At 39.5% G+C, this 72,089-nt stretch overlaps 1 protein-coding gene across 1 annotated transcript; it reads left to right on the top strand.

Moving 5' to 3' along the window:
- The first annotated feature begins 27,333 nt into the window (after positions 1-27,333).
- On the top strand, positions 27,334-66,916 carry TUB (tubby bipartite transcription factor). The gene is made up of 10 exons (XM_010563816.1): positions 27,334-27,448; positions 50,956-51,123; positions 54,687-54,758; positions 55,692-55,813; positions 56,774-56,965; positions 57,525-57,637; positions 58,746-58,860; positions 64,028-64,126; positions 64,529-64,700; positions 65,793-66,916. Exons 1-10 carry the CDS (start codon positions 27,334-27,336, stop codon positions 65,924-65,926), a joined length of 1,302 nt encoding a protein of 433 aa, XP_010562118.1. The 3' UTR covers positions 65,927-66,916.
- Positions 66,917-72,089: the final 5,173 nt, after the last annotated feature.

Raw genomic sequence — 72,089 nt, 5'->3', positions numbered from 1 at the left:
ATTGACTTAAAAGGGAATTGGATTGGTTCCACAGCCTTCTCTGAGCTCATGTTTTAGCTGAGCAAATAATGGGAAGCGGTCTATAATACATTAATATGAATGTGTGAGCGCACTTTGTTTGTGAGTGACATACTTATCTTGCTCTCTGACAACACAAGTGCCTGAGCCATTCTTTCATGAAGTTGAGTTTTAGCTTGAGTTCTCAGATGTTTACCAAAATTAAGTCTTGAATTGCAGATTTCAGTGGAAACCTCATGGTTCCTGTTGAGATGCATGTTAACACAAGTCTGTGAATATCATAATTTGTAATTAATATAACTCATTTGGCACAGGTAATGAAACCACAGCATGAAGTTTTTAATGGTAATTTTAATTGTAATCACAGTTCTAGCTACCTGCAGGTGAGAAATTACAAGATGAAGAAATTCCTTGATTAACTTCAAATGATGACTAAGTTGGAAATTGTATCTGCAAGTGAAATACAGATATGTCAGTATTTGATCCATGTTTAGGGAAGGGATCAAAACAGGTCTGTCTTTCAAATTTGGTATCAGTTTGAAAGCAAGATGAATAAAATTAAAGGCTAGGTATTTCCATTAATGGTACCTGTGCCACAGCAAGAAGCATAAGAGAAAATTGGTCTCTCTTTTTTCCAGTGGAGGTTGTTGCTAACCAATACTACTACAGCAGCATTTTCAGTTGTCTGCAGTAATAAAAAACAAAAAACATTGCATCATGTTGCAATTCTCACTTCTGAAAATTTGAGGAAATTATTGGATGTATTGTAGAAATTAAAGAATAGATAACTTGTCTGGACAATGACTTAGACTAACTGCTTAAGTCAGGTTGAATGGCAACTGAAAGAGTAAGATACTTACTGTACCTTGGAATGCATCCCACTATATTTGGCAGATATAAATCCCAAGGCTCAAGTCAGGAGTGTGAATTTCCATTAATCAATCTTCTGCGGACCTAGGGATTGCATGAACTCTTACATGCCTATCTAAAACTTTTAAGTTAGTTATACAGGTAAATAATGCATCTGTAGAGCAACATTAAATAACATTAAAGATGTCTCTACACACCAGAGCTCGATAACTGATTCTTCCAGGTTACTGAATTTTAAATCACTTCACTGGCTGTTGCTGCAGATTTAAGAAGTGAAGTACAAGGTTTTAGAGAAAGTTTTTGTGCTTGCCCTAGAATAACACTAGCTTTGTTTTATTGCCTGTCCTTAAGGCAGAGCTCAAGTGACTCTGCATATTGTGGGTTGTTAAATCTATGCAATGATGGAGACACAGAGAACCCTGTAGCTTTGCTTAGTGTCAAATTGGTTAAATTCTTTCCTTCTGTATTTGATCTCTGTGGTATGTCCATGCTGCATACTGCAGTGCAGTAGAGAGACACCTGGGTGAGCTGCATACGAGCTGACACAGAAAGCTGTACAACAACATCAAAAATGCAGAAGTGATTTACTCCTTTGAGGAGCAATGCAGTTCAGTCTGTGAGGAGCTGGGGACTACCGTAGTTAAATTGTTTCCAGTATATGTGTTAGCTTGTTTACAGCTAGCTGGGTATCTATCATAGCACAGTTCACAATGTGGATGGAACTTTTAATTTAAAATTCATTATCTGGTCTAACTAAGAATGTTAATTTTTGGCTGTTAAGAGCACTAGCCACCTGTGCGCCACCTGATCTAGGGTCTGGCTTTTCAGAAAACTAGGATAATTATTCTTGGATATGCCAGATATATTAATTATGGAATACTGTATTAATACTCAGAGAAACTGGGCCATCATATCAGTGCAAAAAGATCATGACATTGCTTGAAGTTTGAGGCATCCTGGAAGATGCCTTCTAAACGTTAGCTATTTCAAATAATGATGTAGTGTAGTATTCTGGCAGTATTGATGCAGCTTGAAAAATTGTTAATTACTTCCTTGGGTCTTGAATATCACTCATAGATTTTTAAAGATTAAGAAAAACCAGCACTGGAGAAATTTAAATGAAATGAAAGGTTCTCCTTTCCTTCCTTCCCTCTTTCCTCCCTCCCTTCCTTCCTTCCCTCTTTCCTCCCTCCCTTCCTTCCTTCCCTCTTTCCTTCCTCCCTTCCTTCCTTCCCTCTTTCCTTCCTGTTTTGATTCTCAGGCACCTTCAGTTACTTTTTTTTAATTTAATGCTATATGCTTGAGGCTTTGCAAGATAGAGGTTGTTCTAGGAAGGAAAAAAAGTTTCCAAATCCTGTGCACCCCGTGTCAGAATGATTTCCAGATTATTCTGTTGGAAGAAATGTGAAATTATGTTTGCATAGCCTGGAAATTGGAATATGCAAGTTCAAGCATTCAAGTCTATACCCCGTGTGTTTCATTCCTTAGGAAGGTATTTCTAACACCTCAGATGAGTGCCTGGACTTTCAGGTTATTTGTTGGTGTGGGCTGGGCCTGTATCCCCCACCGCCCAAAATTTTCTCCTGAATCTCTGGAGGTCATTGAGTTTACAAGATTTGGATTTGACAAATTGGCATTCTCTTACAAAGACTTCTGGCAAAAGAATCCAGTGAACTCTAGACTCAGAAGGAAAGATTTAGGGCTTAGAAAATTAATTTTACTTACAATAAATTATAATTTCTGAAAGCCATCATTTCATTGAAGTGGTACCAAATAACGTAAGACATAACAAAAATTGAAGGAGATAGTAAGGCAACTAGGAGCTCATTGGAAGTGACTATCCAGTTGCTGGACTTTCAGTTTATTGATTGTTGCATTCCATTAAAATATGAAGATTTTGAAACAAGATTTAAGAACACATGCAGAATAGCTGTATTTTAGCATTAGGCTGGTATAGGCCTTTGAAAGGATGGAATATAATACTACGCAGGGAGCCTTGAAGAGTCTATGGCTGGATTTTCAGGAGTGCTCAGGGTCACTCTGATTCCCTGTTCATGTTATTTCCTAATCGTGAGCGTTTTTGAAAATCTGAAATTTCTGTTGAAAATACTTAATGTGGTGGAGAGGGAAGGGAGGAGAATGACTATTGTGCTGTCTAGTCAAAATGACAAACAGTGTATAACACACTGCAGTTTTTGTGTGTTCCTTGGCAAGAACAACTCATTCTCATCTGAAAAAGCTTATTCTGAAGAAAAACTAAGATATATTAGAGGCATAGAAGTTTTCACTGCATTGCATGATGAATTGTAAATATGCCCAATTGACATTGCAAGGAGTCCTCAAAGTAACTCTCTGTGCATTGGGATGAAAATTCAGCCCAAAGGGTTTTAGTTTACAGCCAGCTCTGCAATATTGCATTTACTATGGACTTGGATTAACAATGCCAATCATAACTGCAGACTGATAAATAGTAAATAGAAAGATGGTGTTCTGTATGGTTTTGCTTTTCACTTTGCACTTCACGATGTCTATCTTGTTGCTAATTTTTCATCAAAATGGCTATGACATTGTTTCTGTTTTTTATTTTCACTCCATTAGAATAGGTCTATAACTAACAATGATTAAGTCACTATTAATAATTCCCTAAGTTATTTACTTTGTGAAAGGAAAGGCATTTGTTTTCTTTTTACATCACAAAATGCCTACCTCTGTATTCTAATGATACTCAATACTTAAGGAAGTTTACTCAGCTTGTTTCTGTGGTTCTTGCCCTTTTCGTGCGAGTCCTCTGTATCTGGAAATTTGATCTGTAGTGCTCTGTCCAGTGTGCTGTCAAATGACTGATGTTGGTTTTGAGGAGCACAGTGTATGTGCTGCTGGGAGAGTGCCTGGACATAATATAGGTTGAGTTAAATTTGCCAGTAAGTCAATGGCAGTATTTCCTTATGATCTTCCAGCTCTTCTTAAATTAAATCTTTTAATAATCATAAAGCAGATAAATATTTGAGCAGGATTTCACATCTGTGCTCCCATCAGGGACTGTCATCAAAAGTCTTTCTAAAGTAGATTTCAGATTCAAGCAGAGGTCCTTCTGTCAGCACGTGGGAGCAGGGGAGAGCAGATGCGTTCCCTGGGGAGCAGCATGGTTTGCATGCAGACATAGCTTCAGCGATGTGGGCGAGCAGTCTCTGATCACTGCCGTGGTCACTGTTGTGAGGCTGGCAGTCCAGAGAAGCACGCTGCATGCTCCCAGTTTGCCGCACATAAAGGTAAGAGCGTGTGTGCACTGGTAGCAGTACAACGCTATCCCAGAATGATAAACACTTTTGAAGGGTCACATAGAGGAAGCTGTTGCTGCCTTATTCATTTCTAGCTTGCTTGTGCCAGCCGGCTTTCTTTCCATAATTCTTCAGCTGAACTCCTCCTCATCCTGTTCCAGTTTTGGCTAGGTCCTGAAAGAGAAAGGGTCCTGAAATGGAGCCCTCTGAATCTGACAGAATGAAGGTGAATGACATTCAGTGGATGGTCCTGCAGGCTGAAATGGCTCACCTTGTAATCCTGTATCCTACAATAAACAAACTCATAGGTTGTGTGTTGAAATATTAGAGCTGTGAAAAATGTGCAAACAACAGTGATCACATGCTACGTCAATTAGACATTTTGTGCAGTGGGCAATTAGCGTTCCATAAAGAAACCAGCAGATACACAGTCATATGTATTTATCTGAGAGGAGTAGAAAAACATCTGCTGGTGTATGAGCGTTGATTAGACCCAAAGGGGAATCTTATTTTCACTCTTTTTTTAATGGTCCAACAGCTAATATGATACTTTCTGCCTTACTCAAATGCATTTAGAAATAGCTTCACACAGTGCCAGAAGTGGTTTAATTGCATCTGATACAGTTAAAAGAGGTCTCCAGCTTTGTCAGAAACAGCTTCCTCTATCTGAGAGTATGCATGCTCACTTACTATTCCTACTGTTGTCTGCTTTTCCTGGCACGCACCCGGTGATTTATGGTGTGGCCGTGGCTCGAGAGCTCAGTGTGACAGGTCCGTCGGTGGTCTGGGTGCACCTTGGCGTGGTGCTGTAGTGCACTGCCCATCTCATGTCTCACCCTCACATGCCGTGCTTTGTGTGGAGCTCTGGGAGATGTTGCAAAAGCAGAAGCATATTACCCCTGTGTTACAGACTGGGACACTGCACATACAGCAGAAGTGTGGCTTTTCTGGGATAAAAAACTCAGTAGTGAGATCAGGGAGGGAGTTATATTTGCTTTATCTTCCACTTCCACCCTTCTTGCCTCTAATACAGATTATCTTTTTTATTTCTTTTGAATTTCTGTTTGTCTGTTTATAAAAAGTCCAAATTAAGATAATAAGAATTATGCATATGTAGACAAGAAAAAAATGAACTCAGTAAACTTTCTTCAGTGTGTTGGGGTTGGAAGGGATCTTCTGCATATACCTGTAAGAAGCGGTCCTAGGATCAATACAGCTTTTGAAGCCAGAATTCCTATAGCTGTCCTTCATAATGTTTCCCTATATGGCTTCTCATTACTCTAATAATATTATTGAGCTGAGCCCAACACCTTCCTCTCCACAGAGAGGCTATTTAAGGTCTTTGCCTCTTCCCAGCCACCACCGTCATCATGAAATCTGTTGGACTTAGATTTAACCCTCTTTAATTGTAGTTGAAATTAATCAACTGAAGAAAAAAAAAAATAAAGACATTATGAATGCATAAATCTTTGTTCCTTAAGAAACCAGGCAAACCCCCCCTCATTATATGGATACTGAATTGTCAGTGAAGGAATTTGAAGTTCGAGTGCTCTGGTCAAATTTTATTACAGAACCGCTGTGAAAATGAGAATTCTTCCTGAAACTTCCAGATATACACTTGTTCACTGCTTTCTGTCTTGTACTCTTACACAAAATGCAGCATTAACACACGTTTCACGTGAGACAGAGAACTTAAATTCTTCTTGGACAAAGACCTAAATGTTTTGAATTTAAGTTTACTTGCATGGTGTGATTTACTTCCTGTTCTAGAAATCAGCAACCAGTCTGATAATCACATATTTTTATTCAGATTTTACCCACATCTTAACTGAAAATGTTTCATAGGAGGGAACTAGCAGGCTTAGAAATGTGTCCACTGACAAGGCTCAATGTGGTGCTTCAGTCCCCAAGTGGAGATTGCTTTTGCTATAATTGTTGCTGACAGGCATTCTAGCAGGTGAAGTGGAATAATTAAAATGGCAGCTTCAGCCACATATTAAATATGAAAAGGATGGTGAAAAGCCCTTTCCTGTAATGGTTTGCTAGTAACGTCACAGCACCTGAACAGCTCTTTGTTCAATAAAACCCCTTTACATCTTATTCTTCCAGCCTTTGCTTTACAATTTAAACACAAACTTAAGACAGCCTCCTGGCAAACAGATTTGTATGTTTTACTGTGCTTTTTGTATCCACAAAAAGTGCTGATAAACTTTTCTGTACTGTTTGTAAACACAGTCTTTCTTTAGCAGTTAATCTGATCAGGTTCAGCTGTGATCTGTTTAGTTACACAGAACTAAAGATGGTTTATCTCTAGACTTTTTAAATGCCACACTGCAGCAAATTAGTTTATGCTTGTTTTCTTTGTTGAAAAATGGACAGCACAAAATTCTAGACCTGTAATATCTTGAATTACCTCAGGACCTGTTTCTGTCATGCTTAATGCTACAAAGAGCATGGCTCTCATCAGTGGTATCTCTCTAAACCTGTGCCGGTTTTGAAATTAGAAATGGATGTGGGTTTGTACAGACTTCTTTTTTTTTATTTTGTTATTAAAACATTTGGGATGGGAAACAATTTGCCCTTTTTCTGAATATGTGGAAAGTGACATTTACAAAAATCTAGATTCTGGTTATTCTTTCTATCTTGAAGCTGTTTTTTTCAAGTTGTAAACAAATAGGAAGCAGTACTTCTCACAATATAATTGAGTATTGAAGATTTGTTTAAGCTCTACAGGTTGAATCCGCAGGTTGAAATTCAGTATAGGACTATCATTCATCTTTCCTTTAAAGAACAAAGGGAATAAAAAAAACCTCAAACCCAGTCATACCCAATCTTCTGTACGTCTGAATTATGTTTTAAAAAGGAGAGTTTGTCTATTCTATGCAGTAAGTAGAGTCAGTAGATTTTTCTTATGTTATTTCTGGCCAATAAACTTATCTCTGTCTTTCTGTGGGTTCATAATATGCCTGAATCTTAGAGGAGAGAGAAGAAAAAGACAAGGGAAACAATTTTTGTCTTAATTGGTAAATGAACCTCAGTGTTCTCAGTATCTGTATTTAGTATGAAAACAGCCATTAGCATTGCAGATTTTGCTATCCATTTTGTTTCTAGGAACTGACAAACGTACAATTTGCAATCCTGTGTAATTATAATCTGATTCTAGAGAACTGTAATTTCTACCAATATCTAGAAATACATCATTTGAGCGCAAATTTTCAGTACACTCTGTGCAGGGCTTAATGGCACAACCTTAATGAGAATTACACTGCTTATTAATTCTTTGGATATCATGCTGGTATTGTATCCTATATCTATTTTGGGAGGTCAGATTATACTGAAAATCTGTAGTAGTACATGACTGGCAAAGAATGCTTGTGGTTTTCTATGATAGCTCTTCTTCGATTTATAAAACATGGTACCCTATTTGCTTAGCAATTTTCACATGGTGAAAGAGAAAAGTAATGCTTAACTCACGTAAGAACAGTTTAAAAAATAGTAGATTGGATAAATGCTGAAATCTTTTTTTGATCTAATGCCTTTGGATATTTTGTTACAGTTATGGATGACAGCTGCTTGTCGATTTAAGAAAAAAAAATACCTAAAGTCAACACACCTTTTTAAATCTAATTATCTTATGCATGCTTTATGTTAAAGAAGAGGTTACTCTTTTTGCATGTAAAATGTTTGTGCAAATCCTAGGAGTTTTCAAAACAATCAGAAAAAGCATCTTATTCTTTTCATCTTTTTTCTCCTTGGTTACTGTTTGATGGAACTGGTGAATATTTGACAAGCAGTTTCAAAAAAGATAAAAATTACTGATTTGTTATCAGTCTTTTCTTTTGGTGTTCACCATTTCACATGCTATAAGCTTTTATTTTGCAAATATGTAGCTATTTGAGTGGGCTCAGATGGCAATATTTATGTCCAGCAATAGCAAGTTTTATCAGTCTGTTCAGGATCAGAACCCTAAAAATTAGGTGGTGTGCATATATCAGACCCTATTTTCAGTCTTCAAATATAGTGAAAATGGTGTTCTGGAGTCTGAAGTGTCTTGCATGGGGGACCGATGGAGGCTCTCAAACAGTACCACACAGGCTGTTCATGTGAAGATGTTTTCAAGCCTAGAACAGTAATTTGGCAAAGATAGTTGCAGTTAGAAATATGAATTAGTTGGGTCATGATAATTAGCCCTTAGTTTTCCAGTAATTTGATAACTGTGTCAACTATAAGCTGTATACTGCAGAGGAGATTTTCAGCTAGAAATCCAAAGCTTTTTAGGGACACCAGTTTCCAGTACTCTGAAACCGCGAGTCTGCGTGCTGACTCCTCTGCCACAGCCTTTCCCACAATTCTCATTTCTTGCTGGCAGCACACATTCTTGCATGTCTCATACGTGTTACAGAGCAAAATTTTATGTCTTGAAAGGAAGGATTGCTGTATCAATTAACAGCCCAATGCTGAAAGAATCCAACATTTGAGTCGTACCAGTTAATGATGATAGTTTCTCATACTGTATTTAAAAGAAAAAGTAGTAGTTTTCCAGATTTTCTCTTCCAGTTTTTTTAATATATACATTTATCTATGTATATATAGTTAAATATGAGGAAATAATGTCTTGTCCAGTTATCTGTTGAGAGGTCAAGCTGGGCAGAGCAGATAATGTATTACTTTTTTCAAGTCATCACACTTCTTAGTAATTAAATTTTTTTTTGTATTTTTATGTATCACTACAGCAAGGCATTTCACATAGCTCTTTGTAGCTCCACACAATATATTATACAGTATTGAGAGAACAATCCAGAATAATTATTAGACTAAATGATAACTTCATTGGAGGCAGTTTGAGAGAACCAGATGAAGACAACTTGATAATCTTAATCCGTTAGAGGTCTCATTGCCAGGGTATTTGAGGTTTCTTATTTGCTGAAATATTAATGGCGTATGCGATATCTGGAACAGCACTGGGGAAAATCCTGAGGTGTAACCCCCTCTCTGTATTTTATATGGTCTGCCTTCTGTAGTTTCCCATAATTTTCAATTCGCGATGTACCCGTGCTCTCTGGTACTGCCCTTGTGAACTCAGTGTTTTTCAACTGTGCTGCATTTGCCATGAGATTCTGATTGAAGATTTGATTAAAGATGTCCCGGCTTAACATATTAGCTTGATAGTTGATTTGAACCTAAAACTTTACAAACCAGGTGGATTCGTGTGTGCTCACAATTCCTATCAGGATAGATAATTCTAGCTGCTGGAATCTTTCTTAGATCAAGGAAGACTGCTACAACCCTAGAAACTAAAGCGTTGTGTGAGGAAGTATCAGAAGTGGAGTCAAAAGATCCCAGGGTAGATTTCCATTAACTGTTGGAGTTTCCTGAGTGGACAGGTATTGTTTTGGATTGTAGTTTTGTGACAGAATTTTGATGATAGAAGTAGGAGACTTAAATAGCCGAAATCTTCCTGTTTTGTGGCACAAGAAGAATCCAGGCTTGTTTGTACTTCCTAATATAATTTCCTCCAGTACGCTTACTTAGGTAAAAGGTACCTCATGATTGTCACATGTAACAAAAATGGTCACAGAGTAGTCAAGAAGACGTATAGTTGGTACTCTGATGATTCATATAATGAAGATGGAAATAAAAGTATTGCAATAACAAATCTTTGATCTGGTTTAAATTTGACTAATTTATTTGAAATACTTAAAGCTGATATGCTAAACTAGGTATATAAATTCAAATTCGTGAGCACAGCTAATATTTATGAAAATCAAAGATGATTAAAATTTATGCAATGTACATATCTTAGTATGCAACAAAAAGAGGTATGTTGCATAAAAATGTTGAGACTGTTACTTGATGTGACATTTCCAAGTACTTGTAAATGTAGTGAATGCATTTTACTATTGAAATGAATATTTTTTCTCAATTTGAAACACAAATATGCATGCCAGCATATTTGGGGTTAAATAAAGTACAGTCAGAATACAGAAATATAGGTTTAATGGGACAAGTTAGATTTTTTCCTAAAATGTGTCAAAAAGTAGTATTTGTTCCTTTTTCTAATATGTCCTATGACATGAGATTCTATACAGTATTATTCCTTGTTATGCTTTTCCCTCCTCCTGTTTATTTTCTCTCTGCAATATTTTTACTAGAGAAAGTTGAAAACTGACACAGCCTGAAATCTGCATGTGGTAGTTCAGCTTCCTTGGCTGGGAATTAAACACAGATGTGGAGAAAATCACTTAATGTAACAAAAAGAAAAAAAGCTGATATGCCTTATAATAATGCATACTTTTCTCCTCCACCCATAGAGAACAATTTATAGCAGAGATAATTTTACCACCTGTGTGCTAGAGCCATTGCACTTTGCCTGACAGTAGCGTGACTTCTGTTGCCTCCTTTCCAACGCTACCTTCTTCCAACACAGCTCCTGGACTTAGTAGTATCTTTGAAAGGGAGTTACTTGCCACGGAGAAAGGGGAAAGGTATATCATAGAATGATAGAATAGTTTGGGTTGGAAGGGGCCTTTAAAGGTCAGCTAGTCCAACCCCCCTGCAGTGAGCAGGGACATCTTCAATTTGATCAGGTTGCTCAGAGCCTCATCCAACCTGACCTGGAATGTTTCCAGGGATGGGGCATCTACAGCCTCTCTCAGCAACCTGTTCCAGTGTTTCACCACCCTCATCATAAAACATTTCTTCCTTATATCTAGTCTGAATCTACCCTCTTTCAGTTTAAAACCATTACCCCCTGTCCTATCGCTACAGGCCCTACTGAAAAGTCTGTCCCCATCTTTCTTAGAAGCCCCCTTTAAGTATTGAAAGGTCACAATAAGGTCTCCCCGGAGCCTTCTCTTCTCCAGACTTGTCACAACCCAGACTGGACAGACCAGGGAGTCGTGTTTAATTCGAAATTCCCTCCGGCTAAATTAAGGTGAAATGACACCAAACAATGAGTTAAAGATTTTATTTATGACAGAAGCAAACTGAACTGGGGAGGCGTGGTAGTAGGTGGCAGGGTTTCTCACAACAGGAATTGGCATAAGACTACTTCTGTAAACCGTGTAACCATATACATCAATTCAGGGAATAAGGAGATCCCTCCCGTTGAGTCACGAGGTTCAGAGCAGACCCCCTTGCTTTCCAGACTCCTCCTCAGAGAAGGGTCTAGGGGCGGCTGGATCCACTCGTAGTCTCAGACTTGGTCAATGGTTTATATCTTGAAACGGATGAGGTGTAGGGATTGTGGAAAAGGAAAGAGAGAAGAAGGCAGAGAGAGAAAAAGGAAGAGAGAAAGATTTCACCGGTCCTGGGTCCAGCGTTGGTTCAGTCAGCCGAGGGGTCCAGTCCTGGTGGGCATGTGCAACCGGGGCTTCAGTTTGTGCCCTTTCATCATCCTTGCCCCTCCTTCGGGTGGGCACCCGAACTCCTCAGGTCAATGAGCAGTTTGTGGTCGTTTGCGGAGTAACTTCTCCTTCCCTGCGGACACGGCCATTGTTTGATCTTTGTATTAGAACAGGGAGCTGCGGACCCTCTAGCATGCCCTCCCCCTCCTGTTGCTGATGTCTGAGCTGATGGGCTTTTCACCTTGGTTCCTTGCTGTGCAGGGTTTGTCTTTAAGCAGAACTTGCCCCACCACAGTGTTTGAGACATTAACTCTTTCAGTCTCACAAGGCTGAACAACCCCAACTCTCTCAGCCTGTCCTCATAGGTGTTCCAGCCCTCTGATCATTTTTGTGGCCCTCCTCTGGACCTGTTCCAACAGGTCCACGTCTTTCCTGTGCTGAGGGCTCCAGAGCTGGATGCAGTACTGCAGGTGGGATCTCACTAGAGCGGAGTAGAGGGGGAGAATCACCTTCCTCAACCTGCTGGCCATGCTTCTTTTGATGCAGCCCAGGATACAGTTGGCTTTCTGGGCTGATGGCTAAAGTTGTGGAACATGATTTCTTAATAATCTTAAACACCCCGAAATCTAATGAGCGACAGAGACTTTGTTGGCTTTACTGTAGTTTCAACTGTTTCCTATAATGATATGTAATAATATAATATTAATATAATTATAATGTAATAATATCAACTGGTTATTTGCATACTAGTGTGTGCTGGGAAGGGAAGAGTTTTAATCAGAATTTGCTGATTTATTGCCTTAAAATGCTTCATGGAGAAAGCCTGATACCGGAAAAGTTTTATTGGGCAAAATTCCTTTGGGAATTTCTTTGGTTGCTTGCCCACCTACCCCCTCAGTAGCCTCCATGATACATGACCCATCTCTTCTGCTACTGACTCAGTATACTGTAGCTTCTGGGGTCTTCTATGTCACTTATTTTGGCAGTCAGACAGGTGGACAAACGTAGGATTAGAGATCCCAGGGCTGCCAGGGGCTCAATTCTGTAGATGTTTTATCTATTCTATAGAAAATTTGAATGCTTTTGGATTTCTTTCTGATTTGGCGCAGATGTGAATTTCAGGATGTCAGATTTCAAAATCTGGATCTGATCAATGTAATCAAATGACTTTTCTCTAACCAGCCCTGCCATTGGCAGGAGCCTGCTGTGGTGGTCCGCCATAGCCTTGTGGGGTAGACCCCCTCCAGTTCTCCAAGGAGCAGAATTCTTAAGTGGAGTCCAAGAATGTAGGATGAGCTCACAGGTCTCATTGGTATCTGCTGCGCTGGGAAGCCTTCATATATGAATGTCAGTCCTTAACGGCTTTCCTACATACTGGATCAGGTACCGTAAAGGAATCATTCACTGTGCAACACCATCCAGATGGTTTGCCTTCACTGTAAACTCCCAGAAGAATGACTGGCTTTTAGGTAATTAGAGGGACTAGCTTTCACAGGATAGTCATTAATAACTCTCGTTGTGAGTAAAGCTCCCATGTTGGTTATCTGCCACTGCTTCTCAGTAGCCGTTTGCTTCACAGTGGCAGAAAACTCTCTGACCACGTTGTAGTTTTCCTGCCGTTTCCTAGGTCTTGAGAGTGGATTCCACTTACCCACCTTTGACTGCACACAGAAGCAAAGGAAAGAGATTGGCTTAGTTCTGAAATGGAGAATAATGCTCTTCAGGTTGTTTACTCACAAGATCGTCTTTTCAGAGGGAACTGATAAATTAGAAAAGATGAAATTTGTAAGTTCTTTTGAAATTATCTTTGAATACTGAAGACATTAGCATGTTTTAGAAAGGAGTGAATACCTCTGTTTCATTCAAAAAGGGAAAAAAGTCACCATCCCAACCTTATTATTACTATGCTTTTCTAAGATTGTATTAATACCTGGAAGACTCCATCAGAAAAAGTGTCTCTTTTGTGTAGGCAGTGTATATGCACATTGTGAAAACAATTCTCTGTCTCCAGTTTATCATTAAAAATCCCAACCTGAAAGGGTTTATATACATGCATCTTTTTATGCTGTGTGAAATTAGTGGGTACATTGAATTAACATTGTTTGGGATCAGGGCCCAAGTATGTGGATCAGACTGTATGGAGTACCTCATCTGCATAGAGTGCTGTTGGAAATAATGACTTAGTTTTCATTATTGGGTACAAAATCTAGGCCAAATGGTGTTTGTTACTTTTGCTAGCCATCAACATCTTACCAGTCTTGAAATCCATATCGTGTACTCAGGCACTAGTATCTGACGAACTCATTTTTCCACTGAAAATGTTGTCCAGGATTGTCAGAATTTGTTACTTGTATAGAAGGTAACTACAGAGAATGAATGCAAACCAAAATGAAAAATCTGCTTTCTTCAGTTCCAGCAAAAGAGTACTAGATTGGATTATAAAGATAGTATGTGTGTGTGGGGGGAAAGTGACAAAATATTTTGTTTCAGGGTTAGTATTTATCATGAAATGATATGTCTTTCCTTAGAAACTGTATCCCATAGAAGCTGTAAAACCACCTGTAAAAAGGAAAAAGGAGCTTGGCTGTTTCACTTCGCTAACATCTCCTATCAGAGTTGTAATTCTTACTGGATTTTTCTTCAGTTTTGATTATTAAAGCAGCTAAAGGAGACTAGGTAGTCTCTTTTGCCTTCATTTTTTCAATAAATTGATAGCTTAATTTTACTATTCCTTTAAAAATCCAATAAATACAACTGTATCTTTTTCCTATCCTGTCCTAAACACATAGGTAGGCAGTGGCATCTGTTAGTAAGTTGTGGCATTAGTGAATTACCTCAGATACCATCTCTTTCAGCAGCAGTATATTTGATCTACATATTTGTGCCTGTCTTCACACACCCACTGCAGGGAGAAGCCTCACTGAACACCTGCAGCATTGACCCTATCATTGGGATCAGTGTTTTGTTTGTTAAACACTTCATGATGATACTATTATTTTAAAGGCCGTTAGTTACTGTACCTGTAATGCTTCATTCTTGCATCACAAAGGTGTTTCCAAGAGCAGTTAAGACTTGTTTGTTAATCTCATTTTACAGGTGTCTTGGAAGGTTATGCTGTTTGATATAAAATAGGTCCAGTATGCTGCCAACTGGACAAAACCATGTTTCATAGAACAGGTGTAAGAGAGGTAGGAAAAGGAGCCAGCAATCATTTTACACAGGTTTTCTCTTTATCGCAGTGGTTCACAGTCTTTTCCATATTAGAATCACAGAGGTCTGTTCTAGGTGACATCTTTTACCAGTGCAGCAGTAGTGGAATGGGAGAGTCATGGTCCAGGCAGAGGACTCTTGTTCTGCAATGTTATGTGTAAGTGCAGTCTCCTTATCCAGACAATAGTTTTCCCTAGTTTCTGCTCATTTCATTTACTGTTTGTTGCTTTGTACATTAATGCTTTGTATGTCAATGGGTTGGTTTTGTTTGTGTGTATATTTTACTGTTTTAATGATTGAGATTGGTTGAATTTTGGTACTGAAAGAGAAATCAGACTGGCTGTTAGGGCTGGATCTTTCCTGTGGCTGGCAGCAATGCGTTTTCAATAAACGTACTTGCTGAAAGTCATGTCATTTGTCATCTGGATCCATCTGCATTGCAGGTAGTGTATCTCCAGGTCAGGGTTTTCTTTTATTCCTTCCCAATTTGCTACTATTCAGACACTTCTCATTGATCTACTTTAAATACAATTTTAGCATAGCTCACATAATACCCAAAGGCTATTGTGTGTTTGTGTTCCATCATTCACGTTTATTAAATTCACCTCTCCCTTTTGGGACATAGATTTTCCTTCTAACATTGCATTCAGAGTTTGCATGTGTTGAGGGAGGGCAAGAAATAGCCCAGCCATCCACTCTTCCCTTAGGTGTTATTTTCATTACCTGCAATTTACTGCTGTGTGCTGTCTTACTCACCTCTGTGTAATTGCAGAGAATGAATCTGTACAAATATTAGTTCAACTGATATTTCCAGGGCAATAGTGGCGGCCCTGTAGTTCCGGTTATTTAAAACGTGCAATGTGCTTTAGGGAATAGTTTAGCTTTTCCTCTCATTAGAGCTTCTCCTGGCTTCTTACCATCCTCACTGAAAGCTGTCAGCCTAGACATTTCAGATCCTGAACTGTAGGGTTTTTTTCCCAGTAACTTCAGTTTTGTTCTTGGAAGGTGAATAGCAGTTTTCTGATTGAACTCAAAGCTGGATCTCATTATTATAAAGCATATCTACAGTAAATATATCTGTAAAGTATATAGCACTAAATAGATCTGTAAAGCTGCTGTTGTTCCCTTCAGCACTGAGAGTCTGTTGGGCTGTTTGCTCTTGGTCAGTGCTTGGTTGTATATATCCTGTAATACACCCATCTTCCAATATATTTTTACCTGACTCTAATGTTTCGTTGGTTTGGTGTTTTTTTTTTTTTAAACTTATTCTGAGTGAAACATTTAGAGGGCTTGATTTCTACAATTTCTGTTGGTTTCGTATACCCTTGGAGTTGTAACAATCGGTGATCTATTTTGATAAACTGTGCTAATTAAAACAGAGCAAAAATACAATTGTGTGGTCATGCTGAGGATTTGGCTGGAGTTTAGCTTAACAATTATGTATTTGGAATTAAGAAAAAAATTATTAATGTGTATTCCTGTTGTTACATTTTCTTTTAGTTAATCTGCTTGTATAATCTGCCAAGTAGCTCAGTTGGGACACTGATGTTTTAGTTCTGTGTGACATCCAAAAGGAGGACACTTGTCACGGTTTAACCCCAGCCAGCAACTAAACACAATGCAGCCACTCGCTCCCCCCCCCCCCCCGCAGTGGGATGGGGGAGAGAATCAGAAAAAAAAGAGTAAAACTTGTGGGTTGAGATAAAGACAGTTTAAAAGGACAGAAAGGAAGAAAATAATGATGATGATAATAATGATGCTAATAATAAAATTACAATAATAATAATAAAAGAATTGGAATATACAGAACAAGTGATGCACAATGCAATTGCTTGCCACTCGCTGACCGATGCCCAGTTAGTTCCCGAGCAGCATTCTGCACCCCACAGGCCAACTCCCCCCCAGTTTATATACTGGACATGACATCACATGGTATGGAATACCCCTTTAGCCATTTTGGGTCAGCTGTCCCAGCTGTGTCCCCTCCCAACTTCTTGTGCCCCTCCAGCCATCTTGCTGGCTGGGCATGAGAAGCTGAAAAATCCTTGACTTTAGACTAAACACTACTTAGCAACAACTGAGAACATCAGTGTGTTATCAACATTATCCTCATACTAAACCCAAACCATAACGCTGTACCAGCTACTAGAAAGAAAATTAACTCTATCCCAGCCAAAACCAGGACAACACTGTTCACAAATCTGGAAGGGGCTTCTGGAGGCTGGAAGGGACCTCTGGAGTTCTCCAGTCCAATGTCCTGCTCACAGCATGGTGAGCTGTAAGGTCAGACCAGGTTGCTCAGGGCATTATTCACTTGGGTCTTGAAAATGCCAAGGGTGGAGACTGCACAATCTTTCCAGACTGCCTGGTATTAGAAGGCTGGGACTAGGTCTCTCCAAAGCCATACGTTTTCCAGGCTGAACAAACCCAGCTCCCTCAACCTGTCCTCCCAGGACAAGTGCTCCAGCCCAGCTCCCAGATCTCCTTGGTCACCCTCCTTGGGGCTCGCTCCAGTTGATCAACACCTTTCTTGTACCAGGGGACTCAAAACTGGATGCGGTTTTCTGCGTGGGGTCTCACAAGTGCAGAGAAAAGGAAGGGTGTTAATCTCTTCCCTTGATCCAACGGCCACGCTCTTGTCGGTACAGCCCGGGGTGCTGTCGGCTGCCGTCACTGCCGGGGCACGCTGCTGGCTCGTGTCCAGCTCGCTGCCTGCCAAGACCCCAGGTCCTCTTTGGCCAGACGGTCCCCAGCCTGTGTCGGTGCGGGGCTTCGCATTTGTCCTTGTGAAATTCCATAAGGCTCCCGCTGACCCATTCCTCCAGCCTGTCAGGGTCCCTCTGGATGGCAGCTCCACCCCAAAGCAGATTGACCAGTCCCTCCGACTTGGTGTCAGCTCTGCCCATGGGATAAGGGTGCACTCAGCTGTCTCCTCCAGGTCATTGATAAAGATGTTATCTCTTGCTCAGGTGGAAATACTTATCATATGACTGAGGACGGATGTAAGAGAAAAATATTGACAAATAATGTTCTGCATTGACTTACTGGAAAAATACAGAGTGCTAAAAAGTTTTTTCTTGTTCATTTCAAATATCCCAAACAGAACTGTTGGACAGACATAATGAGTGTCGTAGATCTTAATGTACAATGGACATCTAGATAAACCTTACTGAAGCAAATAGGACAAACAGTTTGGGAAGGTCTCGTTCATTTACTGATTTTTAAGCTAGCTTGCCAGCCAGGATTTGAAAAGAAAATAAAGCATTTGGTTTTGTAATTATTTGTGCAACTACAGATTCAGTCTCTGCTTTCAGCCATCTGCCCTGCAGGCATTACTTTTAGTGCCATTTGGATCATTGGCACAGTGTATGATCCTCTACATCTTCTTGTGTTTGTGGCTGACTTGATGCTGATAATTCTGATATAAATATCTGTGTTTGTATTCCTGCTTTTTTTCCCCTTTCCTTTTGCTTTATCTCTTTTAGTCTTTTTAAGGGTCTTCAGAACAGCTGCACGGGCAGGGGAAGCAATGCTGTATTCCTGGACAGGCATGCTTTTATTTACTGTGTGAGATACACAGTGAAACGATTTTATTCTTCTGAAGCTTCACATAAAGAAATGTAATTTTCGTTTCTGCAGCAGTTCCTGGTGTCTGTACTGGTCAGTTCAGTGGTAACTGATAGATGTACCAGTAATGGTAGGCTGTCGCCCTCTCTGCCATATGAATATGGCATGGGAGAAATCCAAGAGCATCTGCTGTTGCTGCTGTTGGCAGTAGAAGGGCAAACTAAGATTGAATGTCCTTGGGCCGCTCCTCAATGAAGATGATGGCCAGACTTTTGCTTGCTTAGACGACCCAGGAAAGAAGTTACTCATTTTACCATAAAGACAGTAGCTGGAGGTTTTACTCTAAATCAGATGTCTGAGCAACTGCTTTGGGGTCAGAAAACCTTGATGATCCCTAACATGAGGGGAGCCCTTGCAGTCTTTCAGAATGATCTGTTCCATTTAAAAGTCTTTGATTAGGGTGTGTGTCTGATACAATAATGTTCTCCCAAGTGGCTTCTGGTGAACTAAGCTTATGGCATACATGGGGGAACAGACCTTATTTTTTGTGGGGACTTGCAGGTGTTGGTCTTTGCAGGTGTTGGCACTTTACAGAGATTGCTGGCTTCATTGGTTAGGCATTATTGAATTTCACTTGTTTGAAGAACCTAACAGCGTGGCATTCCTTCTGGAGCATGACTTCAGCTTGCAGGTCCCTGACCCTGTTAATGGGCTTTTACAGTAGCATTTCATCAGTGCTGCTGGAAAGCTTGTTCCTAAAGGCTTAACAGTAACATTATCCAGAGCAGTTGGGTTTTATGGAACTGCAGAGACTTTATGGAAGTCTAGAGATTATAGAGAAGTGTAATTGGGTGAATATGACAGATGGTATCCAGTAAGCCAAGCGATATCTCTTTGCAGGAATTTTATTTCATATGTTTTCAGAGACTTTGTAGTGCTCAAATGGCACATTACACCCATACTTGTCCTTTTGAGTCAGCTGTGCTCTAAAAGAACCTGTAACCTGCTTCTCTTGACATAGCAAGATACCAGCTTTCTTTACAGCAAGAGTGGATGGAAAAGATGAGTGATCTTGAAGATTGGTATGGTATGGTGTATTTTTTTTTTCTTCCTATCTGGTTTGATCATCCATTGTTTTTGAATTGCAGTTGACTATGTGGCAGAAGAAACTAGAGATGAAAATATCTCCTCTAATTTTCCATTGCTTCTGGTTTATTTTCTTATCCAATTCCTCATCTTTTTATGAAGTGAATGGTTTGTTTCAGGAATTTTCCCTGACTGTGTACGTTAATTTTGCTTGTGCAAAGGTCCCTGATTTCATGTAGTGTTTTTGGGTGCTGCTGTTAGTAATGTATTATCATGAAGCAGCAGAAAGAGAAAGTGCAAGGGTGACACTGTTAAACAGTGTATGAAAGTGTAGTGGTAATATGTGTCTTTGCTTGTTTGACCGGGAACACTTCTCACTGCAATTAGTGCTGGGCTGCAGAGATGTGATAGATAATGATTTTGGACCTTTGTCCTGGTAAAAAAAGTTATTGTCACGGAAAATGTTCCTTTATGAAGCTGTGTCAGGAAGGAACAAAAACATTGCCTCATTTGTCAGGCAGAAACAATAGAGCTGCTTTACTGTGTCAGACTTTTTTCCTTTAAAAAAAATAAATCAACAACTACACGCATTTTGCACATTCTAATTGAAAACATTTCTTCTTAATTCTTTTTTCTTGCAATGGCTTACTGAAATGTGAGCAGTTTGTATATTCAAAGAGTAAAGGTGAAGTACTTGCTGTGAAATGTGTTATTTGAATTAAGGCTTTTCTGATTTTACTTAAATTGAAATCAGTCCATGTGGAATTACAGTAAAATGTAGCAAGATCTTGATTTACAGAATCTTCTCCTTCATCTCAGAAGTAAATTGTGGAGCTTCATGTAATCACAAAGCTTCATGCTTAAAACCTGATTGGTCTTGGGCTTCTCTCTATATGATTTTTAAGGAATACAGATTATGAAGAGCTTAGAATACTAAAATTCTTGCTTATATTTTCGTCTTCATTATGACATGCAGCAGTGTAGAAAGCCTGGTTATTTTTGTGTAAATTGAATTTAATGTTGAAACTGTCTCTGTAAAATAGATTTTGTGTCTTAAAAAGGTGATATGGAAAGTAATACTTTGGCGAAAAGGTGATTGTTCATTTAATGTATTTCCCTTTAGAAAATAGGAGGTTAGGATATTTGAATCAAATGCCATGTTTAAAATTTGAAAATAATGCTATCTGAATTTAATACTCCAAGTCTCTGTGAGCATTCATCCAGGCTGCTAATATGAATCTTTACAATATATAGCTATATGGTTAACTTCTTAAGCCCAACATCCAGTAAGCTCTAATGGGTGGGTTGTTCGACGTGTATATAGATGGATGGGTCTTCCCTGGATAATTATCTGCAAGGAAATATATACAAGCTCTGATTTGTTAACTGCATTTGGACTAGACTATTACTGCAGACCTGAAGCACTGTTTACAATATTATATATAGTGTGAAATTGCTTTTTGTTATAAATGGGTCAAAACCATAGCCAAGATGCCAGGTGGATACATGATACTTGATTAAATAGGAGCAAAAATGAACCACGCTGGATCTTCAGGATGCTTCAGCACGCTCAGCAGATTGCTAATATGTATGCATTCCCTTCAATAATTCAATTTTCATAAATGGTAAAGTTATATTTCTCTGTTAAGACTGACTGAGTCTCATGCTGCTGCTGGGATTTTCTAGCATCACATCAAACATGTAGGCAGAATTGTTCTAAAAGCCTCATGCTCTATGAGGTTATTTCCTGTAGTGGTCCTGCCATGTCACAGCCATAGTTTTTTCCACTGTACTTTAGTCTCTGACCATCTCAGTTATTTGGACCACTGAGCAACAAAACCATGGCCACTTCTGAAACTGGGCAGGATAGGCTCGGTCCTCACCGTGTGCACAACTCTTGCGAAGGAAACAGCGATTGATTTCTGTTCTTTTTAAAGACCAGGAAGGTCAAAGGCCGTGCTTCTGCTCCTAGACTTTTGTGTTTTCCAAAGAAAGAAAAGGGTACATTCTCTGGATTTCAGCTCTTGGACCCTGGAGCATTTGTCAGAGTGCATGGCCTGCCAGATGCTGTGGCAAGATCATCTGCTAAGTCTTTCTGCAAGGTTTCACTGAAGCGTGAGAAAAAGGGTCAGTAGTGGTTACACACTTGAATCTCAGAGTCCGCTGCAGATGTTTTTCAAGGCAGAAAGAGTGAGGGCCTGGTGGAATTGCTACGGAAACAGAGGTTGTGTTATTTATTTACTTATTTATGTATTTATTAAAACCCTGATGTCTCTTAATGGCAAATCTTGGAAGTCACCCAGTCTCAGGAGAGTTGTTCTATTGAAAAGCAGGAAATGTGAAGTATTGGCTGCTAATCAGCAACTCCAAGGTCCACTAGTCCTGTGGAAAATATTAACATACCTTGTTAGGCTAATATTTTATTTATATACACAGTCTCAAACTGAAGTGCTCTGCTATTATAGCAGAACAATATGTAGGCTAAATTGGATCCTTTTTTTATTTGGACTTGCGTAAACATTATTTAGGCATCAAGAAAGGACAGAACTGCAGCTTTTCAGTGATACGGGCATTGGGTAACTGTTAGAATAGAGTTTGGTAATGAGGCATTTTTCACATTGTGAAGGATTCAGAAGAGTGGTGTGGCTGTCTGGTGGGAGTAAGGCATTCTCATACAAGTCCAGTAATCTGGAGGGGGAGAGAATTGTTGAAGTAGCTATTCTACTGAACCTCAGTGAAGGAAACTGGAGTTCAATTATAGTGTTGAATGTTATAGCTTAAATAATGCAAGGCTTGTAGTTAATGCATATTTACAAGAGGATTGTGGAAGACTACCCAGAACCTCATAAAATATGAAGTGAGAGAATGAAGGACCGGGAAGTTCCAGACAAGCTTGTCAGCTGTTTTTCAAGCCATGCTGCTCTTGGTGTCAGCTTTGATTGCATATATTCAGAGGCTATAAAAACAACGTCTTGCAGTAGAAGGGCAATATGGAGAGGTGTTCTAGCATTACAGCATCCATAGTTTTTGGATGGAGTTCCATTTTTTTGGCAGTGTGTCTGATAGTTGCTTTGCATTCATGGAATGCTGAATCAATGCAAATCACACCCTTCCTCTGACTGATGTTTACTGTGGTGTTACTTCAGATGTCATGTTTACTGTGGTAAGATTGGGCATAAAGAGACCTGTGGGAGCTGTGCTTGCTTACCTGAACCTGAATTTATCTTGTTGTGGCTTCCTAGGGAGTCACAGGTAAGGTTTAGAACCTGACAGAGGACGTTTCCCTGCTCCCTTGTTCTGTGCAGTGTGTTATGCCAGGATATGGTGTGATGGGAAAGCAGAGGAAGCTAGAGTCATCCAGAGCGCTTAGACATCTTGTCTGCGATAGAGAATTAAGAATTATAGCCAATCTAGCATAATACTGAAAACCATTATATTCACATAAAGATAATTACTGAACTGGTGGTTTATGGGAACGTCTGAGAAGTGTATATATAGCTCATTTAACATATGTGAGGCAGTCAGCATAGTCTGATTTATAAAGCAGAAGATGAGAGGAGAGAAGAGATCAGAGTTTTCTCCTTAGCTCTGCAAACGACTGGTGGAGTGGAGCAATATTGGCTCTTGACCTCTCTGCGTATTGGAGCTATATATATGCACTGCTGCCTCTGCAGTTCTTATGGTCTGTATTAGCATCATTGCATGGTTTTGGCTTTTTTCAAGTATTGTCTTAAATGAGGAGGACTTGTTCAGGCCATTAAGCCTGAAACTTTATACTCGGGCATCTTTTACTCAATCGTATGGCCAAAGATATCCGTTAGGTAGTTTTACTTTCTAGGAGTGCACTTAATATGTATTGCAGTTGTAGTGAAGCAGTCTTGAAAAAAACCTGATATTGTATACCATGGAGGAATGTGTGTCTTCTTTTTAGAACTTGCTTCTGTAATTTGTCAAATGAAGAATGCTTGGTCTAAAGCAGAACATTTTCGTGAGTGTGAAGCGTTTTTTCTTTAATTTTTTTGTGGACTATGAGCAATGCATTACCTCCACAAGAGACTGTGTAATTTCATACCTGAGGTACTTGTACAGCATAGTTTCACTCTGTGGAACATCAGCCTTTTGTAACACACAACGTGAGTATAACTTGTAAAAGGCTGATGCTACCAATAATGCTTAATTATAGGTCTTTGATAATGCTGGCATTGGAAAGGTGGCATTCTGCATGCCTTTATTAGCTGTCTTGTCTAACTACTATAATGTTACTGTCTCCTAAAAAGTATCTATTAATACATGGGAAGTCACATTTTTTATGAAATTTCCATTGCAATACAATTTGGTTGTATATAGGTCAGAATCCAGGTTCATTTGTCCTGGATTTTTTCTTTTTATCTTTTTGATTGTTAAGAGTGATTATAAAAAAGGGGGCTAATCTTTTATAAAAATGTGTTGTAACAGAAAATGGATTCTACTTGTAAGAGGCTGGGGTTTTATTGTTCTATAGCACTATTTTCCTTGTAGAAGATATATTACAGTCTGAAAGATTTAATTATCTATGTTCAATGTTTAACCATAATGTTCTTACAAGGGAGAGCTTTGTTCTCCAGAAAAATAAAGTGTAGTCAGTAGTTTGATAAAATATTTCACAAAAATAATTTTCTGATTTCAATGCCATTAGTTTTTACCATCTAATTAATGAAAATGATTGAATGTGCAGGGGCTAATCTCCCAACTAGCAACAATTAGCAGAAATATGGCAGTGCACAATACTGTGTGTCTTGCCAGTCTCTAAAAGTTGAAGTGTATGGGAATAAGTGTTACTTTTCAGATATTCAGGAATAAATTGTGGTTTTCAGTGTGCAGAAGATTAGACAGTTAATTTTCCTAATGTAATTTTAAATACTGCTGAGTTGCTAAGCAGCTCTCTTACTCTTCTCACTTTTTATATGCTTTAGGTGCAAATTTGCAATCAAACCCTGTTGCTGTGTACATTGACATTTTGCATTAGAAGACAGTGGAGAAGAAAACAAGCCGTAAACTGTGGATTTTGCATTTCTTTGTGAACTGGCTGAATACATATATTTGTTGAAGTTTATGTGAGCCAGAGTTTTTCAATTTTGCATGGACTGCATTTAAATTCTCTTGAGCCAACTTTTGCAGGTTAGGGCAGGCAAACTTCCATGGAACATAGTGGGAGTTTTAAATGGAAAACTCCTGCAAGAGTTTGCTCCAGTGATTGCTGTTACATGTTGTTTTGAGTGATAAATTTGTTCCAATTACGTACTCTTTGTCTTTGCAGTGTTCTGGATGATGAGGGGAGCAGCCTGCGTCAGCAGAAGCTTGACAGGCAGGTAAGATTTTGGAGGGGGACCTTCTTGCTCTCTCAAGTCTAGATCTTGGAGTAATGAAATCACTGACGTATATCTGGTAATTGATAGAAAATTGCATCCTCTGATTAGGGAATGCAAAAGAGAGGTCTGTGGAGGTTACAGCTTGCTTAGAAGTCTGACTTCATTTAAAATTTTTCTTATCACTGTGGTTTGAGTGATTCTCATTTCCACTGCCTGCTTGCTTTAAGTTGACTTACAATGTATTTGTTACCCCTTTGATGGACCAGAAAGGACAAGAGGTTCTGGCAGACATGTCAGCCAACAGAGGTTTACCGCAAAGTTTTTACATTTTTTTCTTTCTGTTCCAGGGATTTAGCCCTTGTGACTGTAAACTAGTGGCACTATGTGCTATGTTGCCTATTTTGCTATTATATTCCTACATGACTTGTACCAGAAAGTGATTCAGAATTTCTGCCATGAAATCTCAGGGAATTTTGCCATCAAGTTTTAGTGGGGTTTGAGGTTTCCACTTTTCCTTTGTTTTTTCTGTGGTCCCCTTTTCACAAACTTTGTCACGTTTATAGTTAAACCTTGTGAGTTTAATTTTATGTTTTTCTATACATTTCTTTTCCCATTGATTTATCAGCTTGCGTGTCTACCAGCATCTCATTTTCAAATTAAAATACTTTCTATTTATGCCATAATCCTGTACTAAATTCCAATCATTTTGAAGTCATGTTGAGGTGTTCCACACAACTTATGGAGCTGAAGGAGTCCATTCTCCATTCTTATTCTTCAGTTTTAGTGCATCTGCTTTCTAGAAGCAAAAAATCATTGTACAGGAGCATGGAGATGGTAAGGTGTCATGGTTTAACCCCAGCCAGCAACTAAGCACCATGCAGCTGCTTTATCACTTCCCTCCCCAGCTAGACAGAGGAGAGAAAATATAGCAAAAGGCTCATGGGTCAAGATAAGGACAGGAGAGATCACTCAACCAATTACCATCACGGGCAAAACAGACTCGACTTGGAGAAAATTAACTGAATTTATTGCCAATCAACCAGAGTAGGGTAATGAAAAATAAAACCAAATCTCAAAACACCTTCCCTCCACCCCTCCCTTCTTCCCAGGCACAACTCCACTCCCAGTTCTCCCCACCACCTCCCCACAGCAGTGCAGGGGGAGGGGGAATGGGGGTTACGGTCAGTTCATCACACATTGTCTCTGCCGCTCCTTCCTCCTCAGGGGCAGGTTTCCTCACACTCTTCCCCTGCTCCGGTGTGGGGTCCCTCCCACGGGAGACAGTCGTCCACAAACTTCTGCAACATGGGTCCTTCCCACGGGCTGCAGTTCTTCACGAATGCTCCAGCGTGGGTCCCTTCCACGGGGTGCAGTCCTTCAGGCACAGCCTGCTCCAGTGTGGGTCCCCCACGGGGTCACAAGTCCTGCCAGAAAACCTGCTCCAGCCTGCGCTCCTCTCTCCACAGATCCGCAGGTCCTGCCAGGAGCCTGCTCCAGCGCGGGTTTCCCACGGGGTCACAGCCTCCTTCGGGAACCCACCTGCTCCGGCGTGGGGGTCTTCCACGGGCTGCAGGTGGAGATCTGCTCCCCCGTGGACCTCCCTGGGCTGCAGGGGGACAGCCTGCCTCACCGTGGTCTTCCTCACCACGGGCTGCAGAGGAATCTCTGCTCCAGCGCCTGGAGCATCTCCTCCCCCTCCTTCTTCACTGACCTGGGGGGCTGCAGAGTTCTTTCTTTCACATGTTCTCACTCCTTTTTCCAGCTGCAGTTTCTGTGCCCCAGCAACTTTTTTCCCCCTTCTGAAATCTGTTCTCCCAGAGGCACTACCACCGTTGCTGATGGGCTCGGCCTTGGCCAGCGGCGGGTCTGACTTGGAGCCGGCTGGTGTTGGCTCTGTCAGCCCATGGGGGAAGCTTCTAGCAGCTTCTCACAGAACCCACCTCTGTAGCCCCCCTGCTACCAACACCTTGCCACGCAAACTCAATACATAAGGTAATGGATAAGTAAAATTAACAGTTCAGATCTCTGAAGTTGTGGAAGAGGGCTCAAAGGAAGAGATGCCTATGGTGCCATTGGATGCTGAAGGTTTTGGTTTTCAGCAGGTCTAGCTGAGAAATTCCAGTGTTTAATTAAACTTCATCTTATATGGTTGTTAAATTAGGGTCATGTCCAGCATTATCACTCAATTCTAGTTTGCAGATTACCTGCTTTTAATTTACAGAAACTTAAATCGGCATCTCTGCCTCATGCCCTTGCTTACCCTCCCATTGCTTCACACCCAGTACTCTCACACTGTTGTTTTCCCAAGGATTATTTCCAAGCAAGCTCTGATAGCTGGTGGACTGCTCAGAAAGATCTGTTTTCATTATTTGCTGCTTTCAGCAGAAGGTGTTTTAGCAGTGGGTTGGTTGTGTTTTTTTTGGAAAGATTTCCTATAACCCAATATCCCACTTGCCAACTGCTGCCGCTGACTGGAGAATGTAAAGATATCCATTGTTTGTCATCATACGTTGCTACTGTTTGGAGTCCAGTAACAGATGCTTTTCTTTGTATTTTCCTCAGAGAGCATTGCTAGAACAGAAGCAGAAAAAAAAGCGCCAGGAGCCATTAATGGTTCAGTCCAATGTGGACAGTCGCACAAGAACACGTAGAATGAAACATTCGGAAGAACAAGCACCATTGGTTGAATCGTATCTTAACAGCAACAGCAGCACCATATATCATGGTATACGAATATGATCTATTGTGTATATATTTACTGCAAGTCATAGTATGATGCTCTCCATGTTAAATTTATGCTAATGAGAACAAAGGTTGTTGTTTGGGATTTTTTACTAAATAATTGATATTCTTCACTTGTGTTTGGGGATAAAAAAGTCAGAACTTGCAATGCTAGCATAACAGGAGGGAGTGAGGTGACTAGCTGCCATTTCAGTGCTGTGGGGAAGAGAGGGTGGCTTGTCCCTTCTGCCACGAATATTTGTCTTCAGCCGTGGTTCCTACTGAACTAAAGCATATGCTGTTCCACTCTATGTGTTCCTCTGTACGTAATTTTGCTTAGGCCTGACAGTGTTAATGATAAAATTGAAACCTATTAACTAATTTCAGCCTAAGTTTGCATATAATAATTTCAAAGATACTGTGTTTCTGCAAGGTTCATTAAAATAGGTGAGTAGGTAGAGAAGAGCATTTCAAGCTTGTGTAGTGTGGTCTACCCTTCCTTATTAAAGATTACAAAACCCAGAAGGGACAGAGACACTTCAGGTATCACAGCCATAGGGAAAAAGTTATAATGCCATCTCTATATTGTTAGACTTCAAAGAATTTAATCATCAGAAATAAATCCTAAGGAAACCAGTCGTTATTTAGTTTTGTGCTCATATGGCCCATGCTTGTTGGCCCCCTAATGAGGGTAGGTGCATACTTTTCCTCAGGATTTCCTAGAGGGAAGCGTGGTAACCCTTGTTATATTGTGTCTCTTGTCGGTCTTGTTCCAGGTTGCTAACACCTCCAAGAGTTATAGAGAACAGTAATTTTCAAATTTTCTTGTTTTGCAGATCGTCAAGTTGAATTTGATTCATAAGGGATTCATAAGCCTCAATAGCAAAAAGCTTCCTTCCCTGAGTATTGATGGGTGGGTCAGACAGGAGCTGAAACCTACTGGTACTGGGAACACAGGTGGCTGTTTTCAGGTTGGGAATGCTACTAGGTGGCAGAGTACTTACGGTTTAATGTCTAAAACCCAAAACCTTAGATGCCTTTGTGAGTCTACTTCTGGACAAAAAACCCAAACCAATCAGTATCCTACTCTTAAACAAACAAACAAAAACTTAATCCATCATTCAGTTCAGATCTCTATCAAGTACACTGCATGTGCTATACTTTTTGTCTGCCCTGTCGTTTCATTTTCAGTCGGTGGTCACATCTTTCAACAAGGAGATGGCAGGTATTTACTGGACTAACTAATCATGCTGTGAGAAGTGCAGGTTTCAGAGTCTCTACCCCTGATTTGCAATTGGTGGCATTTTTTTGGTGTGGTTTCAGCTACAGAATTTATTGTTAGAAACTGGAAATTGCATTGATTAAATGTTAAGGTTTCATTAATAATGGGCCTTTTTTATCTTGCTTCTGCAAGCAGATAGACTCCCATAAGTGATCTCAGATGGAGAATTATTTTTTCCCTTAGTATTATTTTAATTATGTTTTTCTAATAAATATTAAAAGCATTAGTAATATTTATCTCTCTTTACTGTCTTTTTCTTAGGGTCTGGGAGGAAAATTTTTAAGAAGAAACTAAATTTCTTTCCAGTCTGACCTAAGAATCTAATTTAGCACAGAATTTTAGTTTTTCTTTATTTTTTAATCAGAGAAAACAGAAATGTCCTCTCTTTCCTCTTTCACTCAATAGCTTATCAAAGGCAAAGAACTGTTCTAAGAAATAGTGTCTTATGGTACAGAGGTGCTGTCATATACTAAACCTTCTGTAATGTCAGTTGAACAAGGTTTTAATTTTCACAGATCAGAGAAACAGACATTACTGTCCCATAAATGGTAGCAAATTTCATATCTGCACTAACTGAGCTAAATTTTGCAACAGTTTGCACCAAAGTGGACTTTCTGACTTAAGTGAGATTAACTGTGCTTTTAAGGTAAGAGACCCTTCCTGTAATATTACACCACACCATTTACTGGAGTCCTTACCAATTTATTCTCCTTAAATCAGTTTGTTCTAAATTTGTCTCTCAAACCCTTTCAATATTTCACAAAGTTTCAGAGAAGCAGAAAAATATAGTAATGTTTCTCATATTCAACCTGGAGTTTGTTAATCCCTGGGGACAGCTGTCCTTGCAATAAGCTGTGCAGTTAGCAAAAGCCACCTTAGGAGAATTTAATTACCTAGTAAAGTATTTTATTGCCTTGTAAAATCCTTTATTAGGAACGTTGCTTTTGAAAATATAAGAACTCCAGAAGTGTCCTTTTTTGGTGTGGTCTTCTCTGGGAATGTGCGTAGTGCCTTAGGTTACAGTGTTTGCATGGTACATAGTTAGGTTTTGATGGCCATTTTTAACTATGGTATTCAGCTTCAGGGTTGGCACTCTTTTCCCCTTCAATGAAAACATTTGTATGTGGGAGTGTCGGATGCATGAGACAGCTGGGCTGTTTCTAAAGAACTATTCTGCTCTTTTCCGTTCATTTGTTTCTGTTATGGGCATGCTGATTTTAGGTTAAGAATGACTCTTTGATGGGAGTTGATGGTCTACTGAATGAACTACATTGCTTGGATGAGCATGTTTGTGAAATCAATTCCTGTACGGCAAATGCTACAAAAAGAACACTTCTTCCCGCCAATCATCTTCCTCTACTCTCTTTTTTAGCTTGTACTAATTCTGTGTAGCACAAAAGTACTTGTTGATTTCAACAAATAATTGGATGCCTGTGTGGAGATATCTCTATGGTACTTTGAGCAAAGTAGGTCAGAGATAACATCTCAGCAATTCTGAGATGTTAGGCTTTCTGCGCTGGGAAATTTTCTTTCATACACTGCCATAGCTTATTCTGATGCAGTTATCTGTGCTGCAGTGGTTCCCTGGTGGGCAACTCTACTCTGGAATAAAACCTCATTTCATTCCAGAATAATTATCAGAGCGTGGAGTAAAAAGTCAGTCACTTTTGTTCTGGAATAGAATATCACCTGGTGAGCTATTTGTAGGTAGATACAGTGGAACAGCATATTTTGCTACTTAAGCTGATAATATGTTTTTCCATATAAAGGAGTCCTTGGCTGCTTTCGAACCTCTGCAGGGAGTTGCAGGGTGATTGCTGGTAGTCCTCTGGCTGCATGTGTATTTTGCTTCCTCTAGCTTGGAGCTGAAGGGAAGTGCAAATAAATGTTAGATGCAATAGGATGGAGGGATGTTAATTAAGGGCTGTGACTGAGCTCAGCTGGGGCAGCTCACAGAGGGGATAATACCAATGTGGCTTTCCTACACTTGTGTTGCTCAGGATTGAAAATGCTGGGACCAGTTTAATTCAGTGTGAAACTGAGCTTGTACAGGGCTCTTGAGTTTCTTTTTTGTTAGTTCAATAAATAGCAAAATGGCTCTGCTGAAAGCATATCTCCACAGAGTAAGGAGGAGTATTGCCAGGATTGCCGTAATTTTTCTTAGATACCTTCAAAGCACAGAGGTGATGTGTTGGTAGGATGAAATGGTATCTCTGCTCCCTGCCAAGTGTTACTAGCAGTTCTTCTGGGTGCCCTGAGACTTTTAAGGAGATGGGTGCCCTTCCACTGAGGAAGTGTCTCTGCAGAATTCACCATGCACAAGTCTCCAGAGAGATCATTTCTTCTCAATCCCTGCCCATATTGCACCTACAGGGAAAAGTTTTCAGATCCGGTTGCTTGTAAATGACTTGCATGTGGTATATCTTTTTAAAACCTTTTCGTTGTTGGCATAATGCCTAATTAACTAATAACATCAAAAGCATTTGACTTATCTGTGGGAATGGACATGAATTAAGTTGGAAAGGCCAACTCGAGATAAAACGAATCCTTGGCACTCTGGTCCATGAGTGGTTAGTTTGAGCTGGAGTATTAGCCAGTGGTAATGCAGTGCTTGCCTGTCAGCATCTGTAGATCAGGTAGGACCAAGTGTACAGGAGATTGCTTATGTTACTTGGAAAGTATTATAGAGATATATTTCATGGGAACAGAACCTTTTGTTTTATAATCTGTGCATCTAGGAACATAGGCACGCTAGTAGGAGTAATAGTTTCATGGCAGCATTTCTAGATAAATCCGGGACAAAGCTGAGTATATGGAGGTAACAGAAAGTGTTCATGTAAAATGATGAATGCAGTGTCCTTCCATCACCCCCGAAATGAAGGTATTAATATAGTTTTGGGACCACACTTGTAGGTTAGACTCTAAATTATCTGCCTGCCATTTCAAGCAATAGGTATCCTTCCATTAACTTCCATGATGTTTGGCTCCAGTTGTTACGATTACAAATAATGCCTCTCTCTTGCAGTACCAGATGCAACTTCATCGCTATTTCATCATTCTAAATAGCAAAATAATAACCAGTAACAACATTTTGTATTGCTATTAAGTCCACGTTGTATATAAAAGACAACAAAGTCATTTATTCACTGGAATAAATTTAATCCCTCTGTGTAGGAGAGATCACTTACAAATTGCTTTGTCTTCTCTTTCTTGTGTTATGTTTATTTTTGATTCAGTGTCCTTCATAAGGACATATTGCTACCTGTTTGTTTAAAGTTTTTATTAAATTTTACTTGCCATTGTGTAATGCATCACAGTCGCATCTGCTGGTTTGTTTTCATGTATCTCTACACCACTTATTTTGTGAAGTTTGTTGAAAACCTGAGCAAACATTTTAGCCTGATATGACTTTGCAAAATTCTGCTATGAGTACAGTTCTTTTCAGTCTGGATTGCAAATACATACTGAGCGTTCCTGGAGCCAAATAGCATGCAGAGATACACTAGTTACTGCAACAATTTAATTACATTATTTAATTACATCTAATGCAAATGATGAAAGACCATTTTTACAGAGAAGAGTAATTTTACTTCTGTGAAAATTGTGAATTTCCATTGGGGAGCGATTTTTCTTTTCACAGCACTGAGGGAGGCGGAGATTTGAATGAGTGCCAGATATGCTTTCATTAATATTACCATACTTCGTTGCAGCTGTGGCTTTTTTTTTTTTTAAAGACTTGAAATTAAAAATGTTTTCAATTAGATACTTGCAGAGTAATTTTCATGGCAACTTCCAATTTAGAGATTTAGATTAACCATGTGTAAAAAGGCAAAATTACTTTCTTACTTTCCTCCTTTGACATTTGGCAGCACATCTAGATGCAATGGTTGTGTGGTGTGTTGAATAGACTTCTGATGACAAGTCATAGCTCTGGATTGTTAAATTTGATGTGTCATTCTGCTCCTTTACCATGAATGATGAGAGAGAGTTTTCTGATGAGTATCAAGCTGTCAACTTCATAAGATGGCATCAGTTAACCATTCATTTAAAAAAGCATATATTTGCATGTTCATCAAAACACTGTCTTGCCACCCCTGTTTTCCACTGACCTTGAAATGAGAAGGTATTAGTTTATTTTTTGAAGATAGCAAGGAATGTTCTGTGCACAAGACTATTAATACTGAGAGATCAGGCAGCACTCCAAGTATCATGTGGGCAAAATACTTAACTTCCAATAAGCATATATTCTGAAATCTCCCTTTCAGCCGCAGTCTTTTCACCTTCGTCTAAAGGGGAAGCATCTTTTTTTGATTTATCAGCAGTCCTTACTGTGCTAGTACATTTCCAAAATAAACAAACTAACCCAGCAGCAACGATCAGAGAGCAGTGGGTAGGAAGTCCTTTAGAGGTCTTCTTGTGGTTCTTGGTACTGGAAGATTTGAGAAAGAAGTTTAGAGGCAGTTGCTCACAACTGCTTGAAAAACTCCCTTCTCTTTGCTTTAAAGTCCCACTTAAAGTGTATTTACTTTCAGTTACTACTTCCAAACTAGCTATTATTTTCTGTCCGTGACAACCTCAGTGTCCGGGAGCAGCAGGGCCAGGAGGTGGGGGTGACCCCAAGCACGGGCAATGCCCTCGCAGACGGAGCTCCATCCCACAGGCTTCGAACGCGGCGGGCAGAGCCGGCTGCTACTAATGGGATTCTCGGCTGTCCCAGATGCGCCAAGGGATGAACTGGGGCCAGGGCCCTCCAGGGTGCCAGTCCGGGCAGAAAGGAGGCAGGGCCAGGAGACGAGGCAGCAGCGTACGTATGAGGGTCCATGGAGCAGATGAGCCACCTCTAGCATGGTGCCGGGGTCCTCTCCGGAGGCAGAGCTAGGCAGCAGCGTACGTACGAGGGTCCATGGAGCAGATGAGCCACCTCTAGCATGGTGCCGGGGTCCTCTCCGGAGCCAGAGCTAGGCAGCAGCATACCTGCAGCTTAGCCCCGGGCTGAGCTGGAAGAGAGCCCACGGGCAGGGGGTGGGTGGAAGCCCCCAGGGAGGCTTGTCAGGGCAATTAAAGCCTACTCGTGCCCTCAGGGTCGCCATACGTAAAATAATTATGTAATTTCTTACTGTCCTTAATCTTCCTGGCATAGGTTTTTCATGGCTAATTTTAGCTTTCCTTATTAGCAGTCTGCTTTCCCAAAGAGTCTAATTCATTGCTATTAACTCTCCATTTCACATTTTCTTTCCCCCTCCCCAGACAGCAGATATGTGGGGGTTAAGAGCATCTTTTGTTTAATTCCTTCCTTTGTTCTTTCTGAGGGAATCTCCTTATAGCAATGAGCTTTTAATAATGTCCTTAAGCAGTACTAGGTTCTCATGTACACTTGTTCCTTTTTTCTCAGCCCGTTCACATTCAGTTTCACAAGTATTTTCACCTTTGTAAAATCAGCCTGGTCAACACATCAGTGTTAAATACATAAACTGCAAGGAGCCATAGGGGATTTATGGGCGATACAAGTTTTTTTGGAATCTGGAATTTGACTGTAAGTTACTAGCTGCAGGGGTAATGCCTTTGATTATAAGCATTTTGAAGCAGAAATCAAATCTTTGCATGTGATTAAATAGTAACTAACATACCAGAGTCCTTGCCCTAATTCAGGCCCTTGTATTTGACTAATTTTATTTCATTGCATTGTAAAATATAGTGGGTTTGCCCATCTTCCCAATATTTCTGATAGAATCCAGCATCTTTTAGATGATAGTGGAAATGCTAGACCAGTTCAGAATCTAAGTTGATTAAATAAAGTAATAATGAATGACAGCCCAAATAAGCAGCAAGATTCACTAAGGCTAGAACTTTACAAAGTAAAAGAGCAAGTCATTCTGACAGTGAAACACAGGAGCATCTCAGGCAACAGTAAGAAAAGGACAACGAATTTGCATTGATTTGTTAAGGTACATCCTGACTGAACTGTAGTTTATCTTTCTTTGCATGGTACTCATTCTGGATTTCACTTCTACTGTTGAGAGGATGTTGGTAAATAGAATGAATATTTGCCTTATACAGTTAAGCCAATGATTTGCCTCGCATACCTCATTGTCTGTTTCAGCCTCTTCCTACTTAAGGTGTTTTCCAGACAGATTGCATAAATTTTTAATGTATCCACTTAAAGTTTTTTTTCTTCTTTTTGTGATTTTTCACTCACTTCATTCTTTGCATACTGTACTGATCAAAACCAGTTGGGTTTTTTTTTTTTAGCACATGGCATTTTTATGTGATAGAGATTGGTAAGTTGTGATTCATAAATTTTTTGTTTGTTTCCTTCTTCCTCTAAGATCATAAGAGTGTGCAAGCACTCATATCAAGAAAAATGGTCATGCAAATGGAAAAAAAAAAAATCTGCATTTTCATTGCATGCTACTTTGAAACTAATTTCCTGTGTTAACTTCTCATCATGAGGGCCAGATGAAAAAACATGCTTTTCGTTTTATTCACTCATGTAAACATGTGTGGATAACTATCTTTCAATATTTTTTTTTTCAGTTCGGTGTTGTCTGCATCACAGATTACTCACTTACAGATTTCATCCTTTTGTTTGATTGTGTGTTGTAGCTTTATCCCTGTAACATGCAGTGTTGTCCAACACAGAACTGATTCGTGGGAGAGGCTTCTTTTTCCCACTTTGAGCAGTTAGGCCATTGGTGATGGAAGGCAAAGCCAGGACACTGACCCTCTCTGCTTTGATGCAAGTTCTTCTATGCTCATCTTGTACTATGCTAATAGACGATTTGTTTGTTGTTCCTCTTTTTCTTTTCAGCTCAGGTTCTGAATTAATATTGCAATCTGTGCTCTTTTCTGTCTCCACAAAAGTATTTTTTTCAAATACTGTATTGAGGTTAGTAGTCAGTGCTTGATTTAATGAACATGGATGAATAACACTAAAATTAAAATCATGTCATTGTTTTATTTGAGAGCTTGCCATTTATCTCAAAACTGTTTCTTACGAGTCCAAATGAGAATGAAACACCAGATCTGAGTCCAGCATTATTTGCTCTTTGGAATTCTGTCTTATGGCAACACATGCTCTTCCATTTTTGTCTTGTCTAAATACAAATTCTAGTACAAACAAATAATTCTAGTAGAAAAGGAAAATCTGTGAGATTTTTTTTAAGTGAAGATTTTAATAATTTGGGATGAGGCATATGGAGTGTCAGGCTAGATTTTCAAATGTAGTCTCCTATTGTTTAAGATAACTATCAATGGGGACTTTTAAAGTTGCCTAAATTTCTTATTGTACTGAAATCAATGCATTTTTGAGTGACAGTCTTTGAAACTCCATCCCTGTATAGCTGCATTTAAGGTTCTTAATTTATTTATCCTGTGGTACTGCCTAGCATTGTTTTTAACTTTTTAACATCCAACTAAGGACATAATCATATTGTCATGTCAGTGAATATTATCTAGGGAGGCCAGTTTATCTCATTTTTTTATTCAGGCTTTCTTGCAGGGAACTGTAAATTGTTTTACAAGGCTGTCTAGAGTCTGTGGAGAATGCAGGTTAGAGCTTGCCTCGAGGTTCCCATCCTGCTGAGAAGGGGAATTCTTGTCAGACTGTTACTTAGTGATCCAAAGATGTAGTAGAGGGCAGAGGGGAAGACATCTGATCCCCTGACAACATGGTTGGCGATAAACATTGCCTCTACGAACTCCTTATCTCCAGAAAGACAGACTGGAAGGAGTGCTGGTTTGATAAGTTCAAAGCTCCACATGCTAATGACCAGCTGCAGAGTATGGAGGGTATTAGAAATGGTTGTTCTTGCAACTCTCCAGGGCAGGAGAAAGCACTGGAAACAGAAAATAGAATTTTTTACTTTTGCTCCACATCTAAATCTGCCGGAGCCACTGAGCAAGGTAGGCCCCCAGACCTCTCTCTGTAGGTCGGCAGGCTTCAGAAGATAGCCCATTGCCCACTCCTCTGCAAGGACTGAAGTAGTGACTGGCCCTGTTCAGAGGAGCTGCTGCACTGCCTGAACTTCACTCCCTACCACACTGCGGTGGGCAGCGCTTATGCGGGAGGCGTTTGGGGGGATTAGTGCTGACGGGCAGGGGAGACCAGTGTTTACCCTGGGCTTAAATGCAAGTACGTAGCCAAGTCCCCTGGAATGCAGTGCTGTCCTGAACTGAATTTGTATGGTCAGTAGCAAAACTACATAATTTCTTTGATACCTGCAGTCACAAGAGAAAATATTAGTGAGTGGATGAGCCTCACCTAGTTCTGCTATTTGCCGAGTAGTTAGTAGCTAAGAATAAGATGTTTTTGTGGTGGAGATGGTATTTCGGGATTCAATTTGGATTTATTTTAGAGGTGGTGCTTTAAAAGTAATGATAGAGCTCAGAAAAGCATCCTGTAGAAACAGGAAATTCTGTGCCAATTCCTTTCATGAAGCCAGCTGCAGTATCTCCACATTGATGGTTTAAATCTTATTTTGCAGCCTCCGTCACTTATGTCTGAAAGTCCTGTTTACCATAGACAGGAGTGATGGTATATGCTCAAAATGGCTGCTGGACTGAAATCTTGTTCTCTGCCTTACAGAGTAAAGCAATGTAAATATTTCCTTCTCTGTCCTTTGAAGCTCCATCACTGTACTTGCAGTCAGATATCTCTTGCTGAAAGTTATGAGACAAAAGTAATTCAAAAAGCTTCAGGCTTTTTTACTTCTTAGATCAAAGGATAGCTGACAAGATAGTGAAGATAAGTCTTTAATTTTTCAATTAACAATATCGGATTGTTTCATCCTTTGCTGATTAATCATTGCTTTGGACCAAGTAAATGATGCTTCATGAATGAGCATGGCCATATTTAAAACGATTTAGAGAACTGTCTGGCCATTTAATATAGGTCATTTGTAAAGTACTGAATTTAATTATAATGTGGATGATCATCTTTAAAACAACTGAAAGAACACACCCTAGTTTTTAAAGAGAGACTGAGCTACAAATACGGGGTAGATTGCTGGGTTGGCAAATCACACCTATTTAAAGACTGTGGAGTGGGGACTCTTTGGTTGCCTGCTTAGTCCCAGGCTGCCATGCCCATGGAAATAGGACCCAGTGTACTGTTCTTATGTGCCATTTTCCCTGTCATCCTGTGTGCTTACTCCTTTGGTTATATCTTATTCATTTCCAGTGCTCCTTTACACTCAGCAAAGGGACTGCAGTCTTGTAATTAGTGTATGATAAAGACAGGAATGAGGAGTTGGGCAGTGACAAGCCATTTCTTTGGGCTTTTAGTCAAGTTAATGTATATTCTCTATAAAACTCGAACTCTGTCTAATGAGAAAAGGAGGGTGTGTGTATTAATTGCCTCAAATGCTCATTGTGTTGTGAATGTGGTGCTATCCATAACAGATTGCTGTGCTGGGGAGGGTAGCTGTGGGTTTGTAAGCTACAGTCTACACAGACATTACTAAATCCGTTTCATCTTACTCCTCTGAGAGTCTTGTTGCTGTTTCTATTGATATTCATGCGCATGAAGGGAAGTTGCCTCACAGACCAGAAGCCTAGGGAGAATTTCCCCCTTCAAAGAGAGATTACTGGCAATCCACACATCATTGAGCATCATTTGGTCTTTTGGTGGTTTATGAAGTTTGTCGTGATATTTTTAAAGTAGTTTTATGGGCAATCAGTTCTTTCCAGTAAGGTTTCTTAGTGGACTTCTTTTATCCTTTTAAAGAAAGCACTTTAGTTTTGGGAAAAAGAAAGGGATGGTGGGAGGCCCCAAGTACCAGGGTGACATTCCTCTGAGATAAACCACAGTCACCACCTAAAGTCAGTGGGGCTTAGCAATTGACAGTGACCAGCAGCTGGCACCAAAATCTCTTAGTGCCCACCTATAGGTTGTTTTGTTAGGGCTGGGAAGTTTGGTGATTCCTTTATGTATTTCACAGAGGTAATTGCTTTTATGCCTTTGTAAACTCTATTATTTCACTTCAAGGCTTGGACTGGCCAGAAGAAAGAGTTATTGTGTGTGTTGCTTTCACAGATTCAAATATTGACCGCAAAGTGTGTCATGCTTTTAGAAAATGATAAAGCCTTTTTTTACTTTGAAAACAACTAGTGTTGCGTGAATTATGCTGACATTTACAGTTTATGCCACGCATATTATGTTGAGACTTCTAAGGAATTAATTAATTTGTGTATGTTACAAAGTAGGAGGAGTTTTTCATTTCAGCTTGGGTATAGTTTCACCACAAAATGCATGGCCATTCTACTCATCTTACTGTGATATATACAATTGTGCAAGATGCGTTTTGAAAAAAACCTTCTGATGATTCCTTGTTTACGGGGTTAGGATGTAGCTTTAAACATAGGCACTACAAAGTCTAAAGAAATTTTTTCTGCCTCGCGCTGCCACTGCTGATGATCAGTCTGGCAGAGCTTTACTACGAGGAAAAGTGCTTCCTACAATAGCTCAGCAACACATTAATATTCTGATGTCACTTTTGGCCTGAAAGTTAGGAGCTGATACATTATTGGAAGGAGGAAAAATGTTAGGAAATACATCCCAGCTAACCTAACACTTTCAGGTTTTTACTGTAGCTTTGCAAATTCTGGTTTATTTGACTCTCCTCTCTGCATGCATTGTCTGAAATACCAAACAAACTCTGCTATGTCTGCTTACTCTTTTATGCTTTCACAGAGTTCTCAAGTCATTCTCTCTTCTCTCTCTCTCCGCTCCCCCCCCCCCCTTTCTCTCTCCTCTCTCTCTGTTTTTGTTTTTGGTGGGGTACCCTGAATCTCTCAAGCAGTGCAGGAGGCCGAACAGGAAGATGTAAAGGTGGTAGTGGATGCCCAAGCTCCGAAACCAACTAAAAAAACCAAGGCAGCAGCTGCGAGCTGTCAGACTGGCAGCACCAGAAAGGAGAAAAAAGGGAAACATAAAGGTTAGCTGCATGCGGCTGAATGTCAGATGTTGAATTGACTGCAAAATACTTTTTTTTAAAATTATTATTTATTTGAATTCTGAAAATTGCCTAAAAGTAATTTCTTGACATTTTTATGAGATTGGAAAATGTGAGTGACTTGGTCTTGTCGTGGCATGTACAACCTGGGAGTGAAGGAGGGCTAAAATTTGTAAACTGAGTCTTTTCCAAAGGAGAGTGTTTGTTTAAATTGCAGAGAAGGAAAAAAGTACTGATGGAAAGATGCTGGTGTTTTCCTGCAGTGTTAAAAAAATGAGAACCATCTTACACCAATGTGGGTTTTTAGACTATCTGCATGTAATGTAATTTGGAGAAACAGCCTTAAATTGCAGTCACTTCTGTCCAGACTCTTATGAGGTTTAAACTATACAAATTAGAGGTTAAGTGGGCATTTTGAAAATCAATTCAAGAAAACCGAGACAACATCCTCAAAGGGGTTCTTCAAGTTGTTACTTAGTGTTGCTCTGTCCCACCTGGTTGACATATGGGAGGTGTTTGTATGAAAAATTTTCTGCAGTGACTTTGGGTAAGATTAGAGAGACAAAAAAATACACTGTTGATAATAACAAAAGGGTTGGTAGAAATGACGCTGCCATTATTAGACTTAGTATTTGAACTACATAGACTAGATGGAAGAAGTGACGTGAGCTACTTTAGAGGTATTAAAATTTTATTTTTATATGCACACTCACAAAAAGAGAGGTTTTTGTACCACGTACAGTTTCTTTTTATTTGATGGCAAATGACTAATGAAATTAATAAATACCTTTCCAATAATTTGCAGCTCTTGGATAAGGCCACTGTAACACTATCCTGCCTGGACTGTACTGTATTCCTGTCTTGTGTATGTCCAACAGTCTCTCTGTTATTGCTTAAGTAAGAAAATAGTATATATCCTTGACCAGTCTATTTAAAGATAGCAATGACTAATAAGGGTAATTATTGAGGTCAGAGTATTGGGGCTTACCTATAGACATTTTGCAGGACTTGAGCCTACCTTATCAAAACCCTTTACACATCCTTTACATATTGCAGCTTAATTCTTGAGACCTGAATCTACAGTGTCTTTATGTCTGTAGTCCTTCTGGCTGCAAAGGAGGCCCTAGGTTAGACAGGCTTTAGAGTTTGGCCCTGAGGTAAAGACTTTATTCATATATTTGAAAAAAAAGATGGTGTGTGTCAATACCTAGGCTTAAAATAATAAGTAAAAGTCAAAGGTTAAAATTAACAATGTGAAATTTGTTGGCAAAATAAGTGAACAGAAAGCTAATGTTTCTCAGTTTAATGCAAAAAGTAATGCCACTCCAGCGTAGTACTACAGATGGCAAATTTTGTTTTGAAGTACATCTTCCTGATGAGTAAAAATTCTTTTACTAGTTTAAAAGAAAACCTGTCTTAGGCTGTAACTGAGCATTGTTCAGGGTAATTCTTAAATCATGGTTACTACATAACCTTGAGGCTCTGTTTCACCTCATATAATACCTGTTTTGCCTTTATGGGGTGTCTATGTCTGTACTATGTCCAGAACTTAGGATACTGTGCTGGTCAGTTACAGCAGGTTTGATTTGACAAATTTGCATTGTATAATACCAACGTGTGTAGACACTCGCCTGTTTTCTAGGCAGTTTTCTGATGAGCTCTTGGCTAAAATATTCCATGAATATTCCTAGCCGCAGGCCTAGTGAGGCTCATAGCAAGAAACTACTCATTTGAGTGTGTGATTTCCAGGGCTGTTCTGCAGACGCTGGTCACGTCCACGCTGGGGCTGCATTTGCCGGATAGCTCTCTTCAAACTCACCTGCTACATGTAGGCAAGTTAGTCCATGAGCAGCATGTGCTTACTGTGAAGGAGTTACACTGGTTTTTATTACCTCACAGCAGGTAACACCTAGTATTTGTTTCATATGCCAATAATATTTTTATTTATTTTCTGAAGAATTCCCCAAACAGGCAAGTGTTGGCAGATTTTAATAGAAGCAAGTTGTGTCAGTAAAAGTAATGTCACTTCATGTAGACTGAGAACTTTTGCATGCTGGTACTGCTCTGTGTGTTGGAAACTAACATTGTTAGCTATCGAAACCTCTGCTTCTGCTGCAATTCTTATTGCTCATCCTGCTGTGCTATGCGTGGTCTTCCCTGGCCTTCAGCATTTGCCCATCAGTGGCATCTTAGGTTTGTTTCCATGGAGTGGAGGTGTTATTCATCAATTATACTAAAGAAAGTTTTGAGTACCTCCTCTGCTGAAGTGTATGTTGATGATTAGTAACAAATCTCAAGTGAAAAGTATCCCTGTCAGTTAAAGTATATTCAGAGTGTACGCGTAGCACCTTCTCATCCAGCTCATCTACTTTTTCCACACACTGGTATTTAACTGTTCATTCATGTATAACTTCGCCCTTGGAATGGTATCTAGTTTACCTTTGATAGTGTAAACTTGGAGTGTTTGCAGGGGATTGTAACTGGATTCCCAGTCTTGCATATTTATTGAAGCTGCAAAATATTTTGTTATTGGATGAACAAGTAAAACCAAACGCGACTTTACAATTCCAGAGGGATTTTACTGATCAATCCACTACAGACATAGCTAATTTGTTTTACTTAGGAATGAAGAAAACGCAAGTGGTAGCAGAACCCTGTAGCAGAACTTGCATCAATTTTTTCATATACTTTTAAGAGTAAGTGTGAGTCTTAAAAAAAGATTTTGTAAGAAAATTGAATGGATTTGCTTAGAACTTCAGATCTAACTAATGAAAATGGGTGAAGGTTAAATGGGTTTATACCATTTTGTGGCACAAGAGATTTTGTTGGAGGAAGTTCATTGGCAATTAGACCAAATCTTGGAAGTTTTAGGTTCTGCTTTCAGCTTTGCAATTGCTTCAGGTTTTGTCTCCACTCCGACTGTAACCTTTACATGTCCTGTAAACGAGCAGGCTGAACGCTGAGGGGTGAATGCACTTTACACACTAAAATAGCATTTTAAAGGTTTCTGTTAGTATTTAGCTATAGTGAGCATTACCTTTCTAAGCACAGCCAAGCTCTTTGTACTTTAAGAAAAAAGAACCTTTAGACCAGATCCTATGAATAATAAGCTAATTCAGAGCAAAAATCGTTGAATTATACATGAATAGCTCTTGAAGCTGTAGTGTAATGATTGTACTCTGGTCTTAGATGTGTAATGCTTTTTTAAGTGGCTCAAAGGACGATGAAACTATGATCAGAACAATGTGCTAAAGACAAATGCAAGGGAAATATTAGGTTTAATGAGGTTACACCGACATAAGGCAAGAAAAGGAATGTGGCTAATTCCTCATGTAAAGCTAATGGTGCCTGTCAAGTTACTGGTCAGTGCATTTTGTAATTCTGTGAAGGGTAGTACAATATTTAGCAAATTTTTTCTAAATCTGTGATTATTACTGGTATTTCATTCTTAATGGCAGTATCCAGTATACACTGTGCCTATTTTTTAAAAGAAACATCATTTTTGTGGGACAGAGCCTACAAATGCAGTGAATTGATGACATTTTGTAGTAGCTTAGCTAATAAAACTTGTATTTCTGAAAGCTTTGGTCTCACAGTTTATTGTTTGACATAATATTCAGTATTGGAAAAAAACCCCAAATGTAACAAATATGTAAAATGGTTGTCTTTCCAGTGGAGATAGTGGATCAAATTCTGGTTTCATTTGTGACGCTAGTGAGGGGTGATTAAGGATATTAGTGAACCTGGTGTACAGTATTGCTAGATGGTTCAACAGAAGAGTAATGCAAACAAGTGAAAATAGTTGCAGCAGGAACCTATGAAAAGTATGCACCCTGCATAGGATTACAAATACAAAACCAGAGCATCTTTAGATATCAAATACCCTGATGATTCTTTAAAAATTGAGATTCCTGAAAGTATTACAGGTACATAGTGGTGTGGGGTTTTTTGTTTCGTTCGTTTTTTTCCTCCAGTATAGGTTTGTGAAGAAATTAATAAATACACCAGATAAAGTGCTTTTTTGGCTATGTGCCATGAATGGGGCAAAAACAAATCAGGAAGATAAAATGGAACCTTTAAAAAAACCCCAGAACCTTTAAAAAAAACCTGGAGAACCATGCAAGGCCAGGAGTTAATTCAAAGTGAAATCTGATAGGAAAATTCAGGAATCATTTTGTGAAAAGTTGTTGTGGTTTGTTTGGTTTTGGGTTGTTGTTTTTTTTTCCTTGCACTCTTGCACTTATAGCATGTAAGTGCATTATAGGAAAACCCTGCTGTGAACTGCATTGGTTCACTCCCTGCCATGGGCAATATCAATGAAGATTTTTGTCACTGAAATCAGGAATCTGGATGCGTATAAAATGTTCAAATAAACAATACCTTCCCGGCAATTTTTCTCTTATGTTATACATTAAATGTAGTTAGTATGTTGGGTATTCCCTGCTGTCTTTGAGAGTCAAAAAGCAAATGAGCTGCTCTGACACACAGCTCTTTTTCTGCCAGAGTGGCTATTTCATGTTTTGATTTGGTTTGCTTCTTCCGTGTTTCTTTTCTCTCTTTCATGCCTGTCTGTCTGTTTTGATTTGTGCATCATGTCCCATTTTTATGTGTAACAAGCAACTACATTAACGCTGGCTGACTAAGAAAGCAGAATCATTTGTTGGATAAGAAGCATCATTTCTCACAATAACACTTCCTTTCTGATGGGGGAAGGGAAGTTCATGTGGAGTAGATCTCTCAGCTTCCCTGTGCATTAAAGAGAAAGGGCAGGAGTAACAATAAGTGAGCTTCCACCAAGAAAACTCCTGTTATTTCTAGATCTGACAACCCTTTCAGGCTGTGCTTTGGCAACACGCGAACTTGATTGTGAAGAAGTCATTTTGGCCTCCTCAGGATAGAGGTTTATGAAAGTATAGTTCCTGCCAGTTTTCTAGGTTTCATCAAAGTGAATGCAGAGCTTGGTGCTCAAGCACTTGCTTTTAGTGACCTGATCTGGTGTTAGCAATAGTCCTTCTTTTGGTGGAATTTTGGACTAAATCACCTCCAGAGGTAATTTTCTAAAAAAATTCTATTTGCCCCCTTTCCTTATAAACAAATCCCTTTGTGATTTTGCAGTTGCTTGAACCCGTATCAGTGGGTGTGCAGTCCCTATGAGAACAGGCGTATACTGGGAAATGGCTTACAAAATATTGACAGCTACAATATACTTAAGGTTATTCAGTCCTTGAAAATGGACCCCAAAAATGTTTTTCCTCCCTTTACACATTCTGCTTTTTCAGTAAATTCCTTTTGAGGAGAGTTTCACCCAACAGAGAAAGAGAGAGATTTTTTTTTTTTTAAATTTCTTTTAAAGCAGTGGAGTTCTAAATTTCTAGAAGATGTAATTTCATGATATTTCATTCTAGCCATTTTGTTAGAGCTTCCTAAGCAATCATTCTGAGAGAACCTTTTTCACTTATTGATTTGTGCAATACTACTTTCTTGTACCACTGTTCTGGAAGTAAATGTTGTTATACTCAGTGGTCACATTTCTTGATAAATGCAGATTTAAAAAAAAAAATAAAGTGTTGTTTTGTCTTTTTAATTTAAAATGTAGATCACTTGAGGTGATAAAAGCAGAAGCAGGGTTTGCTTTAAGCCAAGTTCTTTAAAGGACAGAAATGCTATTTGTTCTGGTGTCAGTCTAATAAGAACAGATTTCTCTGAGGACAGACTCCCTGTCCTTGACCGCGGAGCAGGCCAGCTGGCCTTTGAAGGGTTATGCTGCCATCCCTAAGTTGGAGGAAGGAGCTGCTCTGCAGTGTTCTTGAAGAGCAATTGCAGTGTTCCTGCTGCCTGCAGCCTTGAGTGTTATCCATGTGGATATGACTTCTGTGTCAGACCAGGGGCTTATTTAACCTTGTATCTTGCCTTTGAATGCATGGTTTAAAAAAAAAAAAGAGAAAATTTTCTAGTGTGCCTGCATTTGCTATCAGCATGTTTGTAGAGGAAAGACATACTTGTTGTAGAACCTTTGTTGTATGTACCTTAGGTCAGAAAATGTGGCTTGAGATTTTCTCTTCCAGAGACCTCTTGCCTGACCTCAGTCAACTCTTCAGATCTGATCTGCAAAGGACCTAAGCACAATCTTAAAACTTAGTCTGTGAGCAATATGCCTGACCTCATATGTTGAATTTGTGTCTTAAATGCTTTATAAAATGAGAACAAGAATTTTTGTATCCAGCAATTCCTCATTTGTATAAGTAGGGACCGAAATACTTGTTTTCTATGCTGTGTTCCTTTCCTGATATGTAATCTTGTTTGCCATTCAATCACTGAGCTCAGTTATTTCTCTGATGTATGATAGTTTTCTTTTTAGTTTCTTTCTTAGTTTGCAAATGTTCTATGAAGAAATTCTTAATTTATTATAACAGTTATTTTCAAATAATTTAGAAATCTCTCTTTTCATGGTGTCCTAGGTGCCGTAAAGACACTCTGTAAGTAATCAGTTAATCATTCTTTCCTGTACTTACAAGTTCATGTAAAAGAACCGAGAGGAAATAACATTTGCTGAAAATCTTTTCACAGCAAAATGTTTGCATGTACAAATACATGCAGAGAGGAACATGATGTGTATAAATACAATTAGATTCTTCTCCTGCAAGATCCAGTTACTGGGGATTCACGTAGTATATAGTCAAGTATTTAAATAATGTTTTGGAGAGCTGACTCACTATGCTTATGCCTGTAATTTGCTGCTGGGTAGTTTGTCACATATTTAATCTGTAACTAATTTTTTCAAGACTACCATTGTGCACTATGCACTATTGTCAGATAGCAAATTCTTTCCTCATGTTCGGTCTCATGCTCATCTGTGGTGGCCACAGAGCTGCCTCTCTGTACTTTCCCTGGTCATACATAGCTTGGCAGTATGTAGTCTTTTCCTCCCATTTGGCCTTCTCCCCCCACCACTCCACCCCCTAAAAATTTTAAATACACTTTCTTGATTATCTCTTGAGCAATGAAATAATCAAAATTGTGGTTCTGGCCTATCCTCTTCAGTTTTCTTATTCTGTTGTAATATTACAGTGTCATTAGACTGTGATGACTTTGAGAATTTCTCTGATGGGCTGTCTAGAAATGCTTAATTTCTATCCAGTTTTGAGAGGAAGTTCCACTCAGACCTCTTGGTTTAGACAGGAGTATTCAACAGACTGATCTAAGCCTTGTGTTCAGCATGACTATACCCTTAGTTTCCCACTTGCAAATAGGGTTAGGAAATGTATTTCTTTTCTGCAAAATCGTTTTGAAGATTGTGAAGCTGAAATAAAAATGCATGAGGCTTAAATGGATACTCAAAACTGCACTTGTAATGCTTTACTAGGGCTATTGAGGGGGGAAGAAACCACCCCACAACAACCCCTAGATCTATAGGGCCAAGGAGGAGGGATATACTTCAGGATCTGTAGGCTCCATCCCATGTAGTCTGTACTTGCTTAGTTTGTGAGAAAGAAATTTGATAACTATGTCTAGTAGAACTAAGATGGTTCACCTATACTCATTTTAGTGTCTGTCTATAGGACATATCTAAATGGTTGGAAACTTTTCAGCAGAAGGCTGCTGGGCATGTAGGATAGAGAAATGTATGCCTGGTGACCCTCTCATAAAAAGTTTTTCTTTAATTGCTGGATTGGAACAATAAAACAAGGTCTGAACTTCATATCCTTGAAATGTATTGTCATTACTAAATCCAGTGACACTGAATGGATTTTGGGTTGTTGGTCCATCCTTTAGAAGCTGAAGTTTCAAACAGGCATAATGTGGTATCATAAAATGCACAGAAGCTTAGATTTGTTTCTCAGACATCATGAACATTAAGCACAATTTTGCCACTTTATTCCTTTCCCAAGGCTTTCAGTAGCAGTTGTCTTCTCTATTTTTCCCATACCTTTTTCTCTCTCCCCTCATTCCAGACCTGGGTCTTGTAATATTATTTGTGTAGATAGTTAACATTTTGTGTGTTTAAAGCAAAAGAAAAAAAAATCCTATCTAAAAATCCCATACCTGAGATCAAAGTTAAGTGCATGTCCACTTTATGTATTTTGAATTTCTTAGAATTTAGATGAATTCAGATTATAAAACATTCTACATGGTAGTTTAGATTACCAGCTTTTAAGAGCATAGTACTGTCTATTTATAAATATTGCCTAGAAGATTTTAGCTGCTAACAAATACAGTCATTGATAAATAGTAGTTTATAGGATGGAAATGCCATTGAATGCCAATTTTCTGTTGCATTTTTTTCATTATTTCTTTGTTTTCATTTCTGGTACCCTCTGGGTTTCGTCTGAGGCATGCCCATGTCAAAGTCTTCCAGAAGGCCTTTACTGAAGGGACTGGTATTCTGGGGGTTCCTCCCTGCCCTCCTTCACAGTTGCCTCTCAAAACTTCCCTTTTCTTCTTAGCAGGTATTCAAGGACATCTCTGTCAGGTTTTTTTTCTACCTGATTTTTAGGAAAAGCTGTAGAAAACGCTGAATGTAGTAATAAAGACTTTCTTTTTGGCACAGCCCGCTCAGCTTCTTTGCCTCTTTTGACCCTGTCCTTAAACTTATAACTGTAGACATGAATGGTTTGTTTTATTGCACAGTGAACCATCCTCCCAGTAAGTGGGTGAAAAGGAGTCAGCGAGGCAAAGAAAGTGAGAGCGTAGGGAGAGATCCACCTTGAGTACCACGATTATACAAGCTCGGAAGTGTTTTCAGACATTAGGTAGGTGATGGTAAAGCTGCCTTTTGAACTATGACTTACAAAGATACACTTATACCTCACAATATAGAAAAAAGAAATGTGTATGTATGCTTGCATTTAATACTGTTTTACACATGCATATATAGCTACCAAGATGTGTGCACACGCACAAATATTAAATAGTTAATGCTGCATTTTCCACGAACCATTTAAAGTATTCTAATGCAGCAGAGGGTCTTCCCACCCCACCCCCCGCCTCCTCTGTCTGGCTATGTCTTTCATTCCCTTAAATGGGGTCACCAGTGGAACCATTCATAATGCTTAATAACGCACTCTACCAGTGATGCACTCTTCAGAACACTGAAATTGATTTTTCTTCTCTAAAAGTGTGACCTGCTAGTGTAGCCTTTGTCCTAACGCCTAATAATACTTGATGTTCCTGACGGCATGGGATGTGAGCGCAGATGTTCTGGAGGCATCAGAAAAAAGCAGCCTCAGTGCAATGGCTAATGCTGTCAAAGGCATTTAATTTGCTGCAGGTCAGTGTCTGCTTTGAAGAAGAAGAATTAAGGTGTTTTGTTCCTTTTGAAATGGGTTCTCAAAATTAGGTTTGTATCGACCAAAGCTTAATGAGGGGCTAGGTAGATATGCATGAGGTATGAGCATCTTGTTGAACTCATGGATGCTTAATACTTTTGAAATTCAGAGTATTAAGGTAAGAACTTTAGGTAGCCGCTTTAATGATAATGGCTAATATGGTTAAAGCTGTTAAAAATACCACAGTGGATCTGAGCAGCTACCTGTCTGTTCTAGAGCGCCTTTGCTGTAGTGCTTATCCTGAGATAACTTTTAAGAAAAATGCTATTCTGTTCACTGCCATATTATACCTGCAACATAGGAAATTATACTGTTCATTCTGCATCACACAGAGCTTCTGTCTGAAATTGTCATTCTACCAAGATGAGGGAAACATTTCCGTGGACTTTATTTAATCCTTCAAGGTTGGATGGACAGATAGTTTATTTGTTGTTAGCTGTTGTTGTTAGTTTTACTGTAAGTAAAGCAGAATTTACAGGGTTGGTGCAGGAATTGCCAGATTAGGGTCTGTGTGATGCAGATGAGTCAATAATTTCTTGTGGTCTTGAACTCTGAATTTAATACTTCTGCAGTGTCAGACTGCATCTTGTTAGGTAGTTGCACAGCCAGTGCTGTTCCTGAGGGTGTGGGCCACTCTCTTTTCCACTTATGCTTCATATTGCAGCAGTGGTGACAGCAAGTATGGCAAAGTACAGTTAAGCATGCTAAACGTATAATCCAGTTGTCTTTTAATGCAAGTTGACAGCTGCTGGCAAAGCAGGTTGAAATGGTATTCTTGGAGACTTATGCTACAGATCACAGTCTCAAGAAATCCCAATCCCTACAGCTCCTTCTTACAGGATTTAGTCAGCTCTGTTTGGTGTGCGAAGCACCATATTCTTTTACTGAACTAGCTCGTCGTAATGCTTGCTAATTCTCCACAATGTTGCTTGCTTATTAACAAAAATTTAAAAACAGCAACAGTATACAGGCTTATGTTATTTACTATATCTGTATATGATAATTTTACTATTTTTATTGGTGCAAAAGTGCATTTTTATATAGCTAATTTAGTAATATATACCAGCACCAAGTCTTAACTAAGAGCTGAAGTACATTTGCAATCTGATGTTTTAATTTGCTGCCCTGAAGAAAAAAAATGAAGTTAGCTTGTGATAAGAGCACACCCCACCCCATATTTTCATTCTTCTGTCTTCAGAGGCGATTTACAGCTGTAAGGAGTAAATAGTTTCTTTCTGGCTGTCATCAGAAGCCATAGAATCACAGCATGGCTGAGGCTGGAAGGTGCCTCTGGGGACTGTCTAGTCCCACACCCTGGCTCAGAGCAAGTTGCCCAGGACCGTGCCCGGTCAGGATTTGAGCATCTCGGAGGATGGAGGTTCCAGGGAATATGTATTATCTTCTGTATAGTTTCACTCTGATGTTTTAACTGTATAGCAATTTACTAACTTAGTAGGCGTATTTAGGCTTGCTAATGTGCTGCTCATCCTGTTGTATATGCTGCTAGATCTGCTTGTGAATTTTCCAAGTTTCTGAAACTTTGAAGCATGGTTTCATAATAGCAGTGTTGTTTATTAGGGGTTATGGCATAATCTGGGGCTCAGGCTTATCTGTTTCTGGACCAGTTGTGTGTCCTAATGAACGCTGCATCTGTTTTCTTTGTTGGTCGTCTCCAGTAAATTTCTTTTCTGTTCAGTTTTCAGTGTTTCTCGTGCATGGATGGTTGTGCTTTGGGGTTAAGGAGGGCAAGAGTGAAATCCTGATCACCTCTTGGAGATTCTCTAGTGCAGTATGTGGGAAGAAAGATGTTTGCCTTGGAGGCTAGTTTAGTCTTGTTGAAGTCTAGAAAGATTATTGGATGTGAATTTCTGATTCTTAGAAAAGATGCTTTTTGTGAGTGAGCAATTCTATTGACACAAAGACAACTCAGGCTTTTGCCGTTGTCTGACAGGGATTGATGGCCCAGCTGCTTTTCAAGATGATGTTCAGAAGATAGGAAGTCAAGTGCAAATTCTCACCGTTGGACAGTCTAGCCATGATGAAGATGATGGAGAGAAAATGGCTAGTGGCCAACAACAACAAAACAAACAAGATCTTAGAACAGCAATGCAAAAAAAAGGTAAGTAGCCAAAGCTGCCTTCATGTTCTCATTGGTTGCTTTATGTACATTGATTCCTTTTCCGATTCTTGCTCTCAGCCCTAGCCTAAGCAGAGATTGTTACTCTGTGTTTCTTCTCCTCGAGCCTGTTAGGCTCTATTCTATTATCTCAGGGGAAAAAAAAAAATCTCTTGTCCCAAAGAACAAGAGGTCTCCAGGCTCTCTGGGATTGTGGCTTTCCCATCTGAAGTGCAGTGCTGCTATTAAGGTACCAGGCAGATCTCATGCTTGTATCCATCTGTTCACATTTTTGTATTGTACAACTCTGGAAATCACTTACTTGAGGTTAAAAAAAGAGTGTGGAATAGCAACACTCAAACCAGAATATTAATTTCAGTTGTGTTGTCAGTTAAATATTGTTCGTGTTTTCATAATGTGTATTCATGCTTGCAGAGGTGAAAATTACAGCACTGTGTATTCTGCAGCATTTCCCATGCGTAGTGCTCGAATGTGCTGGTATATTTTTTTTTTTCTAGAGGCATGCATGATTTGGGAGATAGATTGTGTATGTACACATTCATGCATCCGTCTCTTCCTTCCTGCCCTGTTCCTATCTCATTAGACATTAACCGTAGGAAGGAAAAAAAAAAATCCTAAAATCCTCACAAAGCTTTTTCTGAAGGCATTTGCTTTGGAGTTGTTCTTCTTCAGTGTACAGCTTTTGAAGCAAAGATGGCTCAAGCCAAGAGTGCTCTGATGCTTTAAGAATAAACTCTTTGTGTATAAAGAGCAAAATGTAAGTGCAAACTTGACTCATCTAGAATAGTCTATTCATACCTAAATGCCTGCCTCTTGTCTGCAGAGCAGTTCTCACTATTTCATTTTTTCTGGGACGTTACTCTGCAGATGTGAGCAACTTCAACTGAAATGGGCAGATTTTCTCCAAGTGTGGTATTTCCTGGGCATTTGAGTCCGGGGGATGTTGGCATGACTAACAAGTTCTGATCTGTGTGGTGATTGTCTTGCCTTAGACCATGGCTCAGAATATTTAATGATCAAGCACACTACTTAAAGCTGATTGACTTAAAAACTATCAACAGACTTCTCAAATTAGGTCAAAGCACTCAGATTTTTACTCTGGGGGACATTTCTATTTTTGATGGTTTTTCCAAGTTAAGATATATTTTTATTCTCCCCAGTTTTTTGTTTATTTTTTAATAGAAGCAGTGGGTGGTGGTTTTTTGTTTTGATTTGGTTTTGGTTTTGCTTTGCTTTGTTGCTTCATATTCTTAAATATATGATACAACCTTTTTTTACCGTGTCTGAGTATACTCCTGATCAGAACAGACAGTACTAAGAGTGGACCACTAGTATGCTTCAAGGTGTATGGGAGCTACTTTTTTAAATGGGAATGCTGAGGTTTACTCATTTTTATTAACAACAGAGCTATGCTCTGAGACACAAAGAAAGGTATTAAGACAAGACTGCAACTAGCAGTGTCTCCATAAAATATTTTTACTATGCGTCTATGGTTTGCCACTTTATACCAGCAGAGGAGGCTTGTTAGAAAGTTTTGAGTATACCAGTATTCATGGGAAACTTTATGTAGGCCTTTTCATGTGGATTCCCACTGCCACTTAACTGCTTGTGGCGTGTCCTCACTGCCACATCCCTGTTTGTCTGAAAAGCATTTAGAATTGCTGTCTCCCATCAGTCCTTTGCTCACATGGAATAAAAGCAAAAGGAGAAAAACACAGAGATAAATGCTAACTGGCCTAATGGGAAAGGCTGAGTCCCACCAGATTTGCGAAGCCCTGATTTGTGTTCATTCTGCTCTCTGACACTAACTTTGTGGAAAGAAGCCTCTCTCGGCATGTGTCTCTACTTCCCCAGTGAGTCAAGTTCTGTTTCGAGACGAGGGGTTATATACCTGAGTGTGAAAAGAATATGCCACTTGCAAGAAAATGCCAAATGTTTTATTTGATTTCTCCATCTGTTGGAAATTGCCATACTAGAATCATTTTCTTCCTGCAGGAAATATTTGTCCTTTTGATTTCAGAACTCTTAATATGTAGAGTTCCTCTCTGGCAAATGAGTCACTAGGACAGAGCCAGACTTCCATAAGTTTTAACATGAATAACTAACGTTTAGTCTTCACATTTATCAGTTTCCTGTATGTCTCTAAAGACTTGGAATGAGCAATTTGGTCTTAGTTCTTCTTTGCCACCTGAAGTTATGACTGTTTTGAGATTTAGGGAAGGGATAGACTTGATTTCTGGATTCAGAAACAAAACAGGAGCTCTCGGAAGCATTCTTCCCCACAGATCATGAGTACAGACTTTTCTAAGGCTGGCAGGGAATTTTCACCACCAAAATATTGGTGGTGAAATAGTGCACATGGATGTAGAAATAAGCTGATTACGTCTGTGCGTATGAAGTATGGCTTTATTGCACAGCTGCCGGCTGAGGAGATGGACTGTCTCTATTACCCATGCATAGTTGACTAGAATGTGGTTGTCATTATTAAGAAATAATGCTTGTGATTAATGAGTGTGTGATTAATAATGAGCGAGTTCTGCAGGCTTTGAAAATATCTATTGACCTGTGAACTCAGGCCTCCCTTGCATAACTAGATCCTATTGAAACTTTTTGCTGTCATACTGTGTGGTATACGTCCAGAAGAAGTGGATAACGAGACCATTCACGGTGCAGCTGAATGGAATACAGGCATTGCATATGCTTCTGTTTAACTTTTATACACTCAGTCTTACTACTCTGCTGGTGTTTCATTATCCAGTGTGCATCTGGTGTTAAAAGCATTGAAGTTATTGGAAGCAGCAATAATGTAAAAAGTATATAAATGCCTTTTTTGGTGTCTTTTTTTCCTCATTCTGTTCCAACATTTGAACTGAAGAAAACCATTACTGATACTATCTCTAACGTTTGTATTTCTATACCTTAGTTTGGTTCAGTTTCTGCTTGCTACAGACCAAGCTCATATTCCAAAAGACTAAGCTACATGAAAGATCTCTATGCATATCCCTGTAAGTCCTGGATAAGCACTTTAGGGAGTCTGAGAAAGATGATGAGGACACACTGGGCACAGGGATTTAGGTAGAATTTAGGCAATCTGAATATGAGTCTGAATAATTTTTTCAATGTTACTGAATGGGTATTTGCGTAGAGTCTCTGTATATCACTTGTGTCGATCAGTTTTAATTTTTTGTGTGTTAGAATGCAGAAGTAGGCCAAAATCCTACCATGCAGGGCACATCGTGCACAGAAGGGTTTGTGGCACAACCGTTTAGCATGGATGATGTTTTCTGAAGCTTCAGCTCTGTGATCCAGGGCTTTTTAACTTTATTCAAAGTACTAAAAAAGAAGGTGACAGCTGGTATAAGCAGGCAGAAGGTGAATTTGATTGTGCAGGAAGATAAAATGTCCATAATTGAGAATTCAGACAGCAGCATTATGGCCCCGTCCAGTAAGCCTTTAGCCCTATGCGGAGTCCTGTTGGCAAATTAGGCTTGTTCACTCACTTACGGGTTTGCAGAATCAAGCCCATGGATTTTTTCCTTTCCCAGATCCCCATGCAAATACATCCTGGTCCTCTTCCACCTCCCAATCCAGTCTTGTCGCCCTGGATCATGTTCCTGGTAAGTACAGAAGGAAAAAGTTAATTATGCCCATGCTGCTTGGCTCTGGAAGTCTTTGCATTTCATTTATCCTTCTGCATTGGACTTACCTGTAGTGGAAATTCTGGACCAAGTGTGTTTTTTTGTTGTTGTTTTTTTTTTTTTTTTTAGGAAAACATATTGCATAGATAGCCTCTAATAGGAGGAACTTAGAGTTTGAACCTGAATACAGGGTGGCTTCATCTGCATGATACTCCTTGAAAAACTAGGCCTTGCAAATGTCCCACCATTGACGCTTCCTGCTGCTAAGTCCTATTTGATGTTCAAAGTTGTATTTCCCTTTGAAATGTCTGAGGTTTTGAATACTTGCAAAGTCAAATTTTTAAGTGCTGCAAGGCAGTTCCTTTGGCCTGGGCTGATACTGTTTTTTACGTGAAATAAATATGCATGAGAACATTTCCTTGATGTGAATGTTTCTTCTTGGTCGAAGATCTGCTCTTCATCAGATCACATAGGAACAGTTAAAAGTGCGCTGTAGAAGGGCTCGTATTTTAGTTGTTAAGGTTTCCAAGTGGCTGTGATAGGTTGTCCACTGAGCTCCAATTTCAGGTTTAAGATTTTGCGTTGTGTTTGAAGTACTTGATTGGATGAAGAAGATCTGAATTTAATTCCTAACTGGATGTTGCTCCTGTATCACTGGATAACTTGATCCTCTCTGTGGAATGGAAACCATGATATTTCTTTTCTCATTTGCTGAAATGTTTTGGCTTCTCAGGGCCGGTGCTGTCTCACCCGTGTATGTGTACACTGCCTCGCACAGTGAACCCCCCTCACACACACCCTCTCTCACCTGTGAGCCTAAGGGTGCAACAGTATAATAAGTGATGTTTTCCAGCAAGTATGGACAGCTTTAATGTATTAGTATTTCATGTAAGTGTGCTGCTTTCTTCTCAGGCATTTCAAGCAGCATGAATTTTGATGAGGAAGAAGATGAGGAAGATGAAGACAGCTCCAGTTCTTCACAGTTAAACAGTAACACCCGGCCTGGTTCTGCCACGAGCAAGAAATCCAATAAGGTAAGGGGTGAGTGCCGAAGAAGGAGAATGCAGGCTGCTATTTACTGTGTGATTTGAAAGTGCAGTCAGGATAGGCCTGGCTTTCTTGTTTTGTTTTTAATCTGCACTAGAGTATCTCCACGGTGATTTACCGTGATAGCTGTCAGGGTTCACAGGAGCAAGCAATGAAAATAATGACTTGGAGAAAAGAATAGCAAATATTGTCTGAACCTGAATGAAGAGAAGAGTAAACAGTAAATATTTACCTTTCTACCTTTTGCAGGTGCTCAGAAGAATATTTTGTTTCTATTGGCTTTTTCTGAGCATTTTCCCACCCTGTTTTCACTGCTACCATCTGAACATAAAATAAGCCTTTGGCTTGTTCAAATATTCTAAACCACAAGCTCTTGCTAAAACAGCTGATGGTGCTCCACTCTTACATACTGCACTGACTTCTCATCTCTGTTGTATCTCTATCTAGCTTAATCTGTCTCTCCCTATCCCATTTCTTCCTTGCATCCATCATGGGGGGGGATTTAAAAATGAGAGAGGGGTTCAGATCGCTTAAAGAATCACCTCCAATTGTATTAGCAATTACGACAGCATCAAAGGCCATCACTGTCCTTGGGTACAGTGTGGTGAGATGGGAAGGTGTGAGCCAGGGTTTGCTCTGTAACATTACAGCACTCTGCCTGTGCGTCCACCCTGTTCTGCTTTGCCAGATGTGTCTGTACACTAAGCATCAGTGGTGCAGAGAACTGCTCCCTGGGCCTTTGGTAGCCAAGAGCTTGACCGACTGGATGGGGAGAGATCCTTAGCTTGATAAGCTGCCTTCAAGGCTGCTGAGGAATCAGAACGGGGAAGACTATGTCCATTGTGTTTATTTTTTTTAAAGTGCAGCTTCTATCAAATGTCATTCCTTTGTGCTTATAGCCTCATAAATCAAAGTTGAGGAAACCTGAGTTTTGCTTACTGTTTTAGGAAGCGGCCTCAGCCCCCAGTCCTTCCACAAATGAGCCTCTCATAGATGTTGATGACCTGGAGGAATTTGCCGTAAGACCTGCTCCACAGGGTGTCACTGTCAAATGCAGAATCACAAGAGACAAGAAGGGAATGGACCGAGGGATGTACCCTACTTATTACCTCCACTTGGAAAGGGAGCATGGTAAAAAGGTCATAAAATAACTTGAATGGCATACCAGTTGCATCTGAATATAAAAAAGTTATTAAAAGTCTGAAGAAGTCTTATAAAGAAAATATATTTTAAATGTATTTTCACTTTCACTGAGATCTGCCCTACAGTCTTCCAAAAGCAAAACAATAGTATCACTTTGTTCTACTGCCCTTCTTCATATGTCTAATCTTTGCCCTTTAAATAATCCATGCATGGCACCTTTGTGTGACAGTCAGCTGGGGCTCTCTGCATTCTGTGGCCTGAAAAGCATACATTTTCAATTCAGCTGGAAGAGCCAAAGCAACTTAGAATGAAACATTTAACAAAATAGATCGAATTTAATTATTTAAACCATAAATTATGGACTGAGTGGTTGAGAAGTCACTTCCCCTTTCCAGATTTTTATCTAGTTTTGCCTAGTCCCAGGAGACCTTCTGTTACTTCACTAATGATGCTGGAAGACAGAAAAATTGCCTATGGTTTCCTTATATGAAAGCAGGAAGTGGTGTGTGCTAACCCCTTTGGCATTCTAGAATATCGTTTTTTTGCACTGCTTAGGTGTTTCTGCTAGCTGGAAGGAAACGAAAGAAGAGTAAAACCTCTAATTACCTCATCTCCATAGACCCAACTGACCTGTCTCGGGGTGGAGAGAGTTTTATTGGAAAACTGAGGTAAACACTGATACATCTAAGAATTTCTTTATCTAATATAAAGTTCATTTGAAATTAAGAAGCCTGTAAGCCACTATGACTTCTTAATTAGAGGCTTGACTACATCATGTGATAATGGTCTTAAAGTTCACCAGTATCCAAGGCATGTTTTCAAAATGTCTCAAGTACTTACAAGATCACATTTTATTAAAAGTCACCAGGATCGAAGCTCTTAAATGCTCAAAGGCCAGATTCTCAAGGGTGTACGAGCACAACTTATCTTAATGGGATTTTCAGAAGTACACAAGTAGATTGTGTCTAGCCCCTATTGATATAAATACCTTGGAATGGAAGTTCTGTCTGTTACACAATCTGAAAATCTCTTTGGTTTTGCCATTTCTTAAGATCCTAATTAGAGTTATTTACAACTAGTGGAATTCTTTCAGAACCACATATTTCTTTTCTTGTCTGTCACCCCATCATACATCAGTCTGCTGTTGATACCTACGTGGAGCATCTCAATGTATGTTTAGATCATCTCTCCCTGAGGAAAGGGACTGTGCTGCTAATTGCCATTTGCCTGTGTGGATCTTGGAACTTCATGTGCTATTTACTGCAGTGCAGACACAGAATGAGGATAATGTGGTTTTAGTATGTTCTAAGTTGTATTTTGCACTCCTTGGTGTAATTTCCATTTAAATAGGAAAGACTGATCTTATTTATAACTTTATGAAAAATCACTCTCTGTATTCTGATAGAGTTAGTAGTCAGGTAAGAAAGCAGATATTTTTGTAGACAGTAAGCATATTTTAAAACCCAAGCAAACAAACAAAGTAACCCCACCTGAGTATTTCCTTATTGCTTTCTTGAGTTTACTAGTTTGCAAGATGTCATGAAGCGTCTCCAGTGTAATGATAAGGAACCTTTAGTATACTCTGCTGTACTGTACCTTTACATTTTTGTGATGGCCTTTAATCAAGGTGTTGCCATTTAGTTGGGATTAGAATTAACAACTATTTGTGCTCAAGATTATCTGTCTTTCCTTTGGGGCTACAATGCAGTAAAGGATAGATGTCTTGAGCAGCATTACTGATAAATGGTGATTGGATTTTCCATTTTTTTTTGATAGATCAAATCTTATGGGAACTAAGTTTACAGTTTATGACAATGGAGTAAATCCAATGAAAACAACATCAAGCCTGGAGGCGAGTATCCTGCGTCAGGAGCTAGCTGCTATTTGTTATGTAAGTACCGCTCACAGGCAAAATACGCAAGAAATGGCAGTTCACTTTCTGAAATAGCACACTGAATTTCCTTCTCACTTATGATTATGTAAATCAGCATTCATGCTTTGATGTAATCAAACAGCTGATTTTCACTAGAGAAACCAGGAGATTCAGTGGAAAGTAGAGCTGAAAGACGTGCACAGAACCAGGTTGCCCAGTTCTCACTTTTGGTCAGAAGGTGTTGGAGCTTTTACATAACCCTCTGGAAGGGGTACAGTGCCTCACAGCCTGCAGGCACCATCCGAGGGAGCCTCCTGAACTGGAAAGAGTTGTGCACATGGAATTACTGCGCTAAAGTATGATCATTTGTAATGGCGTTTTGGAGGAGGCCTCTCTGATCCAGAACACAGGTAGCTGGACAGCTAGGTCTGCCGCAGTGGCTGAGAGACTGGGATAAAACTCTAATCCTCCTCTTTACCAGGGAAAAAACCCAAACAAACCCCAAACAAAATCCAAAACTCAATTGAATGAGAGAAACCAGCCTCTTATAGGACGGTAAATAGCATTTGTCAGGGGCAGTGCAGACAATCAAGACCTGAAACACAGTTGCTGTTGTTTCATGATTACTGGATGACTAACTGTTTTGGTGACAGTATCCTTTCTGTCCAGAAATCTCTGGGCCCAAGAAACTCTTCCAGTCAAAATTGATACACACACTGCTACAGAAAGTTTTCTGTCTTCACAAATCAACAAGTTCTGACACAACTACCCAAGAACAGCTACCCACTTTTCTGAAAAGTTCCTGCCCAGCTCTAATCAAGGATGCCTGGAAATCTGTGAGATCGAGGTCCAGCCAGCCCAGCATATACCCTGCGTACGCACAGAATGCATTCCTGGAAAAGCCAGCTTCAGGTTGGGGGGAGCGATGCTTCTGGAAGTCTTCTGCACATGAGAAGGAAAGCAGAGAGGCATCCTTTCTGTGCAAAGTGCTGAGAGCACTGAAGGGTGGCAGTATTAGCTGCTAACGTGTTCTTTTCCTACTGCTTAGGATGCAGTTTTTCTGTGAATGTAGTATAAATAGTGTGTTTGTTCACATGTGCTATTGTTCAGGCACATGGCCTCTGGTTGCAAACAGGCACACGCACACACATATCCCTCCATTCCTGTTGGATTTGAAAATCTTTGAGAATTTCAGAAAATCCAGCTAACAGGATTTAACAAGAGAGTCCAGGATTTGATGTCAGTTTAGAGTTTGACTGAAGTTTCAGTAGGAATCTAGGAGAACTTACATGTTTAATAAAGGTATTTTTACTGGTTTATGTAGGAGGGCATTCCCTGGAGCCAGGCAACTAATCTTCTGGTGCACACTGGAAATACAAGGAGAAAACAGACAGTTTAAAAAAAAAGTTACATATTGAAAATTTTAGGCATTGCTTGTTTCAGTCTACAGTAACGACATTTGAACCATTAACGTTACCGAATAAAAAACTGAGTTGCAGTCAGCAGAGGTAATTAGAAGTGTGAATGTTGGAAAGAACAGAACCATGGCCAGGGTTTGGAGGACGTGGCTAAGATAAGCTGCTTTTCTATGCCTATTTTGAGATCAGCAGTTTAAAACTTGTACATCTGTATAAGAAAATGACTCATTCCATTGATATTTTGATACTCACGGAGAAAGGCAGCAGGCTGGCAGGTGTGCTGTGGCCAGAGGACGAAAGGAAGTCAGAATGATATTTCATTACTAGCCAGGTTTGCTAAAGTGAGATTATTGTTTCTGGCTGCAGCAGAACCGCAGCAAAGAATGCCAGAAAGAGCACTCCTGAAAAACCCTTGTCCTAAGGTAACATTTTAATTCCTGCCTTGAGATTTTTCCTGCAGCAAAAGCTACAATAAACAATACTTTGAAAGCACCACTATGCCTCTTGCTGTCTCTCAGCTCATCTGATCAAGTACCCATCTGGAGAACAAGCTGTACCTGCTTCCACCAACGTACTGAACCTGACCTGCTGAATCATCTCAGCAGGTCTAGTTTATACAGGCAGAAGCTGGTCATGCTTCTGTTGTTAACTGTGGGATAAACGTGTTGAGAACTCTCATTGTGGAGGTCACCTTAGGGCATGTTTCAAGCAACAGGAATAAAGTTAGTGCAAGGACCGAGTTTTATCAGGTGCCGTTAACCACTTTTACTGTCCCTGCTGATGGCAGCCTAGCATATTAATAAAACTGCAGCAGCACCTAATGGCCGATTTCAGAATCGCTTGGCAAAATTTGTCAAGAAACAGTGAGGTGTAACTGTACTATTGGTACCAGGATTTTCTGTGCTGGATTCCTTTATATCCATAGTATCTCACAATTCAACTTGTGTCAGATGCCGAAGGCAGGGAGCTCAGCTGATATTCTGAGGTGTGACTCAGGTTTCAGGAAAGCAATAAAACTATGTTTTTCTACTCAGGCCTCAATCACTTGCATTGTGCTGCAATGTAGTGGGTTCTGTGCTTTGGGCTTTCTATGGAATGATAGTTTCTACAGAGTGTATTAAGGACAAGGCACAGCTGTGTGAATCAAGTCCAGAAAGGGAAGTGGCTGAAAGAAAATTGGGGTAATTAAATCGTGACTCTCCTGAGAGCTGCTGGGATATACACCTTGCCGCTTTTATCATGGCAGGTATTGCCACCATAGCAAAATGCTTACATAATTTTATTAAAGTGTGTAAGATTTTAAAAGCAACCTTGGGGAGAGGCTCTGTGTTTTTCCAGTCCAGTTTATTGTGATGCATGTTCACAGAACAGCTTATTGGCTGGGCTAAGGCAGAAAGTGCAGCTTCTAAGCAATACTAGGCCAAGTCCTTAGCTGATTTAAATCATTGACATGCTGGTTGAGTCAATAGGGCTCTGCAAGCTGACAACCCTTATTTTGAGTTCCTATGAAAACCAAGACTGTCAGTGGCATTAAAATGGTGTGAAATCAGAATTTGGCCTATGTACCCCTAATAATACCATCTGTAGTCTTGAATTTACACACACAAAATAGTGGAGGAGGGAAATAGAAGCAGGGAATGAGACAGGAGATAAGGGGAATTAATTTTGTTTGGATGCAGGTAGATTGGAAGAGTCTGTTTTTAATTAAAGATCCTTTTTTGTTCCTACTGTTTTCCTCGTGTATTCTGCATTTGTAGATTTTCAGTTCTGTACCTTGTTTTTAGCTGAAGGGTAGCATTTGCCAATAAAACGTTTGATATAATTGGTGATTGATGTAATGTGCAACTAGAAACCATTCCCTTATCATTTAGCAGAAGTACTGATTTTAGTGTTTCTGAGTAAATCCAAAGAATATAGTCCTGTTTTTCCAGAGTGATAATACTGCTTGCTGGGAGGGAAGTGATTCAGCGCTATTATTTAATTTTACCTTGAACAATGTCTTCAACCAGTCAGCATCTAAATTAATTATATATAGCATAACTGCAGCTTGATGAGAAGAAAAGCTTGTAAGGCGTTGCAGAGAAGACCAAAATTGTCAGTAGTTACTGGAAAATAAGCATAAGCATGAATCGTTTCTTAGAAATTGTCCTCTGCTGTGCTGAGTCTCTCCTGCTTATAAAATCTGCTGGCAGTCATTTTAGTTTGAGTCTTGCCATGATGCAGAACCATACGCTTCCAAGTGAACTGATAACACTGGTTTACTCGCCAAAGGCCATGACATAAATGATTCAGAAAAGAGGTAGAATCTTCCCATTAAAGTATGGAGTTATGAAGATATATGAATATACCTGCATTGCTTCCACAGTATTTGGCAAAATAACTCAGTGGAATTTTTCTTGCATCTTTAATGAGTTGTGTAAAATCTCCACACAGGTTGCTGAAGCAACCAAAGTTATTTCAAAAGTCTGATGGATGACAAAACTTCTGCACGAGTAAATTTTAGGCGGGTATTTTCAGATGTTTCTAGTGAGTTGAGATGCATGGATTTTTATGTGCAAAAGTAGAGATGGTTTAAAAAGTTCAGTGTTCCTTAAAATCAGGATGCTTTAATTAAATCTATAAAAGCAGAGACATCTGAGTACATCACTTCTAAATGTCCCAGTGGGGGTGTCCAGCTCTTGGCATCTTGTGGTATGTTGCTGGGAATAGCGCCAATGGGAATTTGCTTCATGAGATTCTTTAGTGTGTGTCCACAGCCCTTCACCTGGGAAGGGTAGAGGGGAAAAAATGCATGTGACTGGGGGGAAAAAAAAAAAAAGTAGCACAAAACACGAGGAGATGGACTTTCAGAGGTGTCACTGTTTCATTTACTGGAGTTAATGCTAAAATAGGCAATCAGGTTTTACTGAGTGGATTGCAAAATATCGTCCCCTACTTTTTAAAAAGTAGATGATGACTTACTGAAATACTTGGCCCTAGCTGCTTCTGTGGGGGGAAAAAAAAAAAAGAAAGCCTCAGATAAAAATAAGACTTTAGGCGTATTTAGATTTTAGTGATTGTGTTTTGAGAGGATAGTGCAATACTGGAGTGCTTTTGTGAAAAGCTGGTGGGAAAGGCATCAGAACATGTTTAATGGAAGCACCTGTATTGTCCATGGATTTATTTTTGCGGCCCATGTTATTTCTTTACTTTCCCTGCCTTCATAGCTCGAAAATTTGCATTCATGCTAATGTGTTTGTTTTTTACCACGCTCATCTCTAAGCATAACATTATCTGAAGACTTTGAAAACCACAGCACTGCTAACAGATGCTCTTACTGGCAGCTTCTTCTTGTTTGCTTTTGTGCTGGCTCTGGACTAAAAGGAGTTGGTCCCATATATTTAATTTTGTCTCTCATCAAAATGTGTGACTGCATTTTATGATTTTTAAATTACAACTACTTTATTTTGGGACCTAGCAGTAGCCAAGCAATCTGGTTAGTTCATATCCTTCTTTAACAAAGGGATTTTTTTTTTTTAATTGTATTAAGGTTGCTGGCAGCCAATGCTAGGAGTGTTTTTGGAAACCTCTCTATTTCAATTTTTCCTGTTGTCGGAGCTTCTAAGACAAAGCTAGAATGTTTGGCAGTGTCAGGGAAGGTAGGAGTTTCAAGACGTTTCTTCAGTTGACTAACAAATAAGTTCCCTGGGCTGCCACTGTGTATCTCTGTTGAAGAAATTAACTTTAAAAATACAGAACATGATAAACTCTTTTCTAAACATTTTTAGGAAACAAATGTCTTGGGGTTTAAAGGACCTCGTAAAATGAGTGTGATCATACCAGGAATGAATATGGACCACGAAAGAGTTTCCATCAGGCCACGAAATGTAAGTCATACTATCAGCCAACGATAAAAATTACTTGAATTCTTTTTCAGTTAGAGTTGTTTTTTTGCATTTCTGAAGGTTTAGAGGTTTAAAAAAAAATGGTATTTGAACAATTGCAGAACAATGGGATGTGTGACTAGTTCTGTGACTCACAAAAGCACTACAAATAATAATGTGTTTTGGTAACAAAAGATACAACTAACCTTTACCAAGCTGTAGAAGGGACTCAAACGCACATTCGCGTTAAGAAACTCAGAGTTCTCTGTTCCATTTGATGATGCTGTTTTGAGGGTGACAGTTTAGTCTTTGGACTAGGATTTATGAATGGTTTTTTGTGCGTGTGAATTTATTTTTTGTCTTGTGAGAGTGTTAAACTGAAGCGTGTATCTGTGGTGTGTGCAGGAACACGAGACACTTCTTGCAAGATGGCAGAACAAAAATACAGAGAGTGTCATTGAGCTGCATAACAAAACACCAGTCTGGAATGATGATACCCAGTCCTATGTTTTAAATTTCCATGGTCGAGTCACACAGGCCTCAGTGAAAAACTTCCAAATTATTCATGATAACGATCGTAAGTATAGCTTGCTGTCTGTAATGCGTAGAAGCAGTACTGCATACCCAGCCTGACAGTGATTCTGCCCTTACTGTTGTTACCTGAGCGAGTTTAATGTAGTTATGCGGATCCAACTTAATGCTGCTCTGCCTTGTGGCCATGACATTGATGCAAGCTGGGTGTTTAAATGCTCATGCTTGAGGCAAGTGATTCTGCTATGCGCTATCTAAGTTTTCTCCTTGGCTGCCCAGCCTGTGAACTGAGCAACAGTTTAGAGTCGTTTCTGCTCTTAGAGCTGTGGTGCTTCCAGTCAGCAGGACCGTGGGCCAGTATCGCTCTGCTGAAGCACTTGTATCACACAATTCTTCCTTGTTTTTTTTGTTCACTGTGGTCCCCATATGCTGCCCAGCTGGAGATAGTGGCAGTCAGATTGGTCCCACTGCACATCCACTTTGCCATTACTACTCTTTGTAGCATTAGCCCTACAGGACACCCTGAAAATGTCAGGGCTGCCTTTCACACCATCACTAGGACCTTACCGATGTGCTGCTTTCTGCCAGCAATGTACAGCCCCCTTTTTTCTCAAGCTTAGGTACAGTTGTTGGAGCAGTGATAAAGACAAGTGCTGGAGCGGAGTGATAGTGCCCCACTTTATGCTCACTTTAGGCAGGCATAGTCACTAGGTGCTGGAGCGCACTGCACTACACCAGTGCCATGCTTAGACTGCAGGAGAATATTGGAAACTGGTGAAAATGGCTGTGCCATTCTCCGAGAGAAACACTTGAATTTGAAACATTGGTGTATGCATTTGCTGCATTTTATAAGGTGAAACAATTATACCTGCTTCTGCAGTTAAACATTTCAAACTGTGAATGAGGCTGAGATTTCCTCTTGAGTAACAAGTCTTGCAATCCTTTATCACTCAACTGTTTCTCACTCAAGCTATGAGCACACCCACTTGCATGAATAAGTGTTGCGAAGTTTGATGAGTGAGCATGATTTGTTTGTATTTTGTTGAACTGGCCAGAAGATGATGTTGAATGCGTACTTACTTAGTAAGGGCTGCAAACAAAAATAATGCTTTGTCACCTTTTATGACCTTTTTTGCAGCTGACTATATAGTGATGCAGTTTGGCCGCGTGGCTGAGGATGTGTTCACCATGGACTACAACTACCCAATGTGCGCACTACAAGCCTTTGCTATTGCCCTTTCAAGTTTTGACAGCAAGCTGGCTTGTGAGTAAAGGGGCATGGGTGAGCATCCTCTCAAAGGAAGCGGTTTGCCATATGATTCCCAATTCCTGCCACTGTCACTTACAGTCCATACTATAAACAGGTCAGGGAAAATGCAGTTGTGGAGGACCACTCTATTGCGGAAGAGAACAGAAAAGGAATCTTCTAAAAATTCAGGACATTCAGGAAATAATATTTTCCTTTTTTTTCTGTCATATTTTTCTGGAAGTGGCATCAAGTTTGTGTAAATAGAAGTTCTATCTCATGTTCTTGATTATGTTATGGAGATGTGCCATGATGTACTGTACCATGGCTCTAGTAGCACCATTATAACGGTGTCTTTTTTTAAATCCAGAAAGGGCGTGCACACTCGAAAAATTTCTTTTTACATTTAAGAATTATTCTGAGGCTGCAATCATACCTCAAGGTTGCATTCCTACATCGACTAATCAGAGCTTCACATCATCCAGCGTAAAAGAAAGATCACAAAAAAGATGCACTTTTTTGAATGTGCAAGGATCTCGTGTAGTATAAAGCCGAGTCTGAAGGTTGAAAACCCATACTGGACTGAACTTGATGCATTGCTGTTGTATATGTAGTAGGGCATGATGAATTTTAATTGCAGTAGGAGGAAATGGAGAAGTAGAAAGCACAAAACAATGTTGCACAAGTCACTTGAATTCTAAGCTGTCATTATGTTTTAACATCTATGTGCTTTTTAATTTGTTTCAAATGAAAATGTATTTGGAATACAGAAAAGGAAAAGGAAAAGGTCTAGATGCCAAGAAAGCATAACTTAAGTTGAATTTGGCATGTCGCGTGTTGGGAATTTATATCCTTGTATTGCTGTGGTAATTCAAACACATATTTTGTATGAAGTGATATAAACAGTTGGATAAAGGCTCTCCACAGAGAATCTTATTATTTTGAACAGGCTGTGTAAAGCTGAGGAAGGTAAATGGAAATATTTTATTAAATTTGTCTGGCCTTTTGTGATTTTACAATTTGTTGATTGCATTTTTTGAACTTTAAGCAACAACCACTTTTCATATTTATTTCCCATTGTAAGAACGCTTGATATCGATTGAAACTCTGTATGTTGTTCTCTAATGTAAACGTGCCAGCTACTGAGCTAAATCCTTCTAGGCAAATCTAGTGTATACTGCATACAAATGAGACACTGGCAGGACACAGAATAGCTTAAAATAGTGTGGATTTTTGTTTTGTTTTTCCTGATATAGCTGGAATATATAAACAAATACCATTTCAAAACACAAGCAAAGAACAAGCCATTCTCTTCTCTTCTGAGCATCTCAAAAGCCAAGAGCTGCAACTGAAAGCACACTGTAAAACACCTTTAAAAATAATGAATCTTTCTGCCATTGTTCTGTACAATGTTATCCTAAACAGCACACAGAGTAGTAGAATTTGTATGTAGTTCACCAGAAGGGTATTGAAATGTGAGTGAAGAAGTAGTTGCGTTTTATACTGTGTGGATTCAGATCCTCCTTTTTACTCTTTATAGGCTCTTGCACTGCACAACCAAAGATTATGTAATGAGAAGTTGAGATCAGATCTGCCTGTCTCATAGCTGTCAGTCCATTTTTGACTATAGAGGACAGGCCATAAGGAGAGGTTGTGCCATTTGGACTGCATAATTTCAACTAATAAAAGAAAAATGCTCTCTTCTTCACATTTGCCTTCAGGTCTCCTCCCCATATACAGACAAGGAAATTTCAGATAACAGATGGAAATAAGTAATTGCCAGCATTTTTTCTAATCTTTTTTAAAATTTATGGAAAAAAGTCTGCTGGCTTTGAACAGTGTTTTGTTGATGGACTCAGCCTGTCAAATGTCATCTTTAGATAACAGGAGGGTCTGTCATTTTTGTCAAATCTTTTTACAAGAAGCCTTTCCACGTAGTGGTATAAAATGGAAAGACACCTTTTGTTTGAGAAAAATGAGCAGTCATTTCCCTCAATGAATGATCAAAATGATGAGTCGTGAGCCACAGTGTGATACTTAGGCTTTGCACGTGGATGCTTTGTTTTCCCCTGTAGTCGGTGCTTTCCCACCACTTCACATCCCCATCTGTGATCTCACTTTGGATTTTGACAGAGAAGGCCCTTAGGCCTTTGGTTGCCTCAGGTCAGTCTTTAAAAACTAGCTCCAATGATAACCAGAATTTTTTGTTTAGACTACTGCAGAAACAGACAGGAATTCCCACTGCTGGTATTTAGGTATGATGTGGATTTCCAGAACTCTGCAGCATGGGAATGGTTGACTCTGCATGGCTTTAATTCTGTGGCTTGCCAGTCATATGTTTTCTTTAAAGCCTGAGAAAATAGCACCTGACATAGTTCTTCTGCCTCTTTCTGTGCACAACACAACTCTGTCAAAGGAACTAAGTGTCTTATGGTGCAAATATACAATCTGTTGGCTTTAGTAGTGGAGTTGGTTTAGGAAGGGTTATTTTTAATGCGGATCATAACAATAGTCTGACTTGCATTGTGTCCCCACAGGGAATCGGCACGAAAGGGAAGCTGATGTGCAGTGAACTCCTGCACAAGGGTGAGAATGAGGGGCTGGGGAAAGGCAGAGAGTTCAGCTTCTTGGGACAGTTTTGCTGCCAGCACATTGTGTAACTTCACTCTCACTGCGTGTTCTTCCCAGCCAGGTATTTTTTTAACCTGTAAGCATGCCAGGAGGAAAGTGGTGACTCAAATTCCCATCATCTTAACAGAATCATACAGGGACATCAGCCAACAAGCTGCTGAACAAAAAAACCCCCACCATAAATTGAGGTCACTTAGAGGGAGATGTTAACCAGGGGGTAAGAGGAATGAGGAGCTCTCATTAAATCTGGTTCAGTTACAATAGGATTTGCACCTAGTGGCCTTTGCCAAAACCCTAATTCCTCACTGTTGTTGAGCAAGGTACTGGATTGTTTTGATTCACTTGACCATCGCCATCTGCTCCGGAAGCGGTTGCTTTTAATTTAGCATCTATATAATTTCTAATGGACATTTTCTGGTGAAGGTCACTACTGCATGTCAATGCAAGGCGATATCACAAGCTTTCCAGCTCATCTCCAAATTTGTTTTCCTAACTTGGTAAAGTCACAGCAGGTTCTGTCTTAATGTACAGTCATGCCTGAGATTACACCGTCCTCACAAGGTTAGATTTTCCTCCACACCAGCAATAAAATCTTGGCACCAGTATATATTTTCAGATATATATGAACACTAAAGTAACCCAGGAGTAGTTAGTGGCACACTCATATTCGTAGTAGCTTCTGCAGGGCCTGCATGTCAACGTGCCACAGGGCATAACCTTGTTTACTCAGTGTGACAAAGCATATAATGGCACCAAGCTGTGTACTTCCTTCACATAGCCCTAGTGAGTATTTGGATGCAGTAGTTTTAATATTATTCAAAATCCCAATATTGATGATTTTTTTGCATCTGCTGTTGATTTTGGCAGAGAGTTGTAAACAAAATTCCTTGCCTGAATTGCTTATAGGCAAATACTGCATGCTTTAATGAGAGTTCTTAATCTAACTTGTCACTCTGTTTACATCAAACAGTTTCTTCCTGGCCCTTTATCTAATTTTATTTATCTCTGATGTTCTGTTCCTTCTTATTCTTTTCACAATCCCTTTATCTTTTCTTCAAGGATGTGCAACTTGGAAGTGTTTATTTTGACATTACTACTCAGTGATCTCTCCACAGATGAATAATGCCTTTGGTGCACATCCAGTGATGCTCTTATAATAGAAGCCTTATCAGAGGGGTGAATTTGGCCCTTTGGCTTTTCAGTAGAGTAAATTAACACATTAAAAGGTAGCAGATAAAAAAGCTTGCCTAAAATATAATCAGAATTTTTCTCAGTAAACATTTGGTTACTAGAGTTTCCAAACCATTGGTTGCAAATCAATGAGCAGAACTGTCCACAAGCCTGGAGGGAGACTGTTAAACAGATTCCCTTTGTAGTCCTGCCTTATTTTTCCTTTTTCAAAAGGTTGAAAGTGATTTTGTGAGCTGAAGTGTGTTGATGCCCTAAAATAGAGTTTATTTTTTTAAAAGCTAGACATCACTCCTTTTGCAGGATAATACATGGCACATAAAATAGTAATGTTGTACGCCACCATTACAAATTCTGATGCCAAGAAGTCTGTGAGAATGGTTTTGTAATAATTACTAGGTAAATCTCTCACTATCCAAGTTGCCTTACAATAGTGCAGGAGTTCCCAGCTGGCTGTCCTCATGAGGTACTAGAACTGAAGGAGCTTTAGTGAAAAGGGCTCTGTAATAAAACCTGCTGGCTGCATGGTCAGGAAACATCATTGTGGAGTCAAATGACACCACTGAGTTTTATTGGTCGCGGTGAACCAATGCCATCAATTCGAACTTTCTGTTTTTTTGCTCCCTTTTGATGAACAAAAGGAGGGATTTTCAACAGAGACATCAGTGAGGTCTCTAGAAGTACTGAGCATTAGACGTACTTTTCTACGTACAAAAATCTTACCCTACCTGAGTGTTGCCCATTAAAAAAGAAGGAAATCAACCCAGACCTTAGTATAGAAAATCACTCCCGTTCTTGTATCTTAGCTTTTTACAAATTTTACTATTAATTTATTAGTGATTTCACATAAGTATACAACAAGGGTGGGATGTCACATGGCAAGCGTGTTCTTGCCCTGAAGAGACGATGACTCTAGACCAGCATCAGAATATTTTTTCTTTGGTTATTTTAGTAGGATAGGACAGGGGGTTGCCTGGTGTTTTGGGCACAAAGAGTTTCTCCTGGTGTGTGGCAGGTGTCAGAGGGAAGATTTTGGGTTTGATCCTGTGACATTCTAACTAGTTCCCCAGTACTATCCCATTGCTTTCCTACAACATTTGCAAGATTTTTCATGGTTTTAGAGCAGTGTGTGTTCACCAATAAAATATCTTTGCTTGGCAAATAAGGACAGCAGGTGTGATAAAGCAGCGGTCACCTTTATTAGAATTATGGGCTGATGACTCGGATTTCTCAAAAGGCCTCATTTTGATTACTAGAAGAAAGTAGTTTTATACATATAAATCTTGCACTAGAATTAATCTAACTGTAGCTGTAGGCTTCTCTTGTATGTGCTACTTAATGAAAACGGGTTTCTGTTGTTCTTCATGTATGAAATGTACCTTCCAGGGTTCTGCTCTGTAAGTGTTTGAAATTAATTGTGTAGATATTTTTCAGTTCTTTCTGTGGCTCGTGAAGGAATTAAGAAAAGGATTTGCACAACTATCTCGATGTTTTGGTATTTTGCTATGAACTATAGCTCAGTAGCTGATACTCACAAATGCCTGTATATTGGATGAAAATGCATTAAAACTTATTTTATATGTTGTATTTTATTTAACTGTCTGGAAATTTTGGATTCCTCTTTTTCAGTAAGGGTATGTTTATCCATACCTTCACTGAGAAGACTTGAATTAACTGGCTCTCTTAAAACTGTTTAATGGAACCAGTACACTGGTTTGCTAAATTGCTTTAGGAGGAGGACAGAGTTCAGAAAGCTTACACTTACGTTTTTGAGAAAAAAACCCTTCCTATTCCTTTTATAATTGGATTATGCAATAACACTGAAAGCTTATCATGGTTTTATTTAAGTCTACAATGGCAGTTTGAAAATTACTCTGACAAAAGCTTGCTAGCACATGAACTCGAATGAAGTCCTACTTGAGAGTCAGAACCCAGCAAGTACCAGTGAGTACTCCTGCATCTATTCTGTGCTTAGGTACTGCCTGCATGCAAAAAAAGTCCTGAAGAGTCACAAACCTGTGTTAAAATCAGCCTAGTCTTTTAGGCAGTCCAGCAGCTGTTAGAACACAGGCCTGGGGATCAGGTCACCTGGGTTTTAATCCCAGCTGACTGTGTGACTTTGTGCAAATCTTGTAACCTCTTTGTGCCTCAGTTCCAACGAGTTGAATGGAAATAATAGTTTTCGGACCTGCCTGTGTCTGTCCCTGTTCTGCTGAGAGGCTTCTCAGGAGTGTTTTGAGGCTGGTGGATGGCAGGTGGTGCTGGCGTGCTAAGTACCCTATTTAATTCTCACTGAACAAACCACAGTAAAATATGAACAGTTTTCTGCCACCTGTGTAGAAATGGAATAGCTAACCAATCTCTTACGAT

The sequence above is a fragment of the Haliaeetus leucocephalus genome, unplaced genomic scaffold (assembly GCF_000737465.1).
Source record: "Haliaeetus leucocephalus isolate CR32 unplaced genomic scaffold, Haliaeetus_leucocephalus-4.0 Scaffold173, whole genome shotgun sequence".
NCBI classification, from domain to species: Eukaryota; Metazoa; Chordata; class Aves; order Accipitriformes; family Accipitridae; genus Haliaeetus; species Haliaeetus leucocephalus.
The sequence above is the reverse complement of the archived record's forward strand: the minus strand, read 5'-3'. Positions and strand labels throughout refer to the sequence as shown.

Coding starts and splice junctions, on each gene's coding strand:
- TUB (XM_010563816.1), top strand. CDS start 27,334: ATGGTTCAGTCCAATGTGGACAGTCGCACAAGAACACGTAGAATGAAA. Junction 27,449..50,955: donor CAGCAGCACCATATATCATG/GTATACGAATAT, acceptor GTTGTCTGACAG/GGATTGATGGCCCAGCTGCT. Junction 57,638..58,745: donor AGTTTTATTGGAAAACTGAG/GTAAACACTGAT, acceptor TTTTTTTGATAG/ATCAAATCTTATGGGAACTA.